This window comes from Zeus faber (assembly GCF_960531495.2).
Source record: "Zeus faber genome assembly, chromosome: 2".
Taxonomy (NCBI): domain Eukaryota; kingdom Metazoa; phylum Chordata; class Actinopteri; order Zeiformes; family Zeidae; genus Zeus; species Zeus faber.
In genome coordinates, this window is record NC_137189.1 from 50,058,356 (window position 1) to 50,130,444 (window position 72,089).

Here is a 72,089-nt window from a genome sequence, read left to right on the forward strand (position 1 = left end):
AGCTTTGTGAAGTGGAACGCACATCACAAGGAGAAGGCACACCTCATTTTGACTTGACAGGGTGTGAAGAAAGGCTCCAACTACACCGCCCCCCCCCCCGGGCCCTACCCGTGCAGCGGCCCGCTGCGTACAGCGCCAGCACGGCCTGCATGGCCACGTAGGCGAGCGGGACGTAGAAACACTCGAACATCAGCTCCACCGTGCGCTGCCGGTTGGCCAGAGGATTCATGGCCGCCTCCGTCAGCACGACGGGGTGCTCCTCCACGTCCACGCCCAGCCGCTGGAAGGTGTGGTGCCAGATCTGGGTGGGGTCATTTTTTTATCAAAATGACTCGGATCAGGACGAGGACTTTGTCACGGTAACGATAATTTGCGTCAAGAAAATGGAAAGTAAATACGAGTCTGACAACAAATAAAATAAAAGAACCACAATGTACAAAAAAAAAAAATCAAAATTTCCAAAGAAAAGAAATACAAATATACAAAATATATCCAGAATAAACAAGAAAAAGCAATACTATGTACTGGAGGAGTTCAGTAAAATGGTCATATCTTAGTGGCAGCTTGTACTGTTTTCAGTATCAATAAAATAAATATGGGGGATGTACTACACTGATGAATAAATATGAATACAATACTATGGGATGGATCACAATGTCTTGCAGGATAATGTACATCTTTTCTACCTTTTCCATGTCGTCCCAGTTGCAGACGACTCCGTTCTTGATGGGATGCCTCAGCGCCAGGACGCCCCTCATGTGCTGCGCCTCGTGGCCGACGTAGCTCTCCCGCTGCAGGACACCGTTCATGATCTCCTGCAAACAGAGGAGGTTGGAGCAGAAGAGGAACCGGAGGACGGAGGAAACGGCAGGAGATCAGCTCCCGTCAGCCACGCCGTTACCTCGTACTTGGGAAGCCCGACGAGCGTTGGGAAAACAACACTGGGAAGGTCTTGGTCAGAAAGTCCTGCTTTCATCAAACCGGAGCCGGCGTCCAACACGATCGGAGTCTTGAAATCTGTCGACTTGACGTGAGACGGTGGGAAAAATTCAATCAGGAAAAGAGAAACGTGTGAAAAACAAAATTAGTTCCCATTGAACGGGAGTAGCTCAAGTACCACAGATGAATGAAGGTAGGAACGACTATTCATTCAATGATCGCAGTTATTTGTGTGAGCGTTTTGTTCATGTTTTGTCACCAATACAGTTCAAGGCTACGATGGTGCAATAACACCACGAAGAACAACGTTTTCACACCAAAAATGCAAAAAAACAGGCGATTGACACCTTTCCCGTCGCCGGGAGAAATGCCTTTTTTTCCTGGTGTGTCACGTTCAACGTCACGAACACGTAGTAAAATGGGCGCGTCGTGGTTCAAGTGTGATTGTTTAAGTTGCTGTTTCCTCGACTGTTTTGTTCCCAAACAACGACATAAAAAAAATATACACGTGTATATCTTTTTTTGAGCCGTTGCATAGAAACAATTATGTACATTTATATTGGGCTGACTAGTCACTCCTCAGCATTGTAGTACTCCCTGTTAACTTTGTGTAGATAGATGTGTACAGTGGTGTTTGCGGCTTTATTTTATTTTATTTTTTAAATTTCTGTCCCTTTCTGCAGTGCTGTTGCAACACCAGAAATAAAGGATTGAACAACCCATCCCATAATGCTTTACCTGTGCGCTGTGGAGGTCCACTTGGGGCTGGGTTCCGGCCAAACTAGTTGTGGTTTCTAGAAGCCGGTGGTCAGAGTCCTCGCAGGGCTCCGCCCACCTAGCAGGCCGGGCCCACCCACCGCCACCGGGCCCCGCCCACCCACCGGGCTCCGTGGGCTCGGCCCCGTCTGGAGGCTCCATGGGCAGAGGCTGTGGAGCGAGGCTCTCGTCCCGAAGAGAGAGAGTCTCAGAGTCATGGGAAGCGTTTAAATCCATCTGCGGAGGAGTTCCTGCATCTGTGGACGCACAGCGGTCCAGGGCTTCGTGGTTGTTGTTGTTGTTGTTGTTGCTGCCGCCGCCGCCGAATGCGGCCCCCCGGCACAGGACCGGGGCGTCGCTGTCATCCAGAAGCTCGTTTCTTCGCTCTCCGGGTTTTGCCAGGGAGTCGTCTCCACCGCGCTGCGGGACCGGCGTCACAAGCGCCTCCTCAAAGGGACCGGGAGCCGCTCCCTCTTCGAGGCCGTCGACCAAAACGGAGGCTTTTCTGGGTCTGGGGACGGGAGGAGGAGGCGGCTCGCCACCCGGGTCGAACACGCCGCCGCCCGGGTCCGTCTCAGGTGTCAGGGAAGCTTCCGGTTTGAAGGAGCCGCCATGATCCACTGGATCGGCTTCCACTGTTTCCTCGTCAGCGGAGCTTTGAGGCTGAACGCCGTCTTCACAAGTGGAGGAGGCTGCGGAGGCTTCCGGTGGAGTCGTGACACCGCGGCCACCGTGACCCGTCCAATCAGAGTCTGGCTCTTCTGGACAGGGCCCGTCTTCCGGTGGATCCGAAACTTCTGGTGTCGTTTCTTCTGGAGGCTCCTGGTGCGGTACTTCAGGGAGACCCTTTGTTAAACTCGGGTCCGGTTCCACCGAGTTCTCCGGGACCGTAAATGTGGAGGGTTCTGCATTTCGGCCGCGACTGTCCGAGAGGAGTCCATCGCAGAGGGCTTGGTCCTCCGTGATCCCCGCCTTTCCCAGGGCGGAGCACTTCACCACCCTCCTGGTGCTGCCGCGTCTCTCGACCTTCCGCTCCCTGGCCAGCTCCTCCTTTAAACTCCTCTCCATCTTCTCCACCTCCCGTTTCTCCCTCTCCAGCTTCAGCCGGAAGGTCCGCCTGTATTCACCCACGCCGGGCGGTCCGGGTCCGTCCTCCTCTGAAGACCTGTCCCCTGAGGGCCCCGGCTCCGCCGTCCCCGGGCCCCCCTCGCGCCGTCGGAGCTCGTGGATCTTCAGGTTCTCCTCGGCGATAAGCTCGTCCAGGAGCCGCACGTTCCCCAGCTCCGCCCCACTGCGGGGGGAGATGGAACCCGCAGCCGCCGGACCTGCATCCTCGGGTCTCCAGGGAGCGAGGCCCTCGCGGCCCACGGGGCCCGGGGCTCCTCCCAGACCGAGGACACCGGCTTCAGTCAGGCCCGTGGATGACATCTGCAAACCAGGGGGTCGACGGACGTCAGTGAATTAACCTAAACATATTCTCAATGATTCAACTTGAACTTCTTTCTCGTAGCAGTGCACCACCTCACCTTCATTTGGGCTTAAGAAAATCATCATCAACATAAACAATTTCCCACATTTAAAATACACCTTACATGCTTCCTGTGCCCAAAAAAAAAAAAAAAAAAAAGAAAATAGAGTCTCTTCTCTTCGTTATCAGAAATGTATGACATGGCTCTTTGTGTTTGGGATATCAGCTGATCCCCCGTGTTCAACCTGAGACAGAAACCTGTTAACCCTAACCCTAAAACCCTAACCCCAAAACCACCAAGACCAGGGTCGTCAGCTCAGCTGTAGACGAGGGGGTGGGATCATCCAGAACAACAGAGCATTGTTCCATGGAACGTTGATGAAGGGTATTAAAAGTTAAGTGATTTAATTAAGATATCTGTGCGTGTAATTATCTTTCTGCCACTGTTGAGGTCAGCGGGTCACGCCGCAGCTCCCACATACCGCAGCGAGCAGGGCGTCGGCATCGCACAGCTCCCAGCGGGTCCCTCTGCCCTCCGACCTCAGGAGAAGGTCCAGGACGGCCTCCTGGGCCAGGACGCTCTCCTCCTCCTGGAGGAAAGAGCAAAGGAAATGAGCCTTCATTTATTTTAACAAATTAATCGAAAAGCAGAAATTAGTCAAAAGCGCATTCGTTTTGGGAAGATGTGGAAAAAAGACCCGATTATTCACGCCGGTGCTCCTCACCCCCAGTATCCCGTCGGCCCGCTCCAGGATCTCCTGCACCTCGTTCAGGTCTTCCTCCTCCCTCACATCCCAGTCCTGCAGGGAGAGGTCCATCACAGCGCTGACCATGGGAGGGAAACACAAAGGCGTGTCATGCGTTATTCGGCAGAAGCTTTCATGGGAAGGTCGTTACACCGCACGCAGGTCAAAGGCTGAAGACAACGACTCCTTGAGATCCCTTCTTACAAAGTCCGATAAACAAAACTATCAGGTACCAGCCAACCAGGCTCCACCAGCACACGCGGCTCCTTCACGCTTCCATTAGACAAACATTGAACTGACCACAGGCTGGTGTTGGCAGCTCGCCTCCCCAGCGGCCGTACCTTTCCAGAGTGTCCTGGTTCTGGTCGTGGAGGTCATACGAGTCCCACAGCAGCGTGGGAACCCCGTCGGCGGTGCAGTTGGACTTGTCCTTCCCGTCCGTGATGGTGCTGGACAGCACGTTCCGTATGGGGCTCAGTTCAGGCTCCTCCAAGCGGCCCTGCGTCTGCAGGATCCAGTCCCGGGTCCGCGGGGCCTCGGGCCACGCCGCGGCCGGCGCCTCCGTCTGCGTGGGCTGGTCCCGAGACGCGCCGGACCGAGGGCCTTCGGGGGACTTCCGGTCCTTCTGCTGCGCCGGAGGGTTCTGCGTGATGGTGACTGTGTAGGAGTTCTCCAGGTCGTCCACCGGGAGGCTGAGCCAGGGGTTCCTGGGTGGCGTGGTCGACCTTTGAACCTTGATCTCAAAGTTGAGGGAGTCCAGCGCCAGTTTGGGGATGATCTGGATGCTGGCCCTGGACGAGTTTCCCACCGAGCCAAAGTCAAAGTCCTCTGTGTCGGACGCGCTGCAGAGGTTCTCCTGGTGGATCTGCGGCGGCCGGGAGGATCTTTCCCTGGCCTCCCTGCCGCCGCCGGACTCGAGACGGCTGCTCCCAGCGCCGTCAAAGCCGGAGTCAAAGGAGCTGAGAGAGGGCGGCTTGGCCCCCGCAGCGGGAGCGGGGATCGCCAGGCGGGTGTGGTTCTGGTTCTCCTCCCGCCCCACCCCCTGCGGGCTGCGGTTGGGGCTGGAGGCCTGGAGGTGCACGCGGCCTGCCACGTGCTCCGCCTCCGGAGCGGCGCTTATGGACGGACCGATCGTTTCACATCCGCCCTCGGGTTGTGTGGCCCCAGTGACGTCACCTTGGGGCGGAGTTGCCTGGCGGCTCCTCAGAAGCTCGTACTGCCATTGCAGCGCCACCTGCAGGTCGGTGAAGGAGGCAGCACCATGGGAGATCAGCAGCTTCCTCAGAGTCAGACACCTGAGAACCAGAAAACACATCCATGTCAACTCAACGCTCCCTGGATCCATTGCCTATGGTGGTGGAACGGATCCTAGTTGTTCCGTACGGGTCGCCCCCTCCACGGTTCGACTCTCACCTGAACCACGGATCAATTGCAAAATTTAACATCATAGTGAAATAAGAGTTTTACCGCCGCTGATACTTTTTAAAGTAATAATTCCACAAATCTGGAAGCAGAGTTCCAGTGAAAAGAAAATGAAGACAAAAGCTGTAGTGTTTTACTCTGAAGTGCATTGATTGGTTGACGCTGCGACGCAGTAAACAAACAGCTGTGTCAAGAGATGCAGGTTTCTCTACAACGACTGTAATCCACTTCACTCTGAAGCCTTTTTTATGAAATGTAGTTTGTTATAAAGGTGAGAAATTGAACATGTTACTGGTTTAAAGGAAGAAGGTATCATTCTGCCTCATATTGCATTTTAATTTAACAATTGAGTTTGAATATTTTATGTATTTTACAATTTATTTAAACATTGGACATCTTGAATGTTGTACTCATTTAAGGCCATGGGAAAAAATCTGAAAAATGATCCGATCTGTGAATCAAAACCCAGAGTTTTGTGATCCATTGCTCCCCTGTTTACAGAGCTCTGACTGGAAGGACTCCCAGAGGAGCCAACGTCAGCTGCGTACGAGGGATGACGACCCTGAGAAGCAACCGTTTATTCTATTGCATTGAAATAATAAGTAATGAATGAATGAATGAAAAAAAAAAAAAAAAAAAAGATATATCTATATCTATCTATCTATCTCCCCCCCCCCCCCCAATAAACAAATAAATAAATAAATATCTCTGCTCGGTTTGGATGCGCCCAGCTGTCCTCACCGCTGGGAGAGCTGCTTCCCCGCTCTCTGGAGCTCCTCGTCGGGGACGGCGTTGGACAGACGTGCGAGCTGGAGCAGCTCCCCGGAGGCCGGGGGCGGAGTCCTCCTCAGGAAGGAGTACAGCCCCGCCCTCCAGGCCGGCGCCTGCCCCCCCGCCCGGTCCAGGCTGGAGAGGAGACCCTGCAGGAAGTTCTCACTCAGGACCAGATCGTACCACCTGCTGCTCTGCGGTGGGGGGGGGGGGGGGGGGGTTGAGAAGTTCAACACTCCGTGCAGTGTGTAGAAGCATTGTTTGTTAATACTCATCTTCTTGGGGTGTCACTTCCCCGGCTACAGAGCGGCTTCGGTCCCGTCCGGAACCTTCCGGGACTCACGGTGCGGTAGCGGCGGTGGAAGTCCGTCGCGTCTCGGAGCGTCTGCAGGGGAACGTCCACGGCCGAGCGCAGCTCCGCCTTCAGAGCGTCCAGGTCCAGGACCCACTTCTCCCTGACCCGCACGTCCCCCGGCGGGAGCGTCTGGGCCACGCTGTGGACCACGCCCTCGGCCCGGCGGACCAAGGCCTGGGGGGGAACGAGGGGGCACTTCAGCCGTTTCCACACACTTCTGCTCTGACAAGGTAGTTGACTCTTCAACCATGAACCCACAAGAATTTTGACCGATTAATACGATCAGTAAAAAGAAAAAAAAAAAAGAAAATAATAAACAAAATAAAGATTGTTTCTGCTGTTTTCAGTTGTTTTAGTTCCTTGAGTTGTTTGTTTTAACCACTCCAGGGCTCCCCGGTCGCGCAATTGGATGATATTGGATTGTGGCGCGTGAAGAGCTGTGTCCGTGTATATAAATACATTCATGATTCCCCTTAGTTATGATTTGTGAAGCCCAATAAATAATAAAAGATAAATAGTTGAGGGTCGAGGTTTTTTTTATTTATTTTATTTTTTGTTTGGGGGGGACGGTACCCTAATACGTTAAAATTGTCTGATAATCGTTAATGATCCGCAGACGAGGGTCAGTTATTGGTTAGAAAAAAAAAATTGTAAATTAGCATCCCTAGCTCTTGACAAAATGTCAGCATAATTCTAAAACCATAAACATGTAAAGATGTTTTCTTAATGCCCGTTGTTATAAGAATTTTATATGTATAAATTGTAGTCGAGTTAGAGTAGAGTTCCTGTCATGAACTAGTCACTTTCTGTGCCGTAAAGAGGAGGAAGAGAACCTCAACAGATAGTCTGTTTCAACGAAACCGCCCCATCAATGATCTACGCAGGGGTGTTGCCACATCTACTGACCTTCATCCCAGCGGCTCCTCAGTTTCCCACTCCAAGAAGACTGTAGAAAAAGCTGAGCTCTCCAGTGAGAACTGAGCACTTCCTCTGTGACATTCTGTTGTGTTGTTACACTGAAACTGCTCCTCTTGTACAAGATTAAATACTTTATTAACCTAAAGTATTTGTCTCCAATTTCCTCTGTAACGGTTAGCCCGTCCACGAACAAAGTTTATAGCTGTTTAACTTTTACTGCCGTAAACTTTTATGGTTTACCTTTAGAACTGATTCCTCCTTTCTTGCAAGGTAGTGATGCCGTCCCGATTTAGATTTTATGGAAATGTCCATTTGCACACACACACACACACACACACACACACACACACACACACACACACACACACACACACACACACACACACACACACACACACACACACACACACACACACACACACACACACACACACACACACACACACACACATGGCAGGCGTGTGGAAGGACGCCTCGAACTCCGCCGCCAGTGACCGCGCCGGTTCCTCGTCTTTGGCGACGTCCACCCTGTGAAGCTGGAGCTTCTTCAGGAGAACGTCGATGTCCTCGGTGATCTGAGGCCAGAGAACAGTGTTTCCAGCGTTGCCTCGCTCCATTTAAGCTGCTTTTCCACCGCTTAGTACAGCCCAACTTGACCTGACGCTACTCGCTCGTGGTACCAGGTACCTGGTTTACCTCTGCAGATAGTACCAGGTACCATCCACAACTTTTGCCCGATGGAACACCAAAAAGTCAAGTCGGGCCGGTACCATGCGGTGGAGAAGCGGCCACGGTGTGATTTACTGCCACACAAATCATTTTCTACATCAATTCTTTAGTTAAGGACAAAAAGAAAAAAGTGTTTTTTTGGTAAAAATCCTTCCATAGAATCCCGGAGCGGCGTCTTACCCGCAGCGCGTCCTCACGAAGCTGGAACACCTGCAGCTGGACGCAGGCCTTGGAGAAGGCCTGTTGCCATAGCAACTCCACCTTGTCCACGGCGGCGGTGATTCTTTGAGGGGAAAAAAAAACAACAAAGGTGTGTTGTCAAGCCAATTATCATGACATTGATATAGTTTGTGATTTTTTAAATCCAAGAATGGGAAATGAACGCTGTAATTCTTAGCCAGGAGACAGACAGACAGACAGACGGACAGAGTGGGAAGATAACCCTGTGACCTCTGACCCCGGCAGTGTTCACACAGCCCACGCTGTACCTGCTGTAGTTGCGGAGCATGTCGGCGGAGGTGCTGGTGAACAGGGCGGTGCCGGCCATGTTGTGGAAGCTGGGGTCCCGCTCCGGGAAGCGCAGCTTGGCCACCACGCGCTCGCAGTGCCGCAGCAGCTCGTCCAGACCCAGGTCCCTGCACAGAGGAGCAACAAGAAGAGGCGCTGAGGCGCTGAGGCTCTGAGGCTCTGAGGCTCTGAGGCTCGCTTCACACCCACTCCCGAATCGCAGCTGAGTCGGACCCTCCCCCTAGTGGTCGCCGGACGAACCGCGTCCGAGTTTCGCGTGCCGAGATATGTCAAACGGGAGAGCTGGTTTTTCCCCAGAACAACAGGAAGTAGTTTGCTCAGCTGGACATTCACCAAGTTCCATGAGCGACCGTTTCAAACGGCGTTTGCGTGGATTATCAGTTTTTATTTTTGCACTTTGCAATTCACAGACAGGTGACACACAGGGGCGTCGCCCGGGGCTTCAGCCCTCAAGGTTTTATGAAAAGCCCCTGATCCATTATTCGGATGATGCATTAAAGCGTTGGAAAAATACCAAATAATTGATTGGAAACACAAGCAGGGAGCTGGGCTGCCCGCCCCCCACGCCCCGAGAGGCAACCGTACCGCCTCTCCAAAAAAACAAAACAAAAAAACAAAAAAACAAAAAAACCCGCCCGTCTTTGAATCCCAGCCACGCCCCTGGCAACACAACGTAAACGTCGTTATTTTGGAATAAGTCACTTATTTACTTTGTCTTAAGCCCTGTTCCATTAAAGATCTAAAAACTTCCTAAACCTCTAATCACTTCCTGTCAGACCTTTAACCTCCCGCGGGCGTTGGAAGCTTTTCAGTGCGGCATGCGACTCCCAACAGGAACCAGTGGACGTCTGGTTGGTTCTCGTCGTTTGAGGTGTGAAGCAGGCTTCAGGAATCAGGTCCAACTTTTATACTTTCAGACTTATGGCGACGTATGATCGTTGTTCAGCAACCAGGCAGGAGTTACGACACCACCATGGGAAACTAAACTACATCCATTAAAAACACACTTAAATAAGCCCGGAGCCAGTCCCCCCACGCCAGACACATTGAAGGAGAGGCGGCCATTTTGGAAAGAAACAAAACGCCAGCGTCGCCTCGGGTCCAGCACCACGCAACGGTTTAAAGCCGAGGACCCGACAGCGGCGTCCTCACCTCCTGAGCTGCTGGAACTTCTCCTGGTTGGAGGCGCAGAACTGGCGCAGCGGCCGGTGGGCGGCGGGCGGCGGCAGCGTGGCGAGTGCCTGGAGGGCGGCGACGCAGGACGGGAGGCGCTGCACCACCCGGAGGAACTCCTGCACGAAGGAGTCCACCTCCTGGGACACCAACAGCCACGGGTTACGGGGTCAAACCAGTGCTCGACATTAAAGACATTTCAATTCACACACTCACAATCCCGTCGTGTCCCACTAGAGGGCGCACCCCACGGTTTGAATTTCAACTATGTTCAACTCATAAATATATAATATCCCTAAATTAAATATCTTTAAATGAAGATTTCGATCACGTGTCGTTACACGAGTTTCATCCAACGTGGATACGACGACCAAGCAGCTCCAGCGGGGGTCACAAACCGCCGGCCCGGGGGCCAAATCCGGCCCGTGAAACGATTCAAATGAGGACCGTGACAAGTTTAGAATAAGATGTAAAAATAAAGAGTTTCTAGAATCAATGATTTATTAATCCATACAACTTAAATGACTTATAAACTTATAAATGATAATAACATTTATAATTCAGGTATGAAACTGTTTAAAACTAAAGAGACTAAAGATTGGCCCAAAAATAAAAGATAAAATAAAATAAGAGGCTGCATTGCTTTACAGGAATGAATTTGGGGATTTAAGTCTGGGAAAGAAAGCTTGAAGCTTTAACCTGATAGAACAACAGAACAAGCTCCCAAACGCTCGACGTCCGCTCCCACGTCACAGCAACCGCAGGTCAAGCCACGACGCCTCGAGCTCCAACCAGGACGCATGAAGAGACGGAACAATGGCTGCTCCTCCCCCTCCCCCCCAACACCGCCCGCATTCCTGGCGGACCACGCCACCAACGCGGCCGCGGAGCGTGACAGGAGGTAAACGCAGCCTTTCACTTGCTAATGAGCTCAGCTGATTAGAGCGGGCGCTCGGCCGTCGCCGTGGAAACGGCACAGCGGACGCAAGGCTTTGACCGAAACCTGTGAATGGGTTCAGCCACAGGAAGTAAGCTTTTCATCCCTGCACGTGTGTGTATCTATATGTGTGTTCGGTGTAATATATATATATATATATATATATATATATATATATATATATATATATATATATGTGTGTGTGTGTGTGTCGGCAGCCCAACGCAGCAGTGCAACACGGTGAACACACACGGTGAACACGGCCCCCATCACAGGCCCCAGGACAGTGTGATGTACAGTACGGCAGCAGCCAGCACAGTGAAGACACTTTGAGGAAGCGACGCAGTCACTCAACAGGAACCACGACCGGATGCGTCATCCCAGACCAACCAAACAAAGCAAACACGAGGAGAATTACGTAAAAGATGATGAGAGGATTACTCTGAGTAGTTTTAAATCTAATGACTGAAGAGAAACAATAAGTGGCAGAGGAACGATCGTGAGCCTCCGACGTCTAGTGACATATAAATGTTAAAAATATATCATATTTGCCAATTTAATGAAATGCATTTGACACTTTGAGCTGCGTGTTGTGTATGAAAAGTGCCATAAACATAAAGGTTATTATTATTATTATTATTATTATTATTATTATTATTATTATTACTGCATATTTACAAGAGCTTCATTTGACATTTACTGCCATTTTAATTTATTCATGTTTAATATTTAAATCTAAACATGAAATAAAAAGTCTGTTGAGAAACGGAAAAAAGATCAAAACAAACATATTTAAGATCGTTCCAAATGTACTAAAAAATAATAATAAAGTTTGACTTCATGTAAAGATATGAAAGACTGGATGTTTACTATGAAACAAGTCACTACAAACATGTTGAATATAAACCAAATTAAATTCAGTTAATTCATATACAAAATTTAATATCCAAATAATGTTTTTTATTTCTATTATAATTATAATGGCTCAATATCACCCAATTTAAACATGATCAGGGTTTGGCAGCCATTCTGTCTGAGGCGGGGTCGTCATGGTTACCACCTCTGCAAGTCTTCCTGTTTACTCTGCACCTCAGGGCAAGTAAACAGGAAGTAAACAAGAAGTGAACAGGAAGTGACCGCACCTTGATGAAAGTTCCCCTGCCCCAGAACAGGAAGTGAATAGACTGAGTGAACAGGAAGTAAACGGGAAGTGGACAGGAAGTGACCGCACCCTGACGAAGGCGACCCAGCAGCGGTGGCAGAACAGGAAGTGAACAGACGGAGCAAACAGGAAGTAAAGAGGACGTGAACAGGAAGTAAAGAGGAAGTGAACAGGCAGTAAAGAGGAAGTGAACAGGCAGTAAAGAGGAAGTGAGCGCACCTTGACGAAGGCGACCCAGCTGCGGTGGCAGAACAGGAAGTAGCCTCCCAGCGACGGAGGCAGCTGGCTCCTGTCCACGAAGCTGCAGAGCTGTGGGAGATCTCTGAGCAGAACTTTCTGGAACGAAGGATGAAATGGATTCAATGACAACAAGTACCAATCAGGACACTGGATATGAGAACCACTTTTAACACTTATTGTATTAAATTGTACTTGTATTAATACTAATAAATAGATTTTAATACTTATTGTAATAAAGTGTACTTGTATTAATACTAATGTTGTACTTTCATGTCAACTACAGTCGTTTACTGTCTGGATTTTGTACTTTCACTGAAACAAAAAGCTCCTATGGAAGTATTTCTTCCACCAGTGGGTTGAGGTAGTGCCTCCCTCACTGCCCCCACACCTCCCTCCACCCACCCATCCCTACATCCATCCACCCCTCCCACCTCCACCCACCCCTACATCCACCCCTCCCTCCGCCCATCCCTCCACACCCCTACATCCACCCCTCCCTCCCTCCACCCTGCCCTTCCTCCACCCCTCTCACCTTGAAGGTGGGGGTGCGTCCCTTGGAGGGATTGAGGATCTTCATCATCAGCTTCGCTGCGTCTTTCTTCACAGGTTGAATGAAATACACGGAGTGAACGGTCCGTGTGTGGAACTGGGGGGAGTCAGAACGTTACTCAAAGGGGGCGTGGCACAGGGGGGCGTGGCACAGGGGGCGTGGCACAGGACCACCTTGAGCGGGGCGAGCCCGGGGACCGCGCCGTTCCCGTGAGGCTCTGGATTCCGACCTCACTCAGTAAAATAAAGACGTACTTTGAGTTTGGATGCTGATACTCTGATGTTCTGCTGGGGTGTGTACTTCTTCTAGGGTCGTGTACTTTACGTGTTCTCGCTCATCGTTGAACTCTACAGTCAGATGATTTGATTGTTTTGGTTCATTCAGGTTCACCGTCACTCTTGTTTTATCTTCTCAGTTTTGGTTTATTTTGACTTTCTACCTTTTCTCTTTTCGACTTCATCTTTGTTGTTTATTTCCATTTTTTTCCAGCTGATCAAAAGCAAACCAAGCGCTGCGCTTCTTCCATTTGTATTCGGATTATTTTATTGGCGTTTTTGTCCTACTCTGATGCCAGACACCTCAGGGTTAAAACCTTGCGTCCATCCCCGGAGAAAACATTTCAATCGCGAGGAGGAAACGACACAAAACCTCCAACTTCAGGAAACGCAGCCCAAGCGGATTGTGACCACAGAGAGAGGGTCCAGGCTGCTCAGCCCCCCCCCCCCAAAAAAAACCACACAAACCCATGAGGTGAAACATGAATCACATCAGAGTCATTTTGTGACGAGGTCGTGCAACGTTGTGCAACGCTGCATTTATTTCAGACCAACTTGTGGTCGTCACACCGGGACAATAGCTCCATTTATCCTAGATCATGGGAACGTACGTACGTGTGTGTGTGTGTGTGTGTGTGTGTGTGTGTGTTGGACAGACCGTTCCTCATATTCCCCAAAAACAACAGAACAGAACAGAACAGAACAGAACAGAACAGAACAGAACAGAACAGAACAGAATACCTCCAGAAGCAGCAGCGTTTCGGCGATGAACCTGCAGGCGGCGGTCGTGGCTCGTCTCAGGTCGGCCACGACCGAAACCAGAGCCTCCCTCCCCTGATTCCTGCTGAGCACCAACGACCAGCACAAACATCAACGTCAGGCTGCTACTGCAAGCGCAAGCGCCTCCTCCACCACCACCACCACCCCCCCCCCCTCCCTCCACCACCTCCTCCCTCTCCTCACGTACTTGTGCAAACACAGGAAGTAGCTGATGAAGTGCACCACCTGGGCCTTGCTGAGCTGTGCAGGCAGCCGCTCCAGTCCGTCGGCTGGGAAGAGAACCAGGGGGCAGCCGTGCTGGTCGAAGGCTCCTGCAGAGATGGAGACGTTAGAACCCGACCACAGAACCCCCCCCCCCCCCCCCCCCCCCGGCGAAGGGTTAGGGCCGCGTGGGCAGCGTGACGGGAGGATGACCGGGTGGAGACGCACCGGGGAACAGCACCGCCCCAGAGTTGAGCACGTGGTCCGGGGGCAGCGAGGAGCAGGAGGAGGACGAGGACTCCGGGCTTTCTGAACAGTGCATTTAACAAATACAAGAGTTTGACACACACACACACACACACACACACACACACACACACACACACACACACACACACACACACATTACTGGATTTAATCTACAACAATGCATTTAAATTCTCACTAAATCTATAAAACCCACTACTTTTTTCTTTCACACAACTTCAGACAAGTAAATAAAATAAAATAAACCAGACAAGGCAAACACGCTGATATGACGTCAAACTGAACTTGAAGATCATTTCATGACTTTCATTCCCAACTTGTGGAACTTGTGGAACTGAGTTGAAGCCTTTTTGAGACGCCCTGCAAGCAGTTGCCTGAAGGAGCAGCAGAGCAAACACTTAAGCTACCATGGGGTATTAAGGGTGTTTGCTTTAGGTTGACTGGGTGAGCAGTGGAAACATCCCATAGTAGCCCCAGCAAGACTATGAGCGGCGTAAACAAACAGTTAACAGCGCATGGTGTTTGCTTTGGGCCTGTACTGTTCCCCCAGCCAGGGCTTTAATAATTTACGAGGCGCGGCGGGGTTTTGAACGCACCGTCCTACCTGCTGCGCGGCGGCTCATGTTGCGGAGGCTTCACCTTCTAAAAGCTTCCGAAAAACTTTGGACCTGAGACGTGAAACGCGCGGTGGCGTCGTGCGGTGCGGTGCGGGGGCGCGGGGCTCCGGGGGGGGACGCCAGCTTCACTGTCCTTCCTCCGCCATGCTCCGTCCATCACCCTGCAGCCGCCCCGGTGGAGTGGCGTGGAGGCGGCGGAGGAGGCATTTATAACCTCGCAGAGGGGCGGAGAAACCAGCACCAGGGGGAAGGGGACGAGGAAGGTAGGTAGGAAGGAAGGAAGGAAGGAAGGAAGGAAGGAAGGAAAAAGAAAGAAGGAAAGAAAGAAAGAAAGAAAGAAGCATTGTTCTTCTGGTTTGGCTGCATAGCAAACACTTTACTATTTTAACTCTTGGACCTCAGTGATCACCTTGCTTTACCAACGTGGCTTTGGGAATCATTATGTGCACATAGGCCATAATAATAATAATAATAATAATATAAATAATAATAATAATAATATACTGATCAATATAATAGTAAATAAAATAAAAATAATGATAATTCATATCGATATAATAATGATTAATATTATTACTTTTGGTAAGTATAGTACTAAACATTCATGCTCTGTTACAGCGACTCTGTTTCATATTCATTCATTCATTCATATTTATTACACAAACAAAAGAAACAATAATAAACGCATAAATAATAAATACAATTTGATTCAAATATATGCCAAGTTATAAGGCAATTACAGTGACCAATGCATTGAAAAACTTGCTCATGAAAAACGAAAACCTTGCAGAATGATGCAGCTCAGTGGACTCTGCTTCCCTCTGGTGGAAACTTTATTCAATCGCTTCAATGTTTTGCTGTCATTGGTGTGATGCTGAACTTGTTAATAATTCATTTACATTATTTTGTGGCCGGGGGACAACTTCATTGTAGCCCGACTCACCGTGTCCACAAGGTTGAATGAAATATTCCCAGAGCAGGTATATGGTAAATGAGTGAGGCTGCTTGATGGTTCTTTGTGAAATGAGCGGAGCGGGGAAGGCTCTTCAAACGAAGACGTTCCCAAAAACTTTTCAAAATGAAGACAATGACGTTTAAAGCACCTGCACCGTCACTCCCTGAACACAGGTTAAAGACGCTAAATGCATCCATTTAGAATAATTACGCAGCAGGATGAAGCTCACGTCCAAAGCCGACACGACGCAGACGCTCTGAGTAAATAAACCTGTTTCCTCCTCCAGTTTGGTTCACAGATGTTTTTATTTTGCTGGTGCGGGTGCACGGAGTGGAAGCTTTCAACTTCCCGGCGTGAGGAGGAATTTTGGCAGAAAGTGTAAAAGTGAAGCCACAGTTGTGCTGAGATAAAAGTGTGGTTTGGTGGATGGCTGCATATTAAACTGTGTTTAGAACAGTTCAACTGACATGTTAAAAGTTCTCATGACTCAGATCCTTTTTAAGAGCAAAGTCAATCATTAGAAAATAAACATGTTCTGCTGTCGTTGTTTCACCGCTAGAGGTCGGATTTGATTTTATTTAGGAATATATTTATAGGACTTTATAAAGTAACAATTGACAACACTTTCTCTTCATAGTTTTGTATTTGTATGATTAAAGCAGAATCTTAAACATTCACAAAGGGAATCACCAGGCTGCAAAGATAATACTAAACATATGACATCATCACAGAGAACAACCTGAAAGACGGTGTTTCTGAAGCTCTGCTCAACGTGTCTCAGATGTTTAATCAAGGAGTGAAAACAGCGACGCAGCGAAAGGAGAAGCCGCCGGACTGTTTGGAGAGAGGCCGGGCGGGCGTGGCCGTGGGGGCGTGGCCTCAGTCCCACCGGGACGTCCTCCTCCTCATCTGCTTCTCCCCGTCGCCGTCCACGGCCTCGTAGAGCGGCTGCTGGTTGTCCCTGACGGCGTGCAGGTAGCCCAGGTAGCCCACGCACAGCGTGATGCTCAGCAAACCAAACGCCATCACAGGCTTGTTCTGGAAACAGAGTCAGGGACGTTTCACATCTGTCAAATAAATCAATAACTACAAAAAATTATTTGATATTGTCATCACTCAGTGCTATTGTATCGTCATGGAATGAGGTTGTCATGTTTTACTGCTGTTATTCTGTATGACATCATAATTACACATACTATGGTTCCAATTACAATTTCTCCTAAACTTTTTCTTTCTTGTTGTGTATAATATATATTCTGATTTGGATCATTAAAAGAACAGAACAGATACTACCTCAACCTGATGCAGAGTTAACATAAACAGGCATAGTTTGAATGCATATAAATCAGGACTGGGAGATGCATTGATATAATATTCTTTATAATACTGATGTGAAACGTCTTGTGTTTTTGTAAAATGGTGATGTAGCCCTGTGAGTTGGTATCAAGGATATTTCCGGTTTGAAAACACACAACCTTCAAGCGGTTTGATGGATCTGTTTAAAACCTGGATCTTGTTTGATATCATGATCATTTAAGTCAGACACCATTGTCCTGGTTTCCACGGTGACCGAGGTGAAAAGATGAACCAAACACTTTCTGTGGATCAGCCTGAACACAGTGAAGGTCACCTGACGTCGACAGCTCATCCTCACCTGAATGCAGCCTGAATTCTTAAATTCTTACATACATTTTTGCCAGAGTTAATTTTTAAGTTTATTTCTATATATTATTATTATTTATATAGTGTCATATATTATTATTATTATTATTATATATAGTGTTATATTATATTTACATATATATTGTGTTATATATTATTATTATTATTATATATAGTGTTATATTATATTTATATATATTGTGTTATATATTATTATTATTATTATATATAGTGTTATATTATATTTATATATATTGTGTTATATATTATTATTCAAGAGGTTTATTCGTCACATACATATACATACTTTCATACATATATGCAGCGAAATGTCAATGCAACGCACCCAGTGATTACACACAATATGTCCTAGACTGAAGTAGCTACCTAAGAATTTCTAATTGACTAACTAACTGATTCCTAAAACGTAATGCAGGAGGTCAAATACGATAGAATAATCACACAGTGACCTGGCCACACAGTCATGTGTGTACAGGGAGTACAGTAGGGGGCTGAGGACGCAACCCCGGGGGGATCCTGTGTTCAGGGTGAGGAAGCTTGACGTGTGCTTCCCCACTGTGACCACCTGGGGCTGGGCTGAGAGGAAGTCCAGGATCCAGGCGCACAGCGGTGCATTCAGTCCGAGCTCCTTCAGCTTGACAGCCAGTCTGGTGGGGACTATGGTGTTGAAAGCTGAACTATAATCAATGAACAGCATTCTCACATAGGCCCCCTTCTGGCCATCCAGGTGCGTGAGCGTGGTGTGCAGTACCTGGGAGACCGCGTCATCCGTGGATCTGTTCTGCCGGTACGCGAACTGCAACGGGTCCAAGGTGCGGGGAAGGGAGGCGCAGATGTAATCCTTAATCAACCTCTCGAAACACTTCATGACCACCGAGGTGAGGGCCACCGGACGGTAGTCATTCAGGCAGGTTGGAGAGGCGATCTTCGGGACAGGAACGACGGTGGACCTCTTGAAGCAGGATGGGACCACTGATTCAGCCAGGGAGATGTTGAATATTGTAGTGAACACCGGAGCTAGCTGGTGAGCACAGGTCTTCAGTACTCGCCCAGATATGCCGTCTGGGCCTACAGCTTTCCTGGTGTTCACCCGCATCAGAGCCTTCCTGAAGTCATGCTCGGACACTGAGAGTGCGCGCTCATCCCCAGCTGTGTAACTCCAATTAGCCGGCGAGCTAGCTGTGCTGTTGCCAGACTCGAACTGCGCATAAAAGGAGTTCAGTTGGTTGGCCAGGGAGGCGTCCACACTCGTGGCTGGGAAGGAGCTGCTCTTGTAGTTTGTTATTGTCCGCAGCCCCTCCCACAAGCGTCTGGTGTCCCCCCGCTCAATCTGTAACTCCACGGTCTCTCTGTACGTCCGTTTAGCGTCCTTCACCGCCCTCCGCAGATTGTACGACGCCGCCTTGTAATTGTCCGGATACAAGACCGCCGTTGAGGCGGGTGTGCGAGCATTCAGAGCGCAGCGGATGGATTTATCGACCCGCGGATTCTGGTTTGGAAATATCTGAACTTTCACCGTGGGAACGATGCTGTGTGCTAACATAGCCACGAAGCTCACCGCTACATCCGTAAACTCGCTGACGTTACTTGAACTTGATTGGAACATGTCCCAGTTGACGTCAGTCAGAGCGTCCTGAAGCGCAGCCTCTGATTGGTCCGTCCACCGCTTTGCCTTTTCCTCGTCACCATCAGTTCTCGCGCGATCAGAGGCCTGTAAACGGGAACTAGCGAAATCGTAGTGTGATCTGATTTCCCGAAAGCAGGGAGTGAGAATGTCTTGTATCCGTTCTTGTACGGTGTGTAACAATGGTCCAAAGTTCGATCTCCCCTGGTGGCACACGCGATGTGTTGGTGGAAATAAGGCAGAACTTTTTTAAGGTTGGCCCTGTTAAAGTCCCCAGTCACCACCACAGCCGCGTCGGGATGTTTGTTTTGAAATCTGCACAACACATCGTACAGGTCTGACAGAGCTGTGTCGGTGTTCGCTTGCGGGGAATATAAACGGCTGCGATGATAACCGTGCTGAATTCCCGGGGGAGGTAGAATGGACGGCATAAGATTGTCAACTGTTCCAGGTTCGGCGAGCAGGAGCGGGAGAGAGACTTGGTGTTGTTTGGGTTACACCAGCGGTTGTTTACCATTAGGCAGACGCCTCCACCTTTGGATTTCCCGACTCCCCCGATCTGTCGCCGCGGAACACAGAGAAGGACTCGGCTGGACGGATGGCTTCATCCGGCACCAGCAGGTTCAACCATGCTTCCGTCAGGCAGAGGACACAACAGTTTCTTGTATCCCGTTGGAATTTAATCCTCGCTCGAAGTTCATCCATCTTGTTCTCCAGGGACTGAACGTTGTAAGAAGGATGCTTGGCAGAGGTGGACGCTCAGGTTGCGTCCTCATTCTGACCCGAATGCCACCTCGTTCACCACCGTGCTTTCTCCATGGGCCTGCTCGTGGAACAGCGGCTCCAATTTGGTTGTTGTTGGTGAGTTTTGGCGCGTAAAATTTCAATCGGCCACTCTAGTTCCACGGATAAAAAGTCCCAAACTTGTTCTTTTAGGGAAGTTTTTATATCCACAAGTGCATCGCAGCCGTAAGAGATAACTGCTGATGCTTTTTTGGAAAAAATTATGATAACGGAAAAAAATACTGGCGCAGGTGACTGCAAGGGGCGGCGCCACTATATACTATATATATAGTGTTATATATATATATATATATATATATATATATATATATATATATATATATATATATATATATATATATACACACACACACACACACATATATATATATATACACACACATATATATACACATATATATATATATATATATATATATATATATATATACACACATATAAATGAGGCAGCGGGTGAAGAGTGAGTAGTTTAAGTTGATGTGTTGAAGCAGCGTAAGGATCTGAGCCACTTTGACAAGGAGCACATTGTGATGCTGGACGACTGGGTCAGAGCATCTCCACAAGCACAGGTCTTGTGGCTGTTCCCGCTCTGCAGTGGTTACTACCAAAAGTGTCCAAGGAAGGACGACCGCTGAACCGGCGACAGGGTCATGGGGCCCAAGGCTCATTGATGCATGTGGGGAGTGAAGTCCAGTCCGTCTGGTTCGATGCCACAGAAGAACTACTGTAGCACAAAGTGGTGAAACAGTGAATGTTGCTGTGATAGAAAGGTGTAGAACACACAGTGCATGGCAGCTTGCTGCGTATGGGAGCTCACAGTGTCCATGCTGACCCCTGTCCACCCCTGAAAGCCCCTACAATGGACATGTGAGCGTCACAACTGGACCATGGAGCAATGGATGAAGGTGGAGGTCTGAAGAATCACCTTTTCTTCTACATCATGTGGGTGGGTGGGGTTAGGGTCTGATCCCATGGAGCATCTGTGGGATGTGCTGGAACAACAAGCCTGATCCATGGGGGCCCCAACTCCAACTCCCAGGACTTAAAGGATCTGCTGCTAACGTCTTGGTGCCAGATACCACAGGACACCTTCAGAGTCTGGTGGAGTCACTGCCTCCACAGGTCACAGCTGTTTTGGTGGCACCAGGGGGAGCTACACAATATTAGTGTTATTAGTGGTAGTTTTAATGTTGTGGCTGATTTGTAGAAAAGAAAGAAAGAAGAAAGAAACAGTCTTTATTTATCACGCAACACAACACACCACACTACAACACATGCTTGCACACACACACACACACACACACACGCACATGCTTTGATGGTGCCGGTGAAATGGCTCCTCTGCTTTTAACCATCCTGGCTTGTCCTTCCTCCGGGGGCACAGCCAGGAGCAGTGGGCAGCGTGCGTGGACGCGCCCGGGGACCAGGTGATAAGTGTCCATCGCTGGTCAGACCATGATGGTGCATGTTTTTGGTGGGGGTCCTTACTGACGTGAGGTGGAGGAAACCCCATGTGAGCACGGGGAGAACATGCAAACTCCACCCAGAAAGGCTCCTATTTGGGAGATAACCCACCAGAGCACGGTGCCAACAGCGCCCCAGGCGGGAATCAAACCCAGGACCTTCTTGCTGTGAGGCAACAGTGCAATGCACTGCACCACCGTGTGAGCCACAACACACACAGATTAGCCACAACGTGTGTGTGTGTGTGTGTGTGTGTGTGTCTTCAGTTGTTAACCATTCTACGTATATGTTTCCATGGATAATGCTTTTAGTCGTTGTGGCACATCAACTGATTATGAATATGTTGTTATTCTAATTCGAGTGAATACTCTGTTCAAACTGAAAACATCAGTTATAAAAACAACTTCAACGTTCTTTTACACTTTAACGCAGTTTTCTGATGCTGTTGTTGTTGTTGTTGTTATTATTATTGTTGTTATTATTATTAATAACGTGGTTGAGTAGGGGGCCTGGACTGACCGGCTTGATGAAGAGCTCCGGGTTCACGGCTCGGAACAGGCTCGTGGTCCGGGCTCCCCTGAGCCCCGGTTCTCGAAAAGCCTCTTTCTTCGGACGTTCCTTCTCCCCGGACTCCATGTCCCGATGCAGGTCCCGGTCCCGGTCCGTCAAACTACATCAGCGAGAAGGTCGTCAGGGATCGAATGACGAAACGTCAACAACAACAAGATGCAGATATGACGTCACCGCGACCCGGGCGCTGCCGCCATGCTTCAACGTCACCGCCGTCAACGAGCGCAGATGAGACGCAACAAGCGGATCAGGATAAAACAGCAGCGCCCCCCATGGCGGAGCGGCAAGGGAGGGAATTACAGTTAGAAGGTCAGTTAAGAAGAAGAAGAATCTTCAACTATCACACAACACATGCACACGTGCTTTGCATGGTGCTGGTGAAATGAGGCCTCTTCTTTGTCCTTCAGCCAGGAGCAGTGGCAGCATTCCTCGACGCCCGGGGACCTGGTAACGAGTGTCCATCGCTGGTCAGACCATGATGGGGGCATGTTTTTGGTGGGTGTCCTTACTGACGTGAGGTGGAGGAAACCCCATGTGAGCACGGGGAGAACATGCAAACTCCACACAGAAAAGACCCTCATAGGGAGATAACCCACTGGAGCACGGTGCCAACAGCGCCCCAGGCGGGAATCAAACCCAGGACTTTCTTGCTGTGAGGCAGCAGTGCAATGCACTGCAGAGAAGGTTAGTTAAGAGAAGGTAAGTTAAGAGAAGGTAAGTTAAGAAGGTAAGTTAAGAGAAGGTAAGTTAAGAAGGTAAGTTACGAGAAGGTAAGTTAAGAAGTTAAGTTAAGAAGGTAAGTTAAGAAGGTAAGTTAAGAAGTTAAGTTAAGAAGGTAAGTTAAGAAGGTAAGTTAAGAAGTTAAGAGAAGTTAAGTTAAGAAGCTAAGTTAAGAAGGTAAGTTAAGAGAAGGTAAGATAAGAAGTTAAGATAAGAAGTTAAGTTAAGAGAAGGTAAGTTAAGAAGTAAAGTTAAGAAGTTAAGTTAAGAGAAGGTAAGTTAAGAAGTTAAAAGAAGTTAAGTTAAGAAGCTAAGTTAAGAAGGTAAGTTAAGAAGTTAAGTTAAGAGAAGGTAAGGTAAGAAGTTAAGAGAAGGTAAGTTATAAGGTAAGTTAAGAAGTTACTATTGAAGTTTTTATATATATATATATATATATATATATATATATACATATATATATATACACACACACATACAGTATATATATATAAATATATATACTGTATATATAAATATCTATATATAGTAGCCTTCAAAAAATATATATATATATTTATATATAAATATATATTTTTTTTAAGTTGGCACTTTTTAAGTAACAGCGTTTGATGTATTTTCTTTCTGCATGCGCTCCTCTATGTGCTGTTTCCATGGTGGGTGGCGGGGTCCACCACACAGAGCAAGAAAGCGACATCTGTGAAGACGACGTCGGGGGCGAGAAAAACGAAAGCGTTGCAATTTCTCGCAGGATTGTGGGAGTCGTAGCGTAATCCGCCACCTTCAGCGACCACCTTGATGCGTCACCTGTCACCGGTGTAAAGCGGCGAGAGCAGCCATCAAACTCCGGCCGTTCGTCGCGGTCATTTGGTTCCAAAACGCAGCAGAGCCTCCCTCCCGGCGTCATCACGTCGTCAGGCGTCTCCACCGCCGTGCACCCGGAACAGACGCGTTTTATTGACACTACGGTGACCATGGCGATGCTGTCAGACCTGTGTACACAGGTGACAACAATGCTTCCAACACTTATCAAGGCCAGGCCACAGGACACGATGTTTACCGAGAGAGAGACAGAGAGAGAGACAGACAGAGAGCTGTGCAAGTCTTTTCAGGATGAGAACCTGGGACAGAATATGTGATGAGGATCCAGCTTGTTCAAATAAGGTGTTTGGTTACACAGGGCGTGGCTGAGTCACCTGCGACGGGGGAACAAGCCGCTCTTCTTAAAACGCTCAACCATCCGCCGAAGGTAAGTCCAACTTTTACCATCTCTGTATTCTGTACTCCACCTGGAAGAGGCTTCACTAGTCCTCGTACAGCTTCCCTTTTTATAAACCCCAGTTTAGGTTTCTCACCCTCACTAACGCGGCATTTTTTTTTTTCCACATGTTGAGGACGGAGCTTTCTGCGGTGAACTTACTCTGATGAGAAACAGTGATGTCACCAAACGGTGTCTTTTAACACTCGAGTAGTAAAAGTACAGCGCACGCCTTCCAAAAATGATCCACCACGGAGGAAAGTGTCGTCTTGTATTGACATGGGGGAGGATGCCTCCCAGTGAATTTGATCGAATAGCATCTTTAACAAGGTCAAATCAAACTTAAAACCCTGCAAATCCCCTAACCCTAAGGATGGATTTGGGGGCAGTATCATCATAAGTGTCACTGTATTTACTGCTTTCCCCAGAGAGCTGGAAACCTGCTGTTGTGGTTTCATTAGAATCGTGTGTTTTGCTCTGATGCAAGTCATCAGTTCAATAAAAGAAGTGAAAACAAAAAACGTCTGAGCTCTACAGGGCTGTGAAGAGAGGAAAAAACAATGGTTAAATAAAAATAATCATTCAATAATAAACTGTCTCACCTCTGCAGGGCGACCGAAAGCAAGAGGATGAACTGGGGCTTCCTGGAGGGTGTTCTGAGCGGGGTGAACAAGTACTCCACGGTCGTCGGGCGCATCTGGCTCTCCGTCCTCTTCATCTTCCGCATCCTGGTGTACGTGGCGGCGGCGGAGCAGGTGTGGAAGGACGAGCAAAGGGACTTTGTGTGCAACACGCGGCAGCCCGGCTGCGGCAACGCCTGCTTCGACCACTTCTTCCCCGTGTCGCAAGCGAGGCTCTGGGCCCTGCAGCTCATCATGGTGTCCACGCCGTCGCTGCTGGTGGCCCTGCACGTGGCCTTCCGGGAGCACCGGGAGGCCAAGCACGGCCGGAGGCTGTACGAGGACCGGGGCCGGATCGACGGCGGGCTGCTGTGCACCTACGTCGTCAGCATCGTGTTCAAGACGGCCTTCGAGGTGGGCTCCCTGCTGGCCTTCTACTTCCTCTTCAGCGGCTTCGACGTACCCATCCTGCGCCGCTGCGCCGTGAGCCCCTGTCCAAACACGGTGGACTGCTACATCTCCAAGGCCACGGAGAAGAAGATATTCCTCTACATCATGGGCTGCACCTCCATCCTGTGCATCGCGCTCAACCTGGTGGAGATGGTGTACATCCTGTGGAAACAGTGCTGGAAGAGTTTCAGCAAGCGCTACGTCGCCGTGGAGGTGAAACGGAACCACGGTGCCTCCGCGGTTAAGACCAGCAGGCCCACGTCACCGCAGCCCACAGCAAACACACAGCCCAGCGCCAAACAACAACCACCCCCCCCTGAAAACCTGACCGGCCCGTCCTGAGAGATGACTTTTCAGGACGAGTCAAACTACCCACAGCATACATGACTCATGTTTCAACACTTCCTCAGGCTGTGGTAAAAGAAAACATGTTCACGGCCTAAATGCTGATGAGAAAATGTTACATATGTAAATTGTACAGTTTGGAAACTTTGTATATGCAGATACAAGATATGTGGTTTTTGTATGGATAAAAGATGCATGAAATTTAGCCTTTTCAAAACAGATTGAATATTGTATTTTGAATGCACCGATTTTGTTTTTATATAGAATTTTAATCACACACACACACACACACACACCTTTCATTGATAAATGCAAAAATGTAATATTTGCTAGTCACTGTATATATTGACCGCATTGTAATATTCAAGCATTAATACGGTAAAGGCATTGAAGTATTTGAAAATAATTTTTAATAGCTAAGTTTACACGATAAAGTATCAGTGCATCCCTAAACCACGACCACGCTGGTTCAAACTGAGCAATTCCCATCGTCATTGAGGGCTCTGGATTCATGAAGCGTTTACCTCTCACAACTTCCTCCCTTTCTTCGCCTCGTTTTCTGCCGCTTATAGAACAAGCCTTAGTTTCAGAAACGTGAGAAAGTGCTTCCAAAGCAAACAACTTTTCTGCACTCGAGTCGTTTGTCGGGTCTTCGAAGTCGTTCGCTCGAGTACAAAATGTCATGGAGTTGAATATTCCAACTAATACAAGCTGAACTTCTCTACACCAGAGATGTACGATTTCTTCCTAAATGGACGAGTTCTGAAAAGAGATTTGTAAATGAAAATAACAACGCAGAGGCAGTGATTATAGAAACATTTTAAATTATATTAAGACTGCTGGTGGCAGCAGATTCAAATCACAAATCTTGTAATTATAACCTATAAGCAACATTTTATTTAATCAGAGCATCAGTTTGTGTTATTTACAGTCCCACAGGGATGATTTAAACACCGTATGATGCCACATTTCACCGTGAACATTTCCCCAACTTCCCAGCTAAAACATTTCAGAACCATGCTGTACAGCTCACTATAAAATCAAGGGTCATTTTACAGATAGAAAGGTACACTTTTAAACTCATTAAACTCTGAAGAAACCGGTCATTTTAAAAACCACACAATAGTAGGGCACGAGTTTGCAGCAGTTTCATCTTTTTTTCCTACTCCTGAGAATATATTGTAAATAAAATAAATAAAAACAAACCATCAGTCATTTTTTTCTAATATCACCACAGGTTTCATGTCCTGCAGTTGTTTCAACAAGAGTTCGGTGACAAAGGAGTAGCTTCCATCCACGAGGATTCTAACCTTCCTGAGCGACTCCAAGTTCTGACGGTTACTGAAGCTCACGCACGTGTCTTTGGGCGACTTTCTCCGCAGGGAAACGTGCGCACCGGCAGAGCTTTTGGAAAGGTCTTTCTGCTCCAGGAACTTCAGGAAAGACATTTCGAACCCCATGGGCTTAAACGAGGCCAACGGCGCGTTGGGCTCCTTTGTCTCCCAGGTCGGCGTAGTTGCCGCGGCGACGCCCGACGAGGAGTCCGAATCGTCATCCGCATGGTAAACGACGCGGTTCCTAGTCGAGGACCTGGGGATGCTCTTGCGCTTCACCTGCGTGTCCGCCAGTTTTCGGGGACGCCCCCGCTTGCGCTTGACGGGGACGTTGGACCCGCCCTCGAAACTTTCGTCGTTGGACGCCGGCCTCTTCCGCAAGATGGGCTTCGAATGTCGGTAGTCGCTTCCCTCCAGGACGGCGTCTTCCGGGTCCTCAGAGTCCGACAGGTCGGAGGTGTTCTCAGACTTGGAGTCGTCGCTCCTGTTGGACCAGTATCTGTACCTCGAGAACTTCTTGCAAAACAGGAGGTTGCTCCTGTGCTCCTCCAGGTACTTCTCTGAGAGCCCGTGCCCGATGTAGTGCTTCATGATGTTCCGCTCGGACTTGGTGACGTACTCGCATCCCTTGATCATGCAGGGGTACTGCAAGGGGAACTTCTTGGTGCACATCGCCAAGGCCTCCTCCTTGGTCTTCAGGGAGGGCTTCCCGTATTTAGTCCAGTGGAGGTTGTTGGACAGGTCGCCTCTCTTCTTGTCAACTCCCTTCTGGGTGAGCTTTTTGTTGCTCTCTATGTTCTCCTTCCCATTGCTCGCCTTGGCCAACTGGTAATGTGGCGTCTTTGAGTTCTGCTTCACGGCGTCCTCAGTTATCTTTTTGTTCATGAGTTTGAGCTGGTACATTTCCTGGTGCTTCTTCATCGTGTGTCTCAACAGGTTGGATTTTGTGGCGTACGCACGGTCACAGTCCTCGATGTCACATTTGAACATCCCGTTGACCTGTTCAGGTTTGGCCAGCACAGAGTTGCTGTGGACCTCCTTAACGTGGCCGATGTACTTCCAGAACGCGGTGAACGACGCCCCACAGCTGGGCTGGTCGCAGGAGAACCTGCCGAGGTTGATGCTGCACAGGAGAGCGCCGGCCCTGTCCAGGCTGAATTTGTGGAGATGGAGGTAATGCTGCAGGAGGCTGGGAACCTCTAGGAAAACTCTTGAACAGTCTTTCTCTTGGCATCTGAATTCAGAGACTTTGATAAATTCACACTCAGCCTCTTCATCATCATCTTCCTCTTCTTCCTCCTCCTCCTCCTCTTCCTCAGGGTCGTTTGAGGCCTCCGCTCTCTCGCTCTGGTCCTGCTCTTTGCTAACCTCCAGAGCCGAGAGGGCAGACTGGTGCACCGCCCTGTAGTGCAGGATCAGATTGTGCTGGATGGTAAAGGCCGCCAAACAGCCTTGATGGACGCAGCGATAAGGGCGGTATGGGCTGAACACACTACTTGAGTCTGGCTTCTTTTCTTTTGCTTTCTTGGCGATCTCCATATTCAGCCTCTCAATGTTGGGACAAGCAAAATGTTGTTTGTTTAAATTTGTTTGCTGGTCCAAAAGCTGGGGCACAGCGGCTTTGATTGGTGCCGAGGGTGGCAGAGTGAGGGCCGCAGGTACGGTTGAAAGATTGGCTCCAGCCTGTGGCACAGCCAGATACTGAGTGGGTGTCGTTTGGACGGATCCCAGTCGCCCATCAGACCATTTGGCGGCAGGAAGTGTTTGAAGGGGTTGCGCGGCCAACGTGGAAGCCTGCGCCCCTGCTGATAGACTCTGTTGCATGTTGTGCATGGGACCTGATTGCAAGGGAGGGATTGGTGTGGTGTGATTGTCATCATGCAGCCTCTGATTAGTTACACCCATGTGACCAATCTGTACAAATGGCTGCGGTGGATAGTTTTGTGTCATGACATCTTGGTGTGTGCCTTTTCCTGTTATGTGGGAACCAGCGGTAGTCTGAGCCACTTGAGTCATGTTTCCACTCATCTGGTTGTTCTGGTTATTGAGATGTCCAGTGGCTCTGTACAACTTATGCTTGAGGTTGAGATCTGCAATTTCTTCCGGTGACAATTTATGAGCTGATTGGTAGTGGGCTCGGAGGTTGGAGTTGCGGGTGAATGATTTATTACATTTTTGACAGCAGAACCGTGCAAAGTTACCTTGTCGTTGTCTGAAGGAGTTAACCATCTCGAGCGTATAATTGTGACTTTTGATCAGGTGCTTCCAGAGCGGCTCACATGACATGGCCTTAAAAGTGCAGTTGTCACTCTCGCAGGAGAACGGCTTCTCAAAGATTGGAAACGTATCAGCCATAGGTGATTTCACCTTAACCGACTCATTCTCACCTTGAATAGTAATTCCACTTTGTTTCATGGAGGACAGTGCGTTTTCAGAAGACATCTCTTTAACTAAGTCAAGCCTTTCCAGTGCACTCTGAATTTCCATTACCCATTGCGGCTGGTTTGGAGGTAATTGAGTTGGCGCAGCGTCTATCTCGTTCTCCGCTTTAATGACAGGGATGAGTAAATCATCCTGTGGGGAAGAGGCCTCTCTAAAACCAGAAAAGCTCTCTGTGCAGACAGATCTGGGAAATTCACCAGGGAAGGCAGAAGGGGTTGTATGAGTTAGTTGCTCAACTTGCCCTCCACAAGCTGTATCAGTCTTTGCTTCTTGCGGTACTCGATTGAGTTCAGAATGCTTTGAAACTGAAATATTGGATACTGAAGACAGCGGTCTCTTTAAGCACACATTGGCATCAGTGCTTGCATGAGATAAACTGTTTCTATGCTGAAAGTCGCCAGCCAAAATCTGTTCCCGTAATCTTTTTTTGACAGTTTCTTCGGCGCTCTTCCTCTCCATCTCACCATGCTTTCCGCTTCGCGACACAGGACTGTGGTGAGGATCCGGCGACAAAGTCTGCTTCACTGGGTTTGAAATAACATCCGTTGTTTGCCGGGTCATTGAGGAGGTTGGACACTCATTCAGGATCCCTCCCGAGGGAACAGGAACTGCAGAATGACTTGGGCGAGGGCTGCCTTGCAGGTTTTCAGACATGACCTGAGAGAGAATGGGGTCTTGGAAATTGCTGCTGGCAAAGGGATCCACACTTGACTGGGGATACGGGCTTGTGTACAACTCACCCTCAGTCTTCTCCGCCTTAACATGCCCAGTGTGCTGTATCACTGAGATCTCTGGAAAGGCCTCAACAATTTCATAAGGACTGTGGTACAATGGCTGTGGAACAGCTGGTTGTTCAAACAGATCTGCCATGTTTGCGTCAGCCATTATTTGTTTAAGAATATCGTCATGAGTTTCCTCATTTGTGAACGCTGGCAGGTTAGCTTGCGGGTAATTGGAAGCGTGGAAATCTTTTGAGTCTGTTAGACCACGTGCGACCGACTGCGTCGTGCACGGCCGTTCCTGATAAACTGCCGATGGTTGGAGCTGAATGTTGTTCATGGTTGGCTCTGAATTGAGAAGATCAAGAAAGGACGCTGGCAAATCAGCAACTAGTTCTTCCTCACCAAATGGTTTGCAGTGTGAACGCTTGGACAAATGGCCCCCTAAGGATTTTGGACTGTTAAATTCTCTAAAGCACCGGCAGCAAAGGAATTTTCCATCTCGAACAATTGCCGGCCACTTTGCCCTTGTATGCCGCCTGGTTTTCTTTTGTTTAACAGGGACATTTCCAGGATTAACCATGCCATTTTGAGATGGAGCATTGATACTTGCTTGACCTGCAACATTTGGGAACGGGAAATCTGATTGGATTACAGGCTTCTGCATGGTCATATCTGGGGGCATGGGATTAGAAGCTGAATTGTTTAAAGACTGAAATGTTAACGGCTGAAGTGTCTTTGCCATTTGATGAGATGGGGTGTTTGAAGTGTCAATGTATGAGGGGAAAGGAGACTGGGACTCATTTTCCATTAGCACTGGCTGCAAGGGGATGCCCACCGTCAGCGCTCCACCAGTAGAGTCCATCTGTGACACCCCTTGCATGTTTGATGGATAAACCTGGGAGGAAGCACAGTTGGAAATTTGGCCATTTCCAGATGTCAAATCCCACTGAGGCGGAGCGGTCACAACTTGATTGTGCACCGTCATTACTGAATTTGCCACACTACCCAACTGAGAAAGGACAATCGGATTTAAGAGGTTTTCCATAGTTGTGGGGAAATTCTGATTTTGAACAGAAGCAAGATGGGAGGGCGGAGTAGTATAACATGAGGTTGGAGCAACGTTTGGAAAACTCGGTGGCTGAATGACATTCTGTCTCTGTACCCCGTGCATTGGGGCTGCATTGCTCGGCTGAATTTGACGTGGAGGTGCCAAGTTTGGATTGCCCACGGGCAAACCTCTGCGCGAGGGCCCCGCCGAAAGGAAGCCGCTCCGCTTGGCTTGTTTCCATTTCTCGTAGAACTCCGGGTGAGTTTCCTTCATGTGTTTGTTGACACTTCTGTAGGAACCGTAGTTCCTTGTGCAGGTCTCAAACGCACAGTAATGTCTCTCTTTTTGTTCTGCAGATGGAGTAGAACCAACGGGGTTCAACACCGAATTTACTTGTCTAATCCCAGAGGGAGTGAGGGGGGTTACGCTTGCAGGAAATGGCTGTGCAATCGTTGTGGGCACGTTGTTCTGGACTGGGCCTGCCACAGATATGTTGGTTGCGCATATGGGACCGGAATGGGACTGCTGAGGAAACTGTACATTGCAGTTGGGGTTGTACATCACTGATCTGACATTTCTATTGGAGAACATCTGGGTCTGGCCTTGCGTTGCGTGACCTGCATTTGACTGGTTGCCTGCTGTAGCATCAAAATGAGGCATTGGCTGATTCAGCAGGGCCGCCCTCAAATGATCAAAGGAATTAACATCCACAATTCCATTCGGATCAGAGAAATGGGAATTTGCGGAGGACCGAATCACAGAAGTCTCAGAGACCTGTGTCTGACAGACTGTTGGTAAAGTATCATCGTGGAGCTCACTATTGACTGAATATTGTCCAAAGTCCTGGGCAGGGTCTTGAGAAGTCATCAGGAGTCTCTCAGTTGAATTTGCCACCATTCTACAGTCATGCAGTAGATGACTTTCACTACTTAAGTCTTTTGATTCTTGAGAAATCTGCTGCGCAAAGGGAGTAGGATTAGACAGCATTCTCTCTATCAGTGAGGGACCAAGCTCCGAATTCTGGTGCTCGGTAACCGGGCACTGCACCTCTCGAGCGGCATGTTCCCCCTGGTGCACATCCAGCTGGGATTGAGAATGGAATATCTTCCCGCAATCTGCAACTTTGCAAGTGAATGTTTTGTAATGCTGCGCCTCGTGGTCATACAGTTTAAAGGCTTCATGAAAAATATTGCCACAGTTTGGGAACATACACCTGGCCTTGAACACACTGTGCTCTTTCCTGTGTACCAGGAGCTCAGTGTTGGACAGGAAGCTGGCCTTGCAATTCAACTGTATGCAAATGTAGGGCTTTGCGCCACAGTGGACTTGCAAGTGATCGTTCAGGTGGGTGACGTTAACAAAGTGGCGGCGGCAGTACTGACAGACTACCTTGTTGCTATGCATTTCCAGGTAACGAGTTGCCTCTTCATTGTCCCTGTGAGCCCTAACATGCACAAGGAGATTTTTAGAAAATTTGAAGCCCTTCCTGCAGCTTGATACAGGGCATATATGTCCCTCACCACCTTCTGTGTGAAATAATTTACTATTGGCCTGGACGGTGTGCGTTAACCCGCTGCTATGCCCTTGTGAGTCACCGAAGGCTGTGTGATGTTGATTTTCTGTCTGAGCACTCAGGGCTGCAATTACAGGAGCACCCATTTTAAGATTAGCCAACTTCTTGCTAGATTTCATTGCGGTTAACCTTTCCTTACACGACTGCTTTACATGTGAGGCTACATGGGGAACCAATGTGTCCTTTGAGGTAAACGTTTCGACACATATTGGGCAGTTGTATAGTCCGTCTTTAAAATGAGTCTGCGCGTGTCGGACAATCCTGTGTCCGAGAAACTCCTTGTCGCACAACACGCAATACTGCATGTACGCCTGCCAGTTCCTAAACCTGGCAGAAACAAAACCCTTTTCTCGCAGCTTCTTGATTTCTTTGTTTTTTTGCCGTTTGTCCGTTATATCCCTCAGCTCATTGGTGGCGTCCATGAAGTGAGCCATGACGTCACGGAAACTCTCCTGACCAGGAGTGTCCTCCTCCTCATCGCCAGAAGCCACAGGGCTCTCGTTGTCGTTCAACAAGTCGATGGAGGACACGATGGAGGCCTCTTCGCCCATGAGAGCCAGACAGTGGCGTTTCAGGGTGTGCCAGTCCCAGAACTCTGGGTCAAAGGGCCACTGGGTCTTGAAGACCAGCAGGAGCTCGCAGCGCAACGAGTTGGGCACCGGCATGTTCTGTTCATCGAGCTTCTGATCGGGTTCATTGTAAAGAGTCCCCACGGCATAGTATGCGTCCACCGTAGGCTCCAGGAGGAACTGCGTCAGCTGGCAGGCTCGTTTGACTTCCAGGTCGGTGGGCAGCAAACAGGAAATGGTTTTACAGATGGTGGCTTTGGTGTTTCCATCATTGGATTCCATTTGCAAAGCTCTTATACACATTTCAACGCACACTGGCAGTCCAGAAGTGGCGATCTACAAAAAGAAATACAACAGAAAAGCGAGAGTCATTCGAACTGACAGTATCAGGAAACGTTTTGTTTGGCACGGCTGAGCATTGGGCAGGATCACACGATTTGATTTCAAGATTCAAGATTCAAGATTTTTTATTTGTCACATACATATACATACTTTCATACATATATGCAGTGAAATGTAATGCAACGCACCCGGTGATAGCACACAATAATAGAATAAGATTTCAATGGAATACATGATTCAATATCATTCGAATCCGATATGGATCAGATTACCCACTGGGAGTCTCAATAATATTTCATGAGTGATGAGAATTTCAACCAACTTTTCAGTACACCATCTGACGTGCATTACTAAAATATTTAACAGAGCAGATTCAGTCTAATACAGGAAATAATTACTTCAATTAATTTGTGACTATGATGGGATTAAATGTACACAGGAAATGGTTGCATAACTTCCAAAGAAAGCATCAAAATAATAATTTTAAAATCGATTAGGAAAACAAAAAACAAACAAACAAAAAAAATATTTCTGTTGGGGTTCACTAGAAATTGTTGAGCTATGAAAACAACCACCAGAGGGCAGTATAGATTTCCAAACACTCTGGCAAAAGGCTGATAAATAACAGACCACTGTTATCTAGTTTACTCACCTCCGACTGGATGACTTTGATGAGGAACAAGATGTGAAACACCGTTTTGGAGAGTAAGGACATTTGTCGGCACCTGTCCAGGAAAGCCTGTTCTGACGACTCCAACCTCTTCAGCAGCTTGCTCCAAAACAGCGTCAGCTCCCTAGTGACGACAAAGCAAACATCTAATCAGTGTTTGATGACCTTTTGTACATTCTCAGAAAAAAGATGAAGACATAGATGCAGAACAGCTTCCTCTAGGTCAGATAGCAGGGTAAGAAATGGAAGATAGGTAAGAGTCAAGATTTTAATTGTTATATCCCATTATACAAGTATAAGGGAGTAAAATTCTTGAGTTTCGGCTCCTCAACATCGCAGCAACAGTATCAATTAAAATAACAATAGAAAAAGCAAAAGAAAATAAAACAGTAATAAAAATAAAATGTGCTGTACGCGTGTTCGGGATGTTAAAATGTGTCGACTAATCAACCGACTGTCGACGGGTTCTCCATGTCAACAGTATAAAGTAAAATCGGAAACTGTTTTTTTTCTTTTTAAAGCACACAAGCGAGTGCGCATGCAGGCGGTGGTGTCGGAGAGGAAGCCGAGTGTGCGTGTGGACCTGGCGGTGTGCGCTGCAGGGGTTTTGCAGACCGATAAGAGGTTTCTTTTGTCTCCACGATGTCAACGGCCTCCTGTCCTCTCCCATAAAGCACACACAGCGCACATGAGCCGCGCAGGGGAATGAGGTTTCATTACAGAATCCGCTTTGCCATCATGTGTGGTTAAAACTACAGTTCTCTTAACTCATCATGATTTATTTATTTATTCAAGCCTACATTTGCAAATGCACGCACAGAAATGCATTGTTGATTCGGCAAAATGGTGGAGCGCGATCCGCAGCTCAGAGCAGAGTGATCTTTCGCCCTTCTTCTCAAACGTGTTTTTATTGTAGATTTAATTATCTTACAGTACCCAGTTTAATTGAATGAAACAAAAAAAGGCCCGCATGTAACCGTGCTTAACGGGGACACCCAGTTGGGCCTTCTTTTACCCTGACTGAACCACATCTGCACAGCCTCCTTGGCATCAAACTCCTCCAAGCTAGGTCCCTGAAGACTTATTCTAACCAGGCCCTCCACTGTGTCCACATGCAGGGACCCTCTGACATCACATTGAATCCTGTTCTGTGCTGAGAATCTGCTTTCACACACAGAGGAGGACGCTGGGAGGACCAGCATAGAGTGCACAATCTGTAGGATGTTCTACAACGAGTTTATTTTAAATGTATTTATTTATGAACTAAACCCATTTGTGCTTAATTACTTTTCATATACGGGACATTATCGATAGTGAAAACGCCTCTTATCTGATAGGCGAAGGGACCATAATGTGACATTAACAAGCGCCAATGCTGTTTGGCTCCAGTCACAAAGGACAGCGGCAGCGCGTGTATTTCAATCGGTAGCTCGGGCATTGCACTCAAACATCTGCCGCATTATCATGTTTTGATTCAGAGTGTGCACGGAGGAGATATCTCTCCCCCTGTCTGATGATAAAAAATATATACATAATAATGAAAAAAAAAACATGTATATATTTGCACGTCCAGCTGGTGCTCCTACTGATAACATTTAATAGCACTGTCTCCAAAAATAGTCGCAGATTGTAACTAAATGGTCGTAGTCTGGAGCCCTGGTGTGTGTCACAGACAGGCAGGCAGCAGGCCGTTAGTGTCCATTGTTCATCAGCCCGGTGGAAAAAAAAATTCCCGGAGCCTGCAGGTCCGGGCCTGGAGGCTGTGGCACTGCTTGCCAGACCGCAGCAGCTGAAACAGTCCGTGGCTGTGGTCTTCTATAATCCTCAGGCTTTCCTGACACACCGTCCGTTGTATAAATCCTGGATAGAGGGAAGCTAACATCAACTGATGCTCTGGGCTGCAGGCTTAGACGGATATACGACAACACCGAATATCATGACCATATGTGATATTTTCACAGTATCTAAATATCGGCTCCCGTCCATCTGTCTGTCTGTCCGTCCGTCCGTGTCGACACAAATGTACACAGCTATCACAACAATAGCTGTAAACTCCCTAGGTAACCAAAATGGCCGACATAGGTGTGTGAGATATTGCAGGTCCGGGGGGAGCAAAAGGAGTTGAGGGTTGAGTTGAGGGACTGAACATTCCGAGGGTCACATCAAGCATTGGTGACCATGAAATATACCCCCCCCCCTTGCCTTTCTCAGAGAGTTCTCTCAATCTGTCCGCCTGAAACACAGAGAACAGAGAGAGTACGATGGCGTGGTTTTGTATGTCTTCCGACAACCAAGTCTCCGTAAGGCAGATGATCTTACAATCCCTTGTTTCCGGCTGGATGGAGATCCTCGCTCTCAGGGATTGTACATTGGCTAGCAGGATGCTGAGAAGCGGGCGGCACGCCGCCTCACTAGCACCCCCACCTTTTCTCCCTCGCCTCCGGCACCTACGTGGTATCCCTGTTGTGGTGTGTTGCTGGTCTTCAGCGCTTCGAGGGGGCAGGGGATCCCAGTGGTACAATCCGGATTGGTGTAAGCGATCATGGAAAAACTTTTGTGCAGCAATGCGTGCCTGTCATATCTAATGTAGCAGGCTACTTGTGGTATGACAGACTAAAGCAGCAGGTTACTTTAGAGGTTAAAATAGTGCGCAAAAAAAAAAAAAAAAAAAAAGTGCAGTAAAATAAGCAACGAGCTGCGATGTCGGTAAGGGCCGCAAAACAAAGGGACCGTGCTCGTCGCCATCCTGGTAAGTACAAGGATTTAAGTATATAGTGAGTTGTTGACGGTTATCAGCAATTGCTTGTCTGGATTTCGGACTCTCTGTACCTTCAGAATCTGCCTTTTTTGCCGTGTTTTCTTACCAAGCACAGTAAGTGTCTCCTTGGAGTAGCTGGCGAGTCAGGAATGCCGAACACAGGCTGAACGCCGCTCCCTCGTCTCCCTCAGATTCAAGGTTGCAAATCATCTCAAGTGCGTCACGGCAGTCTACCTTAGAAAGCTGGAAACAAGCACATTAACATTGTTAGTGAAACGCTACCACACAAGCACAACACATCCCTTTTGGGGCACAAAACACCTCAACTAGGGCTGTGAGACAGAATCAGATTCACAATATGTGACCCACGGCGGATATTTTCTATATTTTAGATATATTAAATTTGGTACCTTTTGAAGAATCAGAGCCTCAAAACAAGGTGTCAATTGTGCAAATCAAGCAAATATTTTTAAAGCTCTGACTTGTTAATTATGAGGGTGCGGCAAACTGTGTTTCTGGGATAATTGCCCTCTAAGTTTCCCCCAACACTTGGACCCATTCAGCCAGTTCCCAGAATGCAACTGGGTTGGAGGACCAACAACCACAAGGCCACTTGACACCCTGCTAAATGGGGCAATCTCTGCATTGTTCTTATAGAGAATTTTGAACAGCATCATCGACACACAACATCTTGGTTTTTCAAGAAGCTTTTTATTTAACAATAAGAATATACATGTTTTATAAAAGTTTAATTATTTAGGAGTTTTAAAGTGCTGACAATACAACAAAATGTACAGTCTGTCAATAATATTAGTTTCTGTATATCAACCTCAGCATGCCATTTAATATATAAATATGTGTATGCCAAATAGCCAAAATCACCTAGGAATGTTAATTGTAGACCCACCCATATTTAATTTCTGCTGTATCCTTTGTCAACCCCTTTCATGTAACTCTCTCCAACATGGAGCCAAAATTTACATCACTTCTTTAGACCATGTACTAACCTGTGGAGCGAAGTCAAAACTGTAATGCATCTTGATGTGGTTGCTCGCAGGTTGAACATGACCACCCAAAGAGAGGTTGAGGCGCTCACGGGTGTTCTTGATCATGGAGTTGTAGACCTCCCTCTGAGCGTATTTCCTCCTGCTGTAGAAATCGCTTCTTGTAGAGACTTCTTCTGTTGTAACAACAACAGGCGTATCGTCGTCTCCTCTGGTGGTTCTTGAAAATATTCCATTTCATCGTCACATTCAGGTTGAAATCTGCTCTTTGAAATGTTCTCCAAGTCCAGGATAACACCGGTATCAGATTCAGCATCGCTGTTGGAGAACTGAGTATCTTCGCGGAAAATTAAGTGCTGTACGCGCTGCCTACACTGACTTGGATCTGTCGCACTCTTCAGCTTAAGGTCCATGATATAATTTAGAGCTTTCGCCACCTGCTTCTCGTAATCCATAACACAGAGATGAAGGTTTTCACAGACAAGTGAAACTGTAGGCTCGTCTTGTGTACGAAAGTGACATCAGCTTTTCTTCTTCGCGGGTTACGCAACCCATACAATAATGTATCCAGGTGTGTATAAAACGCGCAAGATTTAAAGGTTGAACTCTATCAAAACGGTGGAGGAATAATCTTCACCAGGACGATCGATCGGCGTTGGCGCTGTTCAGTGTCTCGGTAAGTGAACTGTGTTTCCCCATGTAACCTAACGGGAATATTTAACTTTACGGTTTAACATTTATCTACTATCTATAAATGAAACTCGATTTTAAAAATATGTTGAGATTTTAAAAAACAAAACAAAAAAACAAATGATCAAGAATCTGGAAAAATCTAATTTTCCTTAGAGAAAGGTTTTTTCAACTTACTGGTGGTTCGTGGAGATTTTATAAATGTGAGACATAGGGGGTTTCGCTGCGGTGGTCACATATTTGCTGGTAAATAACTAGAAATTGATAATTTCATGATATTTGGATACATACATACATACATACAATATTATGATAACGGAAATCCGAGACGATATAAAAAAAGAAAACTAGCGAACCTATGCTTTAAATTCATCCAAAACTTGAAACAAAAAACCTAATCAAATCCCGGCCCAACTTGCCTCCTCCATCAGCTGGTCCTGCTCCAAGGAGGTGCAGAGGCAGACCAGGCGCATCTGCTTGAAGTGTCCCTTCCCTTCGAAGGCCGGGTGCTCGGAGCAGATCTTCGCCAGCAGCGCAGCCTTTCCCGGGCGGCCATCTTTAATCAGCTGCTTGACTCTCATCTCCAGCAATACAGGCCCCTCCAGAGCCAGAAACTCCTCCACTGAGAGGGAAGGGAAGAGACTACTGTGAGACTTTTATTTTGTAAGTTATTTTGCCCAATGTCCACAAACTGTCCACTTTGTGCACAGTTTGCCTGAACCAGTCAACTTGCAAGGCAATTTGCGAAGTTTAAATGAAGTTTGTTGGAGTAAAATTGCCGTAATTGGCTAAAAAGTGCTCAAACTATCAATGAGGAAAGAGCGCATTTTCTCAACTATTTTTATTTTTTGAACATGAATAACCATGGAATAACATGGCAAAAACAAACAAAAAAAACAAAACAAAAAAAAACTATAAACACTGCATCTGCCTGAGTTCCAGTAACAAGTCTTTAAAATGAAAATTTTCATTTAACATAAGCACAAAATAGAATCAGTACTGTATGATTATTTGCTGCCTCTGGCGGTAACGTAGGCTCTTACTTCTCAAACAGTCTCAAAGATCTGTCGAAGACACATTGCATGCTCACACAAGTATCAGTTGATTTGGGATTAATTATTTCTATCGCAAGAATCACCTTTTCTTGGAGTGAGGGACTGAGTGAACACTGCCCCCAGCATTTATACTCTGCCCCTGATCGTAAGGCAGCAGTGCAGGGCACAGGAGCTGAAGCTTACCTTGTTCTGTGGGCAGCTCCTGGTCGGACAGCAGAGCCCTCAGGACCGAGTTGGTCCACACGCCGCTCTGCTGCGTGAGGGAGGCCAGCAGGTCGAGCTGCGTGATGCTGATCTCCTGCAGCCTGCAGTGGGTGCTCTGCACGCAACGCACACGGTGAGACAGACAAAGACAAAAGATGAAGCGCGACTTTAATTATACTGAGAAGAGATTCAGATCGGACACTGCACTGCAGAGTACTCAGACTCTTAAAGGGAACCTATTATGAAAAACTCAACTTTTTCAATCATTGTGTCCATACGTTTGGGTCTCTGATGGGCCTGCTAACACAAACTGTGAATTAACACAACCCAGTCAGATTTTTGTGAGCTGTTCCAGACAACATGAGGTGAAATAAGCTGTTCAGATGAGCCCCCTTCTACGTCAAGTGGGGTTTCAGTAGAGTTAGAACCACCCTCCATTAATGGCAGTGACTCCACCCAAGGCTGGAGAATAACAAGCACCGCTGGAAAGACCAGCACAAATCTTTTACAAGAAAGTCAAATAAATAGCAACTGTCCATGAAGAACCGGCAGACAATGGAAATGTAAGTATATAAAAAATAATTCCGTTGTTTCTTTCGAAAAATAAAAAATATATTTTTTTAAAGTATGCGGTAGATAGACTGCAGGTTGCTGTGGGCGATTTGTTGTGCGTTCACGTGAAACAAATCCCTGTGTGCGGTGTCCCCACACAAGCTTGGAGCATGGCAACAAACTTTTAAATGAGGCCTAGTCAATCTAATATGAGTGAAGATTCAGCAACGGGATAAACTTATTTCTCACCTCAAATTTGTTAAGAAACTGTTTTTGGGAGACTGATAAGGTGAAATCAGTCAGTTTACAGACTAATTACAACAGGAGGGTTAAAGAGGCATGTTAGAATGGCTAGAAGGCACAATCTGAGTGGTATTTTCAGCAGAAAACTTCAAAAACATGTTTTTGGGACCTATATGAACTTGTTGAAGAGGAACGTAATAGGTTCCCTTTAAGAAACAATCCGATTCTAAACCAGAAACCAACACAAAGTTAAAATTATGTAAAACCTTCTCATGACTAGGGCTGGGCAATAAACAACTATATTATCAACATTGTGATATGAGCCTAGATACCGTCTGGAATTTTGGTTATTGTGACATGGTGATACACACCGATCAGCCACAACATTTAAACCACTGGCAGGTGAAGTGAACAACATTGATCATCTCGTCACAAGGACACCTGTAAAGGGGTGGGATGCATTAGGCAGCAAGTGAATAATCAGTACTTGTGTGATGTGTTGGAAGCAGGAAAAAAAGGCAAGTGTAAGGATCTGAGCCACTTTGACAAGGAGCACATTGTGATGCTAGAACACCGGGTCAGAGCATCTCCACAACCACAGGTCTTGTGGGCTGTTCCCGCTATGCAGTAGTTACTACCTACCAAAAGTTCTCCAAGGAAGGACGACCGGTGAAACCGGTGATAGAAAGGTGTCAGAACACACAGTGCATGGCAGCTTGCTGCGTATGGGAGCGGTCAGTGTCCATGCTGACCCCTGTCCACCACCCAAAGCACCTACAATAGACACGTGAGCATCACAACTGCACCATGGCGCAGTGGAAGAAGGTATGTTCTCAAGGTATGAATCATGTTTTCTTTTACATCATGTGGATGGTCAGGTGCGTGCATTGTTTACCTGGGGAAGAGATGGCACCAGGATGCATTATGGGAAGAAGACAAGCCTGCAGTAGCAATGTGACGCTTTGGAAAATGTTGTGCTGGGAAACCTTGGGTCCTGGCATTCATGTGGATGTTACTTTGACACATACCACCTCCCTAAACATTGTTGCAGACCAAGTACACGCCTTCATGGCAACAGTACTCCCTGAAGGCGGTGGACTCTTTCAGCAGGATAATGTGCCCTCCCACACTGAAAAGAAATGTTCAGGAATGGTTTGAGGAACATGACAAAGACTTCAAGGTGTTGACTTGGCCTCCAAATCCCCCAGATCTCAATCCGATGAAGCATCTGTGGGACGTGCTGGAACAACAAGCCTGATCCATGAGGGCCCCGACCCCAACTTGCAGGCCTTAAAGGATCTGCTGCCAACGTCTTGGTGCCAGATACCACAGGACACCTTCAGAGTCTGGTGGAGTCCATGCCTCCCCGGGTCACAGCTGTTTTGGTGACACCAGGGGGAGCTACACATTAGGCAGGTGGGTTTAGTGTTTGGCTGATCAGTCGTTAAGTGAGGGAAGCCTGGACCACTGTATCATTGCTCATGATTAATTTTAAAATGAAAATCATCCCTTAAACAATACATTAAGGAACACGTCATTTCATGTTTCTCCAATAAGGACAATTCTCTATTTTAAGGGATGGATGGAAAGACTAGTTACATACATTTTTCAAGGGGCTATCATTTTACTATCTAGACATCTACACCATTTTAATAAAAAGAGGGAGAGGTTTGAAATGTTTGTCTTGACCACAACAGCCAATTGATTTTGAGCTGACACGGCCACAAAAGCCCGGGGCACAGAGATCTGGCGACAAGACGAGGGCGACCTGACTTCACACTGCAGCCGCGTCACCAGCAGTGAGACCGCACCATTAGAGAGAGGACGAGGGGAAACCTGGTTGCAGTTTTGAATGGAACCCTGGGACTTTTTGTGTGAGACAAGAAAATACGCTCTCCGCAACGTTCTCAGTGCATTTGGAGTGCAGGTCATAATTATGAACAATGTTTAAAACCATTCCATACCAGATTTTACGGTGGAAAAACTGTCCCAAATACCAAAGTTCCTATAGAACCATTGGCTGCTTCAATGGATTTCAATGACTGCATTTCTGGCAGCTTATTTCCTCATTCAAAGCCACATCCACCAAAATGTCTGTGTTAGGTGGATCTCATCCCAGAATATCATTTATTCAGCATTTTTTTTTTTTTTTCAATTCCAATGTCCGGTTCAACCCGCGTCTTTGGTCTAAGACTGTCACTATATTTTCACCAAAGTTTGCCTTCTGCTGCTGATCGACCGATTTACTTTCTTGTTCACTTGAGGTGGTGGGGATATTTTATCTATTTAAATTCAAACTTTTCATTCTCGCTGGGAAAGGTGGACCCTGCTACCAATGGAAACAGCATTTAGGGGCACACATTCATAATGCAGATATACTGGATGGTTCTTTAAGAAAACAATATTTATATTGGATTACATTTAACAAAAAAAGTTAAGGATTATCTCTTTAAAATTTAAAAAAATATATAAAAATACATAGTATCTTACCCGGACAGAAGACTTTAATTCCGCCCACAGGCCATCTGGGATCTCTTGCTTCAGAGACAGAAGCAGCTCAATGAAACTCCTGTACAGTGAATAAAGAAAACAGGTTTGATGCTCAAGTAGATAGAGGGTACATATGAATATTAAGCAATGGGAAAGATGACGCCAAAGCCTTGTAAATGCAGCATTATGATAATGAGGCCGATATCCAACACTAACATCAGTGCATCTCACGTAATTAACCACTATGACTGCCGCTGGTACTCACAGCGAGAGCCTTTCCAGCACCAGGGGAACGTTGTCACACTGCTGGGAGAGGAACTCCGAGGCCTGGCCGTAGCTCAGCAGGGCCACGGTGTAGACCTCCACCAGGGGCAGCGGGTCCTCCTCCACCTTCCAGCAGCCGGCATACTCCAACAACGTCTGCAAAGAGGAAACGACGGCCGAAACATCACTTTTTCAGTTGTGGCTGTGACCTTCAATGAAAGCGTGATGTAAGTTCCAACGGGTTTAATTTCAGACATCGTAGCACTGCATCGGTAGGGTTGAGCGATATGTCAGTTTTCACACCGGCCACCATCAGCCCAACAACCGGCGATTGCCGATATAGACGCGTGTTTTCGCGAAGCTGTCTCAGTGATCGGACTGGGATAAGTCTCCTGCTCCTCGTCGCCTCGGTCTGCAAAAATGATTTCCAACACTGATGTAGAAACTCTCCAATCTCCACGCGGCCTGAGACGATTCTTTGCAACCACAATGCAGAAGAATACTGGAAAAACGTACGCTGGTCTAAAGCGTCAACACAATCCGAAGGCTGCACATGGCTTGAAGCTGACCGGATCTGTCCAAGATCTCTCCTCTGATTGGTGGACTATGGTGGATAGTAATCAAGCTTCTGTTTGGCTGAATGGTACATAAATCACTGTGACTATGCCACGTTGTTTGCCAAAAGCGAGGACCACCCAATAAAAGTAACAGCGCATAAGATTTCACCAGGATGTAAATGACAGAAGTGACATCTATAATTTTCGGCGGCGACACACTAGGTTTTAAAGGCAGGTTAATTATTTGCCATGTTGAATTCTCAAGGAGACAGACCAGTAAATTATCGAAATAAAAAGGACAAATCGCCCACAAAAAAACAATCGTCAATTGACTCAGCCAATCGCCGAAGACTGTTTGATGTTCAATATAAATACAGCTTGTGGTTTTATGACTATCTGTGGTGTAAAGTCTTGCCTACTCTTTTTCAAACCATTGTTTTTGAGAGCTATAGTCAGGTCCCTTCAATACAAATGCATGTGACAGCGGAGACAAAGTCGCTCCTTGTGATAAGAGACCACTGAGCTGGAAACTGTTTTTGTCCACAGTGGCTGCCAATGTCACCAAAAATCCCCCAAATAAGCAATCAGGGGAGGAAGGGAAGCAAAGCGGCTATATGGTCTGAATGAATCCTACGGTTTAATCATAGTCGACCGGCTGATCACGCTTTGTGACAAGCCAGGACTTCTACTCTGTGAGCTAAGTACTGGAGGTAAGTTAAGGTAAGTTTCATTTAGGAGGATTTGTGTTTATTTAATACAACACAGACAATTAATTCTATTATATAATTCTAGAACCTAGAATCACGGTTGTGGCGCCGCCCCTTGCGGCCGCCTGCGCAAGCACCTCCTGTCGATTACACACAATTGAGTATTTTTAGAGCTTATAGAGCTTATGGTGCGTAATCAACCGGGTGTCATGACATTTCACTGCATATATGTAGGACTGTATGTGACAAATAACCTCTTGAACATGAACTTGGTAATGTAGAATGTCCCAGAAGACATCAATCTTTATACTAACAATCAAGAGCTTTCATTAAAAAATAAAAGTGGTGCCGGCCAACGTGTCCTGAAGGATTTTAACGTCCCGGACAAATGGGAGAGATTACGGTCAAATCTTATCTGTGTTTATTGAGCTCATAGAGCAATTGATATGAAGGCTATATAAAGAATGAAATCATAATGGCATGTCAATTTATAATATTTTTTATTGAATATTCAACATAAAACAAGTCCCGTCAGTTAACGCCATTTTAAAAATAAATAAATATTACGACTTGAAATCAAATAATTTCTATTCGTGAGCAATAAGTAACAAGTGCAGCTGCTTTAATTTCACTAAGATAAAATTTTGATTTAAATCAAAAACAAAATAAACATGGCCAGTAAGGTCTAAATAAATAAAGTTTGTGGCGTCTTTGTCGGGACGTCTCCTCAAAATATTTTAAAACACAATGGATATTTCCTGCTTTGGGTCCAAACTTAAATATCTCAAATAAAAACGTCCAACTGTGGATGTAGGTGTCCTTGTTGTCCGAGTTGTTGATGCTGCAGCTGTCTCCGCTCCACGTGTACTGTGTTTACGAGCGCAACCTGTGGGCGGGGCTTATTTCTAAATCAACAAACGTGATTCGTTGGGAGTGAAAGGTCAGCTTTAGATCGCCCAAACTGATTGGCTTTCCGTTGCAACTCGCCGAACGTGAAAATGAACAGATCTGCGGAATTAATTTTATCGAAATGATCACGTCTGTTGTATGCTGACATCGAGGGAAAAAAAAACATAGCAATAATTATTGTTATGGTTTTATCGCCCAGCACTAATTCAAATTGTGCTTCGAGGGAATTATTTTCGCTGGAGATTATGACCGGAGGGATTTAAATCTGTCGGACTTCAACAGATTTCCCCGGTCAAAAACCGGCAATTACCGGATAACGGAAACTCTGCTTACAATACTCGAGCAGCGTGCTTATGTAGTATGTACTATTAGATATCCAAAGTAGAAAATGGTTCAACTAATGCCGCCCAGTTTTTCTTGGCATGTAATTAAATTGACACACACACACACACACACACACACACACACACACACACACACACACACACACACACACACACACACACACACACACACACACACACACACACACACACACACACACACACACACACACACAGAGCGGAGGAGGATTCCAAGAAGGAATTGAAGGAACCTCATTGCTTGTGAACTCGTCAGGCAAGTTTCCTGCGCTCGCTCCACACAAGTGTCAGAAGCGAAATAACTTCATAAATCTACACGTTGTTTTGGAACAATAACGGCAGCGAGGAAAACATGAAACAAGGTCCAAAGCCAGAGATAAAGAGTTACGCCATGTCTGGCCCGAGAACAAATACTTCTCTCCAATGTCTCCCATCTACTGAACAACTCCCATAAGGAAATTTTGGGCAATGTTGATAAGAGCGTTGGGAGTTGTCCCTGCATTGTACAAGGTTTGTATCCAGATAACTCAGAAATGTGAGTGAATCTCGTTGCTGATTATGACAATGTGTTCAAGTATCAGCAGCTTAAGCCGGGGTCCGGGGAGTCCCAGGGGTCGGTCCTTCGAAAGGTTCCAGGGAGTCCCCAGTAAAATTATTTATAGTTAACCTTCACCTTATTCACTTTAAATCAGGGCGGCACCGTTAGAGAACGTACAATGACGACTGTAGTGCGGACGCCAAATCACTTTAAAAAAAATTATAATCGGGTTAGGACCGCCGAGGGTCCCGGGTGTGAAGGAGGATTTAGGGAGATTTCAGCGTCTCGGAATGTCCGCAAACGACGGGAACACTTCACCCGGACGAGTGTGAGCCGGAGCGGGGGCAAGGCCGAGGCCCCTCTTAAAAGCCCGTCCGGAGACAAAGCGCCGATCTAACGCGTCCCACGGCCCCGTCGACGACCGGACTCCGGGAAGGCGTCAATCAGCCCGAGCCAGTCCCCGATGACGACCCCGCGGTGCGTGATAACGACCCTTCCCCGCCTGGTTTCACACACTTTAGCTCCGCTGTTGTGGAACTATTTCTCTCTCCCCCCGCCGAGCGGAAGGATACTGCTTGTAAAATAATTGCCCTCCGAACCCACACTCCGCCTCGGCGTAGTCGAGCGTCCGGGTGACTCGGGGTGTAACGCGGGTGACGTGCGGGCGGTAACCCCGACCGACCGCCCCCCGCCGCCCCCGGGAGGTTACTCTGCCTTAACAACCGACGGGCTCGGCGTAGAAATGCGACCTGGCTCGACGACAGCCTGCAGATAAGACACGGGTCCTCCCGCGGGGGTTCCGTGGCCCGCGCCGACCGACGCAACGGGGCTTCGTCGCAACTTAATAGAGCCCCGTCTCCCACGGCCCTCGGCGGGTGGTGGTGGTGTTGTTTTCTCGGCTCGGCGCCGTCGCGCTAACCCGCTGCGGACGCTGGAGGCTGGAGGCTGGAGGCTAACGTCACCGCTAGCACCATTTCTGGCATCGCTACCGCGTCGTCCTGATAGCGGAGAGGGGGTGCGCTCGGTTTGGCACGGGCGCTCGGAGCGGCGGGGCGGAGGGCTTCGTCGCCCGCAATGAGGCTCACGCGGCAACCCCGCCCCGCGGGACACGGGGGCGCTCCGGCAGTTAAACCCCGCGCACCCTCCGGTTCGCGTTAGCCGGCGCTAGCTGTTTGTAGCCCAGCGCCGTCGGGGAACTCACCCTGCAGAAGTCCTGGCAGTACCGGGACGAGGCCTGCACCGGAGAGCCGCCGCCGTGCTCCGCCAGCGCGGCCCGCAGCTCCTCCAGGTGCCGTTTGAGCGTCCCGACGGTCGCCGCGGGGTGTCCGCGCCCGCAGCTGGGCTCCAGCGCTGCCTCGTCGTCCGCCATCTTCACAGCGCAGCCCGGCGCGTACCACCGGCGCCGCGCACGGACGGGGGCGCGTGTGCGCGCGTCGTGCGGACGGCGCGCCCGGCGGCGCCCCCTGCCGGCGCGCGGCGCGCAGCGCAGCCGCAGAGCAAGCGCTGGCTGAGCGACTGAGCCACAGGTTCAAGATTCAAGATTCAAGATTCAGGATTCGTTTGTTTGTTTGTTTGTTTGTTTGTTGGTTGCTCGGAATCTTCCAAATTTTTTCTTTCATTTTGATGAATTTCTTGAAACGTGAAAACAAAAATCAAACCAATCAATCACAGGGAATTATATTATCGGTATTTCTCATCAGTCGGATTAAATGGATTAAAGGGGATTTTTATTAATCGTAATAATTATAATTTGAGATATATTTCTTATTTGTTTTTAACCACGATTGAACTACAGTTTTAGGTTGGACACATTTTTTTGAATCCTAAATTATTTTACAAAACGTAAAGATGATTTCAAATATCAACATATACACCGACATAAAACCACCAACATTAAAACTACCACTAATAACACTAATATTGTGTAGCTCCCCCTGGTGCCACCAAAACAGCTGTGAGGTGGAGGCAGTGACTCCACCAGACTCTGAAGGTGTCCTGTGGTATCTGGCACCAAGACGTTAGCAGCAGATCCTTTAAGTCCTGGAAGGTGGAGGTGGGGGCCCAATGGATCGGGCTTGTTGTTCCAGCACATCCCATAGATGCTCCATGGGATCGGACCCTAACCCCACCCATCCACATGATGTAGAAGAAAAGGTGATTCATCAGACCTCCACCTTCATCCATTGCTCCATGGTCCAGTTGTGATGCTCACGTGTCCATTGTAGGTGCTTTCAGGGGTGGACAGGGGTCAGCATGGACACTGTGAGCTCCCATACGCAGCAAGCTGCCATGCACTGTGTGTTCTACACCTTTCTATCATAGCAACATTCACTGTTTCACCACTTTGTGCTACAGTAGTTCTACTGTGGGATCCAACCAGATGGGCTAGACTTCACTCCCCACGTGCATCAATGAGCCTTGGGCCCCATGACCCTGTCGCCGGTTCAGCGGTCGTCCTTCCTTGGACACTTTTGGTAGTAACCACTGCAGAGCGGGAACAGCCACAAGACCTGTGCTTGTGGAGATGCTCTGACCCAGTCGTCCAGCATCACAATGTGCTCCTTGTCAAAGTGGCTCAGATCCTTACGCTGCTTCAACACATCAACTTCAACAACTCACTCTCCACCTGCTGCCTCATATAATAATATATAACTCTATATATATATATATATATATATATATAAACACTCTCTATATATAATAATAATATATTATAACACTCTATATATCTAATAATAATAATATATAACACTATGTATATAATAATAAGGTGCCATTGGAACCAGATGATCCATGTTATTCACTTCAGCTGTCACTGGTTTTAATGTTGTGGCTGATTGGTGCATCTACTGCCAGTTTGTCATCAACTCAATCGCTGCCAGTCAGTAAATTGTGTTATGATAAAACTTGCCTCTCTGGAGACCATTATATATATATTAAGTCTTCACTAAATAAATCAACAGACACGGCTTCTCTTTTCATTTTATTTTAAAAAGTCTAAAATTACACCACTGTACTGTATATTGCCGCTGGACACCATTAATGTTCATGGCATTGTATACATTGCCTTTTGCTGTGTGATGTTACAGCTGCAGGCCTACGCATGCTCCTTTCGCTTGAACAGCCTTTTGAAAGCCAGCTTGAAATCATTGTTGAAGCTGGTGTACAGCAGCGGGTTGATGAGAGAATTGACGTAGCCGAGCCAAGTCAGGAAGTCAGAGACGAGGGGTGAGGGCTGCAGCACCCTCAGGCCCACCAGGAGCTCCTTCACAAAGAACGGCAGCCAGCACATGATGAACGCCCCCAGAATGAGGCCGAGGATTCGCGCCGCCTTCCTCTCACGCAAGGTGCAGATGGCGTTCCTCTCATCCGGTCCGTCCATCTCGCCCTCCATCGCCTGGATGCGCACGCTGGCGTTCAGGGTGTCCGTGGCCAGCGCGGGATCGGAGATGGACAGGTCGGACACGCAGAAGGCCCTGGCCACGCGGCAGCGCTCCACAGAGTTCTGACTCCCAGCGCTTCGGCTGCTCAGGTGCCGAGAGGAGCTGCGTTTGTGGTAGAGCGTCTTGGCGGCATTGTAGATCCTGTAGTAGAGGATGAGGATGAGGATCATGGGGATGTAGAAGGCCCCGAACGTGGAGTATACGGTGTAGCCCACGTGGTCGTGTTCGATGAAGCACTGCTCGGCACTGCTGGGCCGGTGCCTCCAGAAGAGGGGGGGCACGGATATGAGCATGGAGATGCACCACACGGTCCCCACCATGGCGGCCGAGCGGCGGCCCGAGCGCTTGCGGGCGTACTCGATGGCCCTGGTGATGGCCCAGTAGCGGTCCAGTGCGATGACGCTCAGGTGCAGGATGGAGCAGGTGCAGCAGGTCATGTCCAGGCTGAGCCACGCCTCGCACGCCACGTCGCCCAGCGACCACTTCTTCGTGGCGACGTACAGGATGCTGAGCGGCATCACCAGGACGGCGACCAGGAAGTCCGTGACGGCCAGCGAACAGATCAGGTAGTTGGCAGGCAAGTGGAGCTTCTTGGTGGTGCAGATGGCGGCGATGACGGCCCCGTTGACAGCAGCGGTCAGGAGGGCGAGCACCCCGAGTACAAACGCCGCGATCGCCATCTTGTCGGTGAATGTAACCGCCTGGAGGCCGGTGGGCGGCGGCGGGCCCGTGAAGTTGGTGATGTTGGGTCCTGTGCTGCTGTCCCCTAGGTATCTCTCCATCTCCGTCTCCATCTCCACCCCTTCCCTGCACTTGGGCTCTCCGCAACGCTTCCCAGGGAGGCTCACTGGTCATTCTGTAACGGAACAAAAAAAACACATCGATTTATTTCTCCGAGTCACGTCACCTGTATTAATGGAGCCCTCAGTCACAGTCCCGTCGCAAAGGGCTTCACAAGCTTCACATTTCACATAGAAATCAACGGCAGAGCCCGGTCCTAACCTCCACCCCAGCAAGGAAACACTCCCAGAAAAAAACTATTTGGGGAAGAAAATGGAAGAAACCTTGAGAAGGGAGGGATCCCGCTTCCAGGACGGCCAGCCAGCATTGTTATTAGCAGTGCATCCATCAACTGTAGATGTTGACGCCACAATTCAAATTTCAGTCACCCATCCTTCCATTTTCCTCTCTTTTTCTCACTTAACAGCACAATAAATAAAGAGAATAAACTGAAAAAAGTGTCAAGATACAGTATTTGCTGTGTATCACGAAGTGGCACTCGAAGATAAACAACCTTGAAAATGCGATTCAAGCCTCATTCCAGCGGTTTGTTCGCCACCTCACCACGAAAGTCAGAGGGTGAGAGTGTAAAGTACGACTTCTGACTACAAAGAAAATGTAAAATAACACCACACCCTCAATGGGAAATATAAGAGAGTACCGAAACAGCTGATCCCCACTCTCTGAAGGACACAGAGGTAATGATGAAGATTCATCACACACCACAACCCATACAACCATGTGGTGACCGCAACCAACACACACACACACACACACAGCTCTTTCCCATTGAGACTTGTCCTTCCTCCAGGGGGCAGGCCAGGAGCGGTGGCAGTTCACCGATTTCAGTGTCCATCACTGATCAGACGACAATGTTGTGCATGTTTCAAGTGGGCCTCCATATGATGTCATATGGAGAAAACCCCATGTGCACATGGCGAGAAAATGCAAAGTCCAAACAGAAAGGCCCCTAAATGTGACAAATAAAGCTCTTGAAACTTGAATTGAGAGAGAACCCACCGGATGCCCACAGTGCCCCAGGTGGGAACCCAACCCAGGACCTTCTTGCTGTGAGGCACTAGTGCAAGCACTGTGCCTCTGCGCCCACTTTTTGGGTTAAGAGACATAACGGGACACAGCCGACTGAGTTAAGAGCTGATGGAGGTGATGTGGGAGGGCGGGGTCCATCGCGTGGCTCAGGCCCTGTCACACAGTTGAACGCGGCTCCTTTTAGATCCTTTCAACGACCATCAGCTGAATGGGGAAACACCAGTCTGGGGATAAGTTTCCACTCGATGAGGCTTGAATGTCAATTTGGGAAAGGATTTCACACCTTGCGTATTCTTTAGAATGAAAACCCTGATACTGATCAAACAAATAAGTGCAAATTGTACTTTTTCTTCTGTTAAGTACTTAAAGCAGCACTATTTCACTTTTGGGATTCGTGAATTGGCGTCCCTCCAGTTTCTGAGTGCAATTGCACCTTTACTGGAGCCTCTGCATGGTGAGGGACGGGGCACCCTGCTACCGGTGTATGAACCAGATTTCCTCGGCCTGGCAGATCGGCTCACAAGCGTGAGGCGGGGGGAATGAAAGAGGTGACATTCGCCATATTACAAATCAGTGTGCAATCAAAATGATTTTAAAGCTGTTATTTTAAGGTAAGAAAAGTGACAGTGCTGCTTTAATGAGATACTTTAAGTAGAATAAACAGATAAAAATGGATTTTTGATGTGAAATAACATGATATCGATCGGTTGATGCACACTGACTCTTCCATCTCACCAGATTTCATAAGATTCACCTAACACTACTGAACAGTAGTTGGATTCCATTCAGTAGAATAATGGTACCCCAGATCTGTGGTTCTCAATGTGGCAAAATGATCAATAGTTAAACTTCATCATAATTTCATTTCCAATCCATTATAATGTCCAGCAATGAAAGTTTGGGTCCTAGTTTCACTGTTATCTCCATGACTGCAGTAGAGACACCAAATCAGATCTAACAATGAAAATATTGATATTGATAGATAGACAGATAAACAGATAGATAGACAGGTACATAGATCGATCGATAGACATAGATAGATAGATAGATAGATAGATAGAGAACTTCTACTCTGTGAGGTAAGTGCTGGAGGTACGTAAGTTCAGGTAAGTTTCATTCAGTAGGATTTAAATGTATATTTAATGCAACACAGTCAATTAATTCTATTATATAATTATTGAACCCAGAATCGCGATTGTGGCACTGCCCCGTGCGGCTGCCTGCGCAAGCTCCTTGTGTCGATTACACACATTTTGGTATCTTTTAGTATTTTTGGAGCTTATAGAGCTTATTGTGCGTAATCACCGGGTGTCATGACATTTCACTGCATATATGTATGACCGTATGTGACAAATAATCTCTTGAAATTGATCTCAATGATTTCGTCCTGTACAGCGTCCACCTCTCTGGAAGAAATTCCCCGACTCTGTGGTTCAATCAGCAATCTGTGTTTAGATAGTTGTGGCGGTTTTTCCTATCCAATGCCCCCAAGTGGCGTATACAGAGACACAGACAATGGGGTTGTAGACACACCAGTTTATAGTAGAGAGTGGGCTAGGAGGAATAAGCCCAGGAGCAGATGGAGATGTGTCATGACAAGGGCTCCTCTCCTGAGTGAGTGTGGGGATGGAGCTTTTACCTGTGGCTCGTTAGACCAACCAACGAGCCACAGGTATGCACCCACTCTGATCCTGGGCCCCAATTACCTAGGCACAGGTCAGGTGTGGCTGCTCAAACCACACCATCCCCACACACATACCCCCGACACCAAACTGAGGGCAGGGAGAATGCCTGGCCAAAGCCTACCCCCCCCCCACCAACAAGTAGAGAACAAAAAACAGAAAAAAAAAAAAGCCCAACACACCGGACTCCGAAACAGGGTTTCTATACCTTAAACTAAAAATAAAAAATTTACTGGTCCCTTGGAAAGGGACCTAGTTCCTCGGAACAGCAAGGTCCATTGACTTCCTTCTCCCAGGGCGACGACAGACTGCCCCTCCTCCCTTCCGGAGCGTTGGGCCTCGGGCTGCTGTGCTGGCGGGTGAAGGAATGGCCGGACTTCGGTCTTGTGGGGGCTGCTTGGAGAGGTGGCCCGGCTGCTCGGCTGCTGGATGGTCCCGGCAGTGGCTGCTGGGTGGAGTAGCTAGCCCTTCTGTATCCCTTCCCTGTGCCGGAGAGTCCCTGTTCAGATACCAGTGTGGCAGTTTCTCCTACCACACGCCACCCAAGTGGCGTATACAGGGCCCTCCGGTACTGAGACACAGACGACAGGGTTGTATACACACCAGTTAGAGAGTGGGCCAGTTGGAATAAGCCCAGGAGCAGATGGACATGTGTCGTGAAAAGGGCTCCTCTCCTGAGTGAATGTGGGGATGGAAGTTTTACCTGTTGCTCGTTAGACAAACCAACGAGCAATAGGTGTACAGTCATGCTAATCCTGGGCCCCAATTACTTAGGTCAGGTGTGGCTGCTCAAACCACACCACAATAAAATATATACTGTAAGTCATATTATATATATAATATTACATACAACTTTGAAAATAGGTATATCTATTCAACGTCGGTCATTTTGAATTAATAACTCTTTATAGGTGTACATTATCACTAGACGATAATATACTGCATGACCCCTGTGTTTCCCTGTTGTATTTCTTTAAACGTGAATATAACCCAATGCTTCCACTGAAAACACAAACGGCTCCTCTGTTCTGAGCTTCACTTGAAGTTTGTTTCCTTGGAGGCGTCAAGAGGCTTGAAAGAGGAAACACAAACACACAGAACCGCAGTATTTTTAGAGCTTACTGTGGGTTATCACCAGGTGTCATGACATTTCATTGCATATACAGTATGTATGACCGTATGTTTATGTATGTGACAAGTAATCTCTTGAATTTGAAAAACACAGAAACTGTTAGGAATGAGGTCAAGATGAACCCAAATGCAGGACACACAGCTATGAAGGAGTTTATACAGGGGTTTAATGGGTAGACAGGCAGGAATCCAGAACAGGCAACAGGGGGGGGAGATCAGGACCGGCAGGGACTCAGGATCCAGGAGGAGAGGAGGCAGAGGGGGATCAAGAGTTCAGGGCACACACCCAGGGAAACAGGCAGGAACAAAAACTCTGAAGACATGCAAGAGACATGCAACGAACCCACACCGACAGAGGGAATAGGACCCGGTTAAATATCTAAGGAATGACGAGGAAGGTGGAGACAGGTGGTGGGATTACTAACTGAGGACAGGTGTGCAGTGAGAGGGACGTGACATGACACCAGACACAGATAGACAGGGAATCAAGGCAGGAGAGGATCATGACAGAAACACAAAGAAACACATAAAACCACAAACAGAAACACACAGAAACACACAACGTCCAATCAGTCCCAGGTGAGTCACCGTCTCAAGAGATTCAAGTGGAGGTGAGCGCTGCCAGAACCTGCACAGGGCTCAGAGGTGGAGGTGGAGTAGACGTAGTTGTTGTTGTAATAGTAGAAATACTACTTCTGCTACTACGGTCCCTGGCGATGGGAGGTCGTTATGTTCACGTTTTTGATTTCATACGAAGAGCCAAGTGGGAAATAAATCTCAATCTCAAATAAAAACACACTGAGCGCTCGCCCAGCGTGAGCCTGCTCAAGTCCACGGGCAATGTCCGATTTTTAGGTGGGCGTGGTTAATTGCAGGACAATAATGAGTAATTCAAATAGAAATAGAAATAAATAGAATTCCCCACAGGAACCTGCAAGTTGCTGTTGAAGGCGCGCTGAACAGTGAAGCGATGCGGCTTTCTGACCTTCAGACACGGCTCAGGCTCCTGGTCAGTGGTGCTCATATCCACATCAGTAATGATTGGTCCAAGCATTTCTTGCGTATGAAAATGTTATGACGGCACCAATATTCATCCCTGAAATACCCTAAAATGATTGATATTGAGGCATCGGTCCAGAAATAATGTGATATTTTATTTTGTTACTGTCTCCCAGCCCTACGGCAGATATCACACCACAACCTCCCGCTGCCTCAGTAGCTGTGATGATATTTTTGTTTATGCGGTGGAATGTCTCCGAATAATGTCTCAGTATAATTCGGCCGCATCGGACGCTTGTAACGTGGGGGGGGGGGGGGTCCTGTTTTCTCTTCCCGTGGGCCATGGCTAATGCGATGCGACGTCCCAGCGCTTTGGAAGCCGCGCACCCCCAGGACGAGATGTGCGGCGGGAGAGGCGGCGTCGCGGCGGAGGGGAAGTGACGGCCCCCGAGACCGGAGCACATCACAGGACCGTCGCACGTCGGCATTGTCTTATCGTTCCGCGGCGTGGGGCGCTTTCCTTGGTCGTTTGATTCTAACGAGCCGCTTTGCCATTGGACAAAAATAGAACATTTATACATTTTTTTTTTAAACGCCAGCAACTTGGTAGGAAAAGAGAAAAATCCCACAGCATGACATCACAGCCCGTATGGATGTGATGCATGTACTGTACCGATTGAGGTGACGTTTGAGAGCACGGATCCTTCTCTTACCACCTATTATCTATCTATCTACCTATTATGCTCCATTTAACACATGTTAATATAGGTCTCTGAGGTCCCCAAAACATGAATTTTTTTGCTGAAAATACGACTCAGATTATGCATTCTAGCCACTTTGACATGCCTCCAAGGCCGGACTGTTCCGAAACAGGCTGTTTCAGTGTGTGTATCTTTGATTGCCAATGAGCAGCTAAGCCCCTAGTTCTGAGCCAATGGGGTTTGAGCTTTACATCCGGGCTCCCTTTTATTTACTCTGCAAACTTTCCCTGAGTTCACCTTATCAGTCACTAAAATCTGTTTCTGAACAAACTTGAGATGAGAAATAATCAATCCTGTTTCTAAATCTTCATCATAGATCAACGAGGCCTCATTTAAAAGTTTGTTCCCACTTTGGTTGCCGATTCCGGCTTGTGGGAGACACGGACACTGCACCGCAACGCACCGGGACCCTCCCATACAGGAATTTTATTGTTTCATGGAAAGGTCGTAAAATAAAATAAAATAAATACATCTACAATAAAAACACACTGTTTTTATTGGTTTTGTTTGGAGAAACGCACAGCGGATGGGATGGAGCAGATGACCATATAAGGAAACCCGTGAGCAGATGACGTCAGCGCGTTCAGAGAGTAGAAAAAACCTTTGGAAACGGAGCGTTCAGAGTGTTTTGTTCACGGCATTTCCTTTGTTGTTAGTTTTCCTCATTATTTGACACTTTGGCCTCGTCTGACATCAACATCCCACAGTTTAACATCATATATATGATATAAAATATGGAAAAGCATAATAGGTGCCCTATAATATTCATATTCTGCCTTGGCCTCTGTTTGTGACCTGCCTCATGGGCTTGAAAATAGAAAAATAACAACTTAAACCTCGTCATCGTCAAACCCGGTGACAGCACTGACGAGTCGACACGAGAGAGTCCGCCTGGAAGCGTTTCCAGCTTTCTATTGTTATTGTTATCAGTTAACGTCATATAATGTTGTGTCACCACATCTCATCTAATCCAAACTACTCTCCAGTTTCTCATTTTCCATTCAAAGAAGTATGAACGGACATTTTCCAAATCAAAATCATATTCCGAGTCACCCCATTGAGTCCAATTCGGCCCGTGGGATGATTTGGGGAATATTTAAACATTTCAATATTTTCATGAAAATATTCAAATTCTGCAATCTATATGTGTCAAAATTAGAATACATAAATTGAATTACAATATTTAATTATTTTTCCCCTGGGATGATTGGGGACTCATTTCAAATGAAAACCAAATGAAATGTTTTCATTCAAATGTTCTCATTCAGTTATGATCTATAAGTGTGTAATCAGTATGAATAACAGATACAGCGGAATTTAATTCAGTCCAAAAGTCCAAACGTGATTTTAACTAATGTGACCCACGACCCAAAATGACTTTGACCGCCCAGAGCACAAGGAGGTCTGCAGTCACTTTGACATGTGAGCTGCAGCGAGGCTGACATCATAAATAAACTCTTATCTTTTTAGCCAAATTCAGAACTCAGACAATGTTGATCATCTTTAGGTTTTATCAATATGAAATATACATTTCCATCCATTATTTCTGAAGGACAGGTACGCCGCCACCTTGCGCCGCCACCTTGCGCCGCCACCTTGCGCCGCCACGTTGCGCCATCTTCACTTAATTGATTCTATTTTTTATTTTAATTTTCGTCGTCCTCGTTGGAAGAGCAGCTTGTGGGCCGTCTTTGTGGGGAAACGATGCGGCAATTCTAAAAATAATTTTCTTATTTTTTCAAACTAATTCTTGTTGTAAAACTAGCCACGCCGCCGATAAAATCTGACACTGCCCACGAACGAGAACGCAACGTCACATGTGGGAGACGGGACGGAGCGAGCGCTGCGGCCGACGACAGCCTGTGTTTTTATTCTACGTTTGGATTTATTTCCCTTGGTTCCCTACGTGTACGTAGACGAGAACGAGAAAACGAGAACACGTCGAAGAGGCGTCGCACTGGGAGCGCCCCCTGCAGGGACGGCGTCTTTGTATTTCATATTGTTAAAGCTGGAGACGCAGTACTCTACCTGACTGACCCCACCCTGCCACCGGCCCCGCCCTAAGTCCGACCCCACCCTGCGACCGACCCCGCCCTGCGTCCGACCCGCCCTGCGTCTGTGTTTACCCTGCATGACGTCACCGGCACAGATGGAAAAAAAACGGTAAAAAATAAATAAAAACAATTAGCCACAAACTTAAAACTCCTACATTTTTGCTGTATTTTTTCCATTTCTGGTTCCATTTCAAAGCACCTGCTGCATCCGCCCAAAACTGTAAATTCATAACAAATGCTCTTGAAAGTTCTCTTTTTTTATTGGATCTCATTGTGTTTTTACTTTATATTCTTCACCTTCACAAGTTAGTTTTAATTCCTTCTCCCACCTTCTTCATGGGGTTTCCTCCATGTAACATCACTAAGGACCCCCACCCAAAACATGGGCTTTCCTCCATGAAACATCACTAAGGACCCCCACCCAAAACATGGGCTTTCCTCCATGTAACATCACTAAGGACCCCTACCCAGGACATGGGCTTTCCTCCATGTAACATCACTAAGGACCCCTACCCAGGACATGGGCTTTCCTCCATGTAACATCACTAAGGACCCCCACCCAAAACATGGGCTTTCCTCCATGTAACATCACCAAGGACCCCCATCCAAAACTCGGGCTTTCCTCCATGTAACATCAGTAAGGACCCCCATCCAAAACTCGGGCTTTCCTCCATGTAACATCAGTAAGGACCTCCATCCAAAACATGGGGTTTCCTCCATGTAACATCAGTAAGGACCCCCACCCAAAACAAACTACGGAATGGGTAATGGGAATGGGTACTAGTACCAATGGGAATAGATACGAGTAACAATGGAAATAGATGCTAGAAACAATGGGAAAAGATACTAGTAACAGCGAAATGGATACAAGTAACAATGAGAATAGATACTTGTAACAATGGAAATATATACTAGTAACAATGGGAAATATACTAGTTACAATGCAATGGATACTAGTAACAATGGGAATAGAAACTAGTAACAATGAGAATAGATACTAGTAACAACGGGAATAGATGCAAGTTCCAATGGGAATAGATGCAAGTTCCAATGGGAATAGATACTAGTAACAGTGGAAATACATTCTAGTAACAATGGGAATAAATACGAGTAACAATGGGAATAGATACTAGTAACAATGGGAATAGATACTAGTAACAATGGGAATGGGAACTAGTTACAATGGGAATGGGTACTAGTAACAATGGGAATAGATACAAGTAACAATTGAAATGGATACTAGTAACAATGGGAAAATATACTAATAACAATGGGAATGGATACTAGTAACAATGGAATAGGTACCAGTAACAATGGAAATAGATACTAGTGAAAGTGGGAATAGATTCTAGTAACAATGGAAATATATAATAGTAACAATGGAATAGGTACTAGTAACAATGGAAATAGATACGAGTAAAAATGAAAACAGATACTAGTTACAATGGGAAAATATACTAGTAACAAAGGGAATATATACTAGTAACGATGGAAATAGATACTTGTGACAATGGGGATATATTCTAGTAACAATGGGAATAGATACTAGTTGCAATGGGGATATATACTAGTAACAATGGAAATAGATACTAAAGACAATGGGGATATATACTAGTAACAATGGAAATAGATACTAAAGACAATGGGAATATATACTAGTAACAATGGAAATAGATACTAGTTGCAATGGGGATATATACTAGTAACAATGGAAATAGATACTAAAGACAATGGGGATATATACTAGTAACAATGGAAATATATACTAGTAACAATGGAATAGGTACTAGTAACAATGGAAATAGATACGAGTAAAAATGAAAACAGATACTAGTTACAATGGGAAAATATACTAGTAACAAAGGGAATATATACTAGTAACGATGGAAATAGATACTTGTGACAATGGGGATATATTCTAGTAACAATGGGAATAGATACTAGTTGCAATGGGGATATATACTAGTAACAATGGAAATAGATACTAAAGACAATGGGGATATATACTAGTAACAATGGAAATAGATACTAAAGACAATGGGGATATATACTAGTAACAATGGAAATAGATACTAGTTGCAATGGGGATATATACTAGTAACAATGGAAATAGATACTAAAGACAATGGGGATATATACTAGTAACAATGGAAATAGATACTAGTTGCAATGGGGATATATATTAGTAACAATGGAAATCGATACTAAAGACAATGGGGATATATACTATTAACAATGGGAATAGATACTAGTTACAATGGAAATAGATACTAATGACAATGGGAATATATACAAGTCAGGGGGAAATATTTAAATCTGAAACACGGAGCCTCGTAGGATTAAATGATAAAATTGTCCAAATTGTTACTAGTGACATTGTAATAGTTACTAGTAACAATTTGAATAGTTATTAGTATCTAATAAATAACTACTAGTACCTAATACATTTTGACAAGTAAAACTAAAACAGTTACTAGTCACTGTTTTAGTGCACTGTACAGTGCAGTGTACTGTAGCAACTGGTCACTAAAATATAAGTTCAAAATATAACTTTTCAAATGTGACTGGTCCTTCTCATCGACTGGATGTTAAAAGGGCTTGCAACTTCCACAACCTGCTGCCCTCCTGCTCCGCCTCCGGGTTCCCTGTTCTGGCCCAAGACCTGGATACATTGATACTGACTGGGAAGTCTGGAGTCACTTAGTACAGACACAAATCTTCATTATACACTAATATATATATATATATATATATATATATATATATATATATATATATATATTCAAAATATATTATATTATATATAATAAATAATATTTTTTTCCTGAAATGTTCCTGTTATATAGTGATATTTATTGTAGTACTGTAACAGACTAAGTTTCCATTTTTATTTTTAGATAAAATGCAATTATTTCAGAATGAACACAGTGTGAAAAATTTAGGAAAAAACACCCAGAAAAAACAGAAATAAGTAAAAAAAAAAAAAAGAATTAAAATTAATTAAAATGATTTCAACAATTGTACTAGGACAGGCGATAGTGGCGCCGCCCCTAGCGGTCGCCTGCCCCGGCGCTCCGGTTACTTTCTTACTCTTTAGTATTTTTTTCCTTTTTTTATCACAATGTTCGCCAGAAAAACATCAACAATTAACTCATACGGCCGCGATGCACTCATGGATATAAAAATCTCCCTAAACGAACAACTTTGGGACTTTTTATCCGTGGGAGCAGAGTGGCCGGCGGAAATCCTACGCGGGAACACTCGCAACAACAACTACAACAACAAAAATGGAGTCGCTGTTCCACGAGCCAGCCCACGGAGGAAGCACCGAGGTAAACGAGGCAGCATTCGGGTCAGAATGAGGACGCAACCTTACCGTCCACCTCTGCCAAGCATCCTTCTTGCTAACGTCCAGTCCCTGGAGAACAAGATGGATGAACTTCGAGCGAGGATTCAATTCCAGCGTGACACGAGGAACTGTTGCGTCCTCTGCCTGACGGAAACATGGCTGACCCCACTGGTGCCGGATGAAGCCATACGTCCAGCCGAGGCCTTCTCTGTGTTCCGCGGCGACAGAACGGGAGAGTCGGGGAAATCCAAAGGTGGAGGCGTCTGCCTAATGGTAAACAACCGCTGGTGTAACGCCAACAACACCAAATTCCTCTCCCACTCCTGCTCGCCGAACCCGGAACAGCTGACCATACTATGCCGTCCATTTTATCTCCCCCGGGAATTCAGCACAGTCATCATTACAGCCGTTTATATCCCACCGCAAGCGGACACCGACGCAGCTCTGTCGGTTCTGTACGATGTGTTGTGCGGATTTCAGAACAGACATCCCGACGCGGCTGTGGTGGTGACTGGGGACTTTAACAGGGCCAACCTGAAAAAAGTTCTGCCTAATTTCCACCAACACATCATGTGTGCCACCAGGGGAGACAGAACTCTGGACCATTGTTACACTCCTTACAAGAACGGATACAAGCCCGTGTCGCTCCCTGCTTTCGGGAAATCAGATCACGCCGCGATCTCGCTGCTTCCTGTTTACAGGCCTCTGATCGCGCGGGATCTGGTGATGACGAGGGAAGTGAAGCGGTGGACGGACCAATCAGAGGCTGCGCTTCAGGACGCTCTGACTGACGTAGACTGGGACATGTTCCAAGCAAGTTCAAGTGACGTCAGCGAGTTTACGAGGTTGTAGTAAGTTTTGTGGCTACGCTCGCGGATGAAATCGTTCCCACGGTGAAAGTTCGGATATTTCCAAACCAGAAACCATGGGTTGATAAATCCATCCGCTGCGCTCTGAATGCGCGCACGGCCGCTTACAACGACAGACTTGTATCTGGCAACATGGACAACTACAAAGCGGCGTCGTACAATCTGCGGAGGGCGGTGAGGGACGCCAAACGGACGTACAGAGACACCGTGGAGCTGCAGATGGAGCGGGGGGACACCAGACGCTTGTGGGAGGGGCTACGAACAATAACTAACTACAAGAGCAGCTCCTCCCCAGCCACGAGTGTGGACGCCCTCCCTGGCCAACCAACTGAACTCCTTTTATGCGCGGTTCGAGTCTGGCAGCAACACCGCTAACTCGCCGGCTAATTGGAGTTACACCGCTGGGGACGAGCGCGCACTCTCAGTGTCCGTGCACGAGGTCAGGAGGGCTTTGATGCGGGTGAACACCAGGAAAGCTGCGGCCCAGACGGCATATCTGGACGAGTACTGAAGACCTGTGCTAACCAGCTAGCTCCGGTGTTCACCACAATATTCAACATCTCCCTGGCTGAATCAGTGGTCCCATCCTGCTTCAAGAGGTCCACCGTCGTTCCTGTCCCGAAGATCGCCTCTCCAACCTGCCTGAATGACTACCGTCCGGTGGCCCTCACCTCGGTGGTCATGAAGTGTTTCGAGAGGCTGATTAAGGATTACATCTGCGCCTCCCTCCCCCGCACCTTGGACCCGTTGCAGTTCGCGTACCGGCAGAACAGATCCACGGATGACGCGGTCTCCCAGGTACTGCACACCACGCTCACGCACCTGGATGGCCAGAAGGGGGCCTATGTGAGAATGCTGTTCATTGATTATAGTTCAGCTTTCAACACCATAGTTCCCACCAGACTGGCTGTCAAGCTGAAGGAGCTAGGATTGAATGCTCCGCTGTGCACCTGGATCCTGGACTTCCTCACAGGCCGCCCCCAGGTGGTCAAGGTGGGGAAGTACATGTCAAGCTCCCTCACCCTGAATACAGGATCCCCCCAGGGCTGCGTCCTCAGCCCCCTACTGTACTCCCTGTACACACATGACTGTGTGGCCAGGTCCAGCTCCAACACCATCATCAAGTTTGCTGACGACACCGTGGTCGTGGCCTGATCAGACTGCGATGAGAAGGCCTACCGTGAGGAGGTGGCTGACCTGTCACTCTGGTGCCAGGACAACAGCCTCCACCTGAACGTCAGCAAAACCAAGGAGCTGATTGTGGACTTTAGGCGTGGATCACAATCGAGGACGCACGCGCCCTTGTGGATTAATGGGACTTCTGTCGATAGGGTGAGCAGCTTCAGATATCTGGGAGTCCACATCACAGAGGACTTAACATGGACTGTTCACACAGACACTCTGGTGAGAAAGGCGAGGCAGCGTCTCTACCACCTCAGGCAGCTGAGGAAATTCCGGGTCTCGGTGAGGATCCTCAAGTCCTTCTACTCTGGAGCAGTGGAGAGCATCCTGACAGGCAACATCACTGCCTGGTTTGGGAACTGTACTGCCCAGGACAGGCGGGCCCTGCAGAGGGTGGTGCGTTCAGCTGAACGTACCACTGGAACTACCCTCCCCCCCTTGCAGGAGTTATAGTATATAGTTAGTCACGCAGCGAGAACAGAGAGACTGAGACGGAGTTTCTTCCCTCAAGCCATCAGAACTGTCAACGCTGACCTCACCAGGGGTCCTAACTGAGCCATGCACTAGGCTCCACTACCTACTGTACTGTATGTAGCATACTGTACCGCATACTGTGTCACTGTTCAGGGTTGTTCGTGATGCCGTATTGCTGCGCCGTACTGTTGTATACTGTACTGTATTATCCCAAACACTACCTCACACTATTCACATTCACATGCCACTTTAATTCACATGCCACTTTAAATGCACATATCTGTATATACATAGGCATATTCCTTCTACCTATTCCATTTTATTTCAATTTATTTTTTATTGTATTTTATTCTATATATTTTTTATCTTATTCTATAAGTATTCCACTTACTGTATTACGTTTTAGGAGTCAGTTAGTCGGTCTATTAGAAAGGAATTTTCTACTTTTTATTTTATTTTATTTTTGTACTTTTTCCTTGGACTTATTGTGTGCTATCACCGGGTGCGTTGCATTACATTTCACTGCATATATGTATGGAAGTATGTATATGTATGTGACAAATAAAAATCTTGAATCTTGAATCTTGAATCTTGAATGAACAAGTCCTAAAGCCTTTTAATCGAAGAGAGTCTTAGATTTATCAGTTTTTTGTTGCTATGTTAAATAAGAGGTCAGGTTTCACGATGATCACTAAACCATTTTCCATTCATGAGTGGAAACACTGCTGGGAAACTGTGCTACGAGCAGACCCACAAACACAAAACATCAATTTTAAAACAATACTTTACATTTACATTTCTCGGAAACTAGATTACCCAACAGAAAGCAACAACAACAACAACAACAACTACAACAATAACAACAAGGACAGCAGTAACTACAACAACAGCAGCTACAACAACAATAATGACAACTACAACAACTACAACAACAACAACAGTAACTTCAACTTCAACAACAACTACAACAACGACTATAGCCGTGCAGTCGAAAAATGTTCACTGAAACAGAAGCAGAATAAAAACATGAAACAACAACAACTACAACAGTAACTAGTACAACAACAACTATAACAACAACCACTACTACAACAACAACAACTAGAATAACAACAACTAAAACAACAATAACTGCAACTACAACAACAACAACTACAACAACAGTAACTACTACAACAACAACTAGAACAACAACCACTACTACAACAACAACAACTAGAATAACAACAACTAAAACAACAATAACTGCAACTACAACAACTATAACAACAAAAACAACAACTACAAAGACTACAACAACAACAACTACGACAACTATGACAACAATGACAACAGTAACTACAACAACAACTACAACAACAACAACAGCTACAACAACAGTAACTACAACAACAGCTGCAACAATAACTGCAACTACAACAACTACAACCACAACTACAACAGTAACTACAACAACTGGAACAACAACAACAACTACAACAACAAAAACAACATCTACAACAACCACAACGACAACAACAACACTTATAGCCGTGCAGTAGAAAAATGGCCACTGAGACAGAAGCAGAATAAACACATGAGAAACAGAGCGGAGGCTGATCTCAGTCTTGGCGAGGGAGAGGTGTATTCGTCCTGAAGCCATTTGAGCTTTCACTTCCTAACGGGAGTGAAGGAGCGCGGAGCCATCGCCGTCCTGCTGCTCGTTAGTTCCTGTTACGTCCACCGTCCTGGAGGCCTTCCGCCCCCAAATCACCCCCTGGATGCCACGCACTCCTTGATGGTAACGCTGCATTCTGTGGTGAGACGGAAGAGGGAGAGTCTGCTTCACGTCTTCCAAACCACCTTCTTCAAATTCTGGGGATGAAACCAACTCAATACTCGAGGGGGAAAAAAAACTATCAGATACTAATTCATCAGATCGCCCGTGTTTGGTGAATGATTTCACTGATTCCAGCCAAAATTTCAACCTTTCTCTTTCCAACATTCAGGTTTGCCATGACGTGATGTCACTGATCTGACGCTTTTGTCCAAAGTCACTAAGAGTTCGTACATTTTGTCAGTACTATCAGAGCGCTGTATGTCACCGCCAGCTAAACATTCCATAGGAATAAGCAGCACTCGTAGAGCTGGAGAAGGGTTAGAAATGTACTTTTAATAGGAAAGTACGTTAGACAGTAAAGGGCTGGACAGGTCCAAATGATGGGTCTTTTTCTTAGTTACTCGTGGAAGATGTGGGGATAGATCGTTTATGTTCTTTTTTGTTATTTTTTTTGTGCGCTGCTTTGGCTAATAAACAGCAGCTACCTTTGGCTTTTTGCATGACGGCGACGGGGTGGAATGGACAATGGAAACAGCGCATAGAGGAGCGCATGAAGGATGCAAATACATCGAATGGCTTTCTTATGACGCTTCGGCTAAATAAAGTATCAAAAACGGCATTTTTTAACACAATCATCTCACGGATTACCACTTTCTGCATCTCAACTTTTAACAAAACAGTCAAAGTAAACAGCAGAGAGCGGCGGTAAATCAAAAGAGTAGCCGCGTCGCTGTTCGATTCTGCAGAAAACCTCCTGCCACCAAGTGCAGGAGATGTCCCCGAGCAAAACACTGAGCACAACACGGCGACTGGTGCCTTGAGTGACTGTCTTTGTTGTGTGAGTGTATGTGGGTGAGCGAAAGGCACCGGGCCAGAGTGTCCGCACACTGACTCACGCCCGTTGCCGTGCGCACCGGACAGCACAAGAGTGCACCCACTGCGACGGCAGCAAGAGCACGGAAGGAATCCAGCTCGGGCGGTTTGTCCCCGTGAGGCCACAAACCTGCAGACTTTGCTTGAGGGAATAACACAAGAGGCAATTTGAAGCCCCAGGTTTGGGTTTCCACCCGTCTCCAGGAAGCTGAGCCAGGAGTTTCCAAATATTGGCCAGTGGGGTGGAGTCCCGGTCCGCTGAGGCGAGACCGCCGGACGGTCGGAGGAGACACGCCCACCTGGCTTGAACGCCAAAAAGGGACCTGTCAGTCGAAGAATAATTTTCAAAATCACAACGCAAACACCCAATAGAAGAAGTAAAATTTGATATTGAGATGCTGGTGTATTAGTAATAAATGTAAGGAATTCTTTTTCGATTGACTTCCTTTCACTCGGAGGCATTCTCAAGCAGCATCTAGTGGCAATTATCCGAACACAGGTTGGCCTTGACTTTAACACCCGACTCTAATGGGAGATGGACGGGAAGGAAGAAAAACAGGAAGGAGCTGGCAAGGAGAGCTTCACAGCCCATAAACATAAAGCTCGACACATTGTCGCGGTGAATCCAGTTCACATGTGGAATGTATGAATGTGGACACGACTTTCCCGGCCACAGAAGTGTCTCTCTGCGAGGTGTGGATTGAAAGGAAAACCTTCCCAAAGCTGTGAGCGTCACAAACATGGCGGACGGCAGCGACTGGCCTCGTCAAGGCAACGTGAGGTCAGGGCCTCTGAGCTTCTGAGGCTGGACTCTAATTGCAGTGCCCTTTCGGTAGCCATGCAAGAAGAGCTGAGAAGGTCCCCTACATTTCCAATTTCAGTCCTTTTAGTGACAGAACCAATCATCCTAACGTTTCATTTCCTTAGAGCTTCACTGGGCCCCCATGACCTTGTGACATCATCATCCAACTTGTTATATGCTGTATGTGCAGGTTGTGGCTCTGGGCGGACGTCGGCATCGTGGAGGTGCCGCGGTGTGGTCTCCGTCGTTCTGTAGCGGTTGCTCGGGGCCGTCTCTACGCAGGGTAGAGACGGCCCGACATCCAGCTTTTCCTTTGACATCTTGTCCCTTTTGGCCTTTTTTTTTTTTTTTTCAAATAAGCGCATTGTGTTCACGTATAACTCGGTGTTGTGGTTGGCGCTGTGTCCCTCCTTATTTCACGGCACTCGAGCCGGTCGTAACATGCGGACCTCAGGAGCCGATGATGCGTTCCATGGGACTGGGAAAATTGTAACTCATGCTAGTAGAAATTCTGCGTGTCACCAGGACTCAGAAAACTTTAATCAGTCACAGAGGGTCATCACCGCGTCATTACGTTACTCCGTCGCCGTTGCCCCACACGGTACACAAGGGAATATAAGACACCAACTCCTGAAATACAAGCAGTTTATTAACTGTCCGAGCAGAGAGGAGAACACAGTCGATCACCGCTACACCGCCGTCCAAAGCTTGTATAACAGTCTGCATCACCGACGCAGAGACGTCATATATCAACCTCAGAGAACAGCTGTATTCCCACAGGCACCACAGTGAGTTATTACGACGACAAGCCCTGGTCGACGGGCAAACGCACAAAAAATGAGGAGGCTTTTAAGAATGCAACAGGGGAGGGAATAAGGTGGGAAAACACGTCTGTGAAGGCAGGGACAACCATTCATAGTCCGTTCATAGTAAGTAAAATTCCAAAGTAATGGGAGTCTACAATAAAAGTTATATCACATTGTCAAATGTCGGTTTCTTGCCAAAATAACCAAGGACGTAACTTTGGGTTGAGAAGTAGAGGGGTGGGGGGGGATTAGCAGCGGAGGAGACATGACACTCATCGTGTGTCACCTGATTATAACATATGATTGTATTCCATTACAGACCATTCATTTGGTTATATGTCATGTCGAATTGTAGTTATTAAGTTAGTTTTACCATTCATAGGACTTTATTCTCGTCAAGGTGTTCATCATTATGTGATGTCATTATTTTGTCCAAAAAAGCCGCAGCGTTCCCATGGCAGACCAAAACACATCGCACATATTCTCATGTCTATAATTAACTGCATACCCCAGCATGCATTTGTATGAGTCCTGAGAAATGAGGACAAATTATATTATTTTGTTGTTCTATTCTATTATTAAATTCTAATATAAATGTTATGCTTCATAATCAAGAAATAATGTGTTGTCATTGTAACCTAAGGGTGTTTTCCATTACTGACGAGTCATCTGGTTCGCTTCTTCCTGAATCGTAGGTCGTTATAACAATAAGTAAAATAAATTTCACAGTGAAAGTAACATGTATTTATTATGTCTGTGTTATGAAATAATTGTATTATTTGTGTGTTTTTGTGTTCCAGAGGCCAAAGAGGAGCCAGAAGCCTCAAGCCCCATTTCCCACTTCCCACCGCCGTAAATGTACTGGTAATGTTCTGTGTTGGTGTCATGTGGGAAAGGATGATGTAAAAGTCTTTAACTAAATTTAAGTTTCCCCCACGGTTGTGAATGGAAGTGTGTGGGAATGGAAGCAGTAACATTTCTGTAAAGTAGGGGTGGAGCTGAATCCAAATGAAGCACAAAGAGTGGGTTTTCAAGAATACCTATTTTGTACAAATATGAAAAAGATTATTTGTTTTCCCGGAGAAAGAAAAAAAAAAAACACATTCGGAAAAATGGCGAGTCGGATCCGAACAGCGGAGCTCGGCTGCAAAGACAAGAAACTGAGACACGTCCAGTCTCTACGGAGACAAGTCTTTAAATCCTTAAATGTTATTATGTTTCTTCTTTAAAATGCCCCTCCGACACGAGAGGTGTCCTCTACAGTTCGTGGGGCGGGGAGTCAGCGCCAGTCGGAAAAAAACATTCTGTTGTCTAGTCTCGTAGTCTAGTATGTGTAACATCCATCTATGTGGAACTGACTCCATACGGAAACTTTTCCGTAAAGGAGGCCGATGTGGGAACAAATACCACCTGGCAGCGTGGCCTCCTCCCCGCGGCCGCCCGGCTGCCCCCAACCTGTATCTAAGGCTTTTATTTGTTTGTGTCGACCACGCCCCCTGCATGTATAATAGGCCCGGTTTGTATTTGACGACCGGTTTATATTCCAGCAAATACGCTAGTTATAGTGAAATGAATCCACTTGAATTCATTGTTGGTGCACATCTAAAGCCACAGCAATAAAGACGGAACCTGCTTCCGCTCCGTGGTTATTGTTTCAGCCCCACCTCCAGTTGCCTGGAATAGGAGAACAGGTGCTGGAGAGGAAGACGTCCTGGTTTAAAACTTGGTTTAACTGAACAAAACAAAACCAGGACATTTACAGCTTTGAGAAAGTGACTGAACATTTTTCATAATTTTTTCATCACAGGCCGTTGGGGCCTCCGTACAGAGCAAATAAAACAGTGTGTTATTATTGTCGATGTATAGAATTTACTCCGTTTCCTGCTGCTGCGGAGCAGGTCGCTTCTTGGGGAAAATGCCCGGCACTCTCTCTCCAGTGCTCCAAAGCTGGAGGTGGTGCATTCATGGAAACTCGGAAAACTGTAATTCTGTAAAGTGTAAGTCTCTTTCACGCTACAAGACAATAAAGACGATTTTGGGCCAGATTCCGCCCCTTTCCAACGATCGCGAGCAAAGTCCCAATTTTCGGATGGTTCTAAAGATTATCGTGCCAGATTATCCTGCGGTGTGAGGGACGCTAGGAGTGTGTTTTACTTCAATGACCGACCAGCTCGGGAAATGCGTCCCGGCCGCACCCATCACAAAATCGTGGTCTATGGGTTGTCACGCGGGAAAAAAACGTGAGAGCCGATTGGGAGCCAAGCGGACGGAGGCGGAACAAGTCCTGAGCACAGCAGCGGCCATGGAACCCTGCACAGCATGAAGCTGGCGCTGCAGCATGAAGCTGGCGCTGCAGCATGAAGCTGGCGCTGCAGCACGCGCCGTCCACGTCGTCCATTTTCTGTAAAAATGGTGCATAAAATAGCATCGCGAGTTCCAACCCGTCGTCCGCTGTGTTCGTTTGCTCTGAAGTCACGTTTTTCCCCGCCTTCCTTTTAAAACAACAACCTTTCTCATTATTTACAAAATAAGATGCAAAAAAAAAAAAAAAGAAAAAAGATCTGCTAAACCCTGTGTGCATGTCCCCACGCAATCCTGGTCTCACATCCCCCGGTGATGCCGCCGCCGCTCGAACCTGGAGGCTTGTGAGCGCGTCGCGCTCCATCGCTTGGTTTGTTTCAGTGCTGTCACACTGCGCCGGGGGCTCCGCTTTTACCTTTTCCCCACCACGACACGGCAGTAAAAGAGAATTGGATATGTTGAGCGTGCGGCGAAGGCGGAGGCGGTAGAGGCCGTGGAGGGGGGGGGCGATGAAGGTTTTGTGTGGGCGTAGCAGCATCTGAGGCACGCGCAGCTCGTCCGCCTCGCCTCCAGGGACAGAGAGGGGTATCGATTTTCCTTTGCCCGCCCTGACTGACGCGCCCGGCGCCGCGTCCTGGCAGTTTGTTTGATCTCGGTCCCGTGGGCTACAAAGAACGTGGAGACGTGGAAACGTGGAGTCCAAATTATTGAGGATTATTATCTGTCCCCAAACTCGTTTTTAAAATAGTTTGGAGGATGCGAGCGTCTCAGCCGCCTTTCAAACACGATTTTCTCGACATAATGTCAACGTCAAAGCATATCTGCATCATTTTTTTTCCCGAATAGTCTTGGTAGATCTGTATGGTATCTTTACAAAAAATGTGAACAATGAGTTGATGTTGAAGGGGAAGCGCCGGTGCAACATTCCGTTCCTACGGAATGTTGCACCGAGAAAACCAGGCGGTCGTCAGCCGTGCGTCTTGTCCGGCTCTTTCTGGATTTCTCAGACTCCTTTGGCTACGTCCGACACTAAACCCCCGAGAGACTAGAAACAGAAAGTTGTGACGCTTCCCCCTGGCGACCCTCTGAAGCGAGAACGTGACCATTACACTTGGAAAAAATGCTGTAATCAGTCAGCACCTGCCCAAGTCCGTGCGGTGAAATCGACGGCGGAGGAAATGAAGGCACGGCGCCCAGAGAGGGTGGTGCTGAAGTCTCCATCTTCATGAGGCTTTGTCAGGCGTCTACTCTGATCCGGAGGCCTTTCCCACCGGGAGCCGAAGACGTGAGGTCGAGTTTCAGCCCGTTTGCTGGTCACTACACACGTTTTACATCACCGACCACTTTCCTGATGAAC

General features: G+C 47.1%; 4 protein-coding genes across 4 annotated transcripts; 1 reads left to right on the forward strand and 3 right to left on the reverse strand.

The window, feature by feature from the left end:
• Nucleotides 1–15,522: 15,522 nt before the first annotated feature.
• On the reverse strand, nt 15,523–22,138 carry smim8 (small integral membrane protein 8). Its single transcript, XM_079996576.1, has 2 exons — nt 21,884–22,138; nt 15,523–16,827 (listed from the first exon to the last, which is right to left on the reverse strand). The coding sequence occupies exons 1-2, from the start codon at nt 21,998–22,000 to the stop codon at nt 16,669–16,671; spliced, it is 276 nt and encodes a 91-aa protein (XP_079852702.1). The 5' UTR covers nt 22,001–22,138; the 3' UTR covers nt 15,523–16,668.
• Nucleotides 22,139–24,538: 2,400 nt separating this feature from the next.
• gjb7 (gap junction protein beta 7) lies at nt 24,539–25,321 on the forward strand (the record flags this gene model as incomplete). Its single annotated transcript, XM_080023959.1, has 1 exon — nt 24,539–25,321. The coding sequence occupies one exon, from the start codon at nt 24,539–24,541 to the stop codon at nt 25,319–25,321; it is 783 nt and encodes a 260-aa protein (XP_079880085.1).
• An 805-nt stretch (nt 25,322–26,126) lies between these two features.
• znf292b (zinc finger protein 292b) lies at nt 26,127–47,726 on the reverse strand (the record flags this gene model as incomplete). The annotated part of the gene is made up of 8 exons (XM_080023960.1): nt 26,127–33,348; nt 34,007–34,148; nt 36,889–37,025; nt 38,896–39,098; nt 39,715–39,850; nt 43,021–43,099; nt 43,286–43,440; nt 47,559–47,726. 8 exons carry the CDS (start codon nt 47,724–47,726, stop codon nt 26,533–26,535), a joined length of 7,836 nt encoding a protein of 2,611 aa, XP_079880086.1. The 3' UTR covers nt 26,127–26,532.
• A 1,728-nt stretch (nt 47,727–49,454) lies between these two features.
• On the reverse strand, nt 49,455–50,594 carry htr1e (5-hydroxytryptamine receptor 1E; the record flags this gene model as incomplete). The annotated part of the gene is made up of 1 exon (XM_080023961.1): nt 49,455–50,594. The coding sequence occupies one exon, from the start codon at nt 50,592–50,594 to the stop codon at nt 49,455–49,457; it is 1,140 nt and encodes a 379-aa protein (XP_079880087.1).
• Between the last annotated feature and the right edge of the window lie 21,495 nt (nt 50,595–72,089).

Coding starts and splice junctions, on each gene's coding strand:
- smim8 (XM_079996576.1), bottom strand. CDS start 22,000: ATGGAGTCCGGGGAGAAGGAACGTCCGAAGAAAGAGGCTTTTCGAGAA. Junction 16,828..21,883: donor CGGAGCTCTTCATCAAGCCG/GTCAGTCCAGGC, acceptor CTCTGTTTCCAG/AACAAGCCTGTGATGGCGTT.